Below are 54186 nucleotides of genomic sequence, written 5' to 3'. Positions count from 1 at the left end.
GTCATTTATACTTTGGTCACCCCAATGCTAAATCCCTTCATCTACAGCCTGAGGAACAGGGATATTAAAAGTAGTTTAAAGCAGGCTTCTCAGTAGAAAATTATAATCTTAGGAATGAGGTATCCACTACAATACAGGGGTAAAATACAGCAAATTAAACATTTATACCTGTACATTCTGCTTTGGCAATCAATTGATTTCTTATTAGATGATTTTAAATCCTCATTACATATTTACATAGTAAAATAGTGGTAGTCAGTGTTTTGACCATGGGAAATATTGGCATTTTTAATGAGTATAAAGTTTTAGTTTGTGAAGTAACAATTTCTGTACATGGATTTTGGGGGTGGATGTATGATTTTTTAGTAATTAATAATTAATTAATATTAATGCCACTGAGATCTGTACTTGAAAATGGTGAACTTTGTCATTTTTTAATTTAAAAAATTACCATAATAGAAATGAAAACAAAAAAACAACAGATAAGTCCTGAAAAGAAACAAAAGAAATGAATATACACTAAGCTTCCTTCAGATTATAGGAAGAACCTCCAAATTTAGTGGCATTCTATTTTCTCTTCTCCCATTAGTATTCAAAAGTCCTTAGAGTTAGTGATGAAAAAATTTGGTTAATTATGAGATCTATGCATTGAGTCTTCAAGGTCATTTAATAGTTAATATTCAATCCATACATCCAGATGTTGTTTTTTGGCTCTAGTAAAACCTGTACCATACCTGTGTTTCTTTGTTCTATTTTTGTCTGTGTCCAAAAGTTCCTGTATGAGATTGCTTGAAAGTCTATTCTGAGGACAGAGCATGGGTTTTCATGGGAAATAGGTAGATAAAAGGTACTGGATATTCCATCTTTTCATCATGCTGCAGAGAAGTAGAATAAAGCACTAAATGGTGAAAGACATGAAAGATAGAGGGAGGACTATCAGGCACACTGAGTGTTCATCATTAGGACAATTCAGACTGGGTAGCCAAATTGAAGAACAACTCCATGCAAAATTTGAGCCATGGGACTGTAGAATTTACATGTCTGACTGTGGTGGGTATCCTAGAAATCTCACCCAAGGTTTTGATTTCCTCCCATACTGGTTCGTCTTGTCAAAGATATCCCATGCAGACCATATAAAAATGATTAATTCAAACTGTTGCCTGAAAACTTCAAAAGGAGTATGAAGGATGTGTTGAGGATGAGGATGTGCATGACAATAATCATAACCTCATCAATCATTATTGATACATATCTGAGTCCCAAGTGTTCTATGTAGATGGTTTCAATTCATATACATAGTCCTCCTCAGGTCATAAATGCCACATTATTTCTTTTTATGGAAAAGAAATGAGCATGATATTTTTATGCCACATATGTTGGTGTATAGCTTGGAACACTGAAGACATGTTTGAATTGAGCTTTCTGATTAGATGCACAGGGTACCTGGGTAGGAGAATCCTGGCAGTTTGTCCTCTTGACAACGCATTCACCCACTTCACTTCCCTGTCACTCAAGGAGAAACCCCTTACTCCCTATGTATTCCTCTTCTAGGAGGATCTTGATAGCTCAGAGGATAAAGCTGCACATGGTATCTGGTTTGTCAATCATAGGAAGAATGGCTGAGTTCCGAAGTATGGAACACAGAAAGAGATAGCCCATGATAACTTAGAAAAGACATCTATGTTTTCCTGCTTCACTCTATCCTTTCAGGTGCCCATACAATACTAAAACCATCCCACTTAATTAGAAAAGGAGATGTAAAGTCAGGTCTTTCTTTCATACTTAGGACACAGCAACAATTTGAAAACTGTACCTGAAGTCAAAACTACTGTACCTGTATTGCAACCTTTCTGATGGTTGTAAAGCAATGGAAAAGATCAGTGCTGATCTAATCAGCTAGAGATTGTTAATTTATCTTTCAGTGCTATCAGCTCCATTTACATGCTGTTTAACTTAGGGTAGTTTGTTACATCTCTGGAACTCAGCATTGTCATCTAAGTTGGTTTCTAGATGAGACACCAGAATTGCACATCAATTAAACAAACAATAATTTCACTCTATGAGGTTAATATGTGACAAAATCATAATATTGGTGTTAATATAAGTAAGATAGTTATTAAGAAGATTAATATCTCTGTTCAATTAAAATATCTCATAATCTGAACTTACTGTTTTCCTATTTCTGTAATGTTGTATTTTAATTTTGCCCTTATGTAAATTTGTGCAGTGTATTTGGAGAAGAAATGGTTTTCCTTCTGATTTCCCAGAGATTACAGTGAGTTTGTTCCAGAGAAGACATCAAAAATAAAAATCTGTTAAATATTGCATAATTCCTTCCTTTGTTCCCAAATATTAGCCATCTTTGCAAGTTCAAAAGTTTGGTGTTTTCCTGCACAAAATTTTATCCTTTTCAGGAATGTCTCATAGATTAGAGAGAAAAAAATAGCTTTTGTATCTAGGCCTTGGACACATGGGAACCCTAGTACCACCAAAAGCATTATAGCTTTAAATCATTCAAAGAAAATAGGGAGATTTTGATAAGCATAAAAGGAGAGAAAGGAGAACAAAGAAGAGCAAAACTGATTGTTTGAGCTGAGAGAATATTACACCTTAATATCATTACAAGTTTCCAGAGCAATTTGACAATTTTATTCATCAGGAGAATTATTATTTCCTGATAAAGCAATGTAATGGTGCAATATGTATTAGATTCCAAAATTGCTTATTATCATATGTTGTCTGGTGATGAATATTATACTTTTTGTTGCCATTAGGAAGTATGAGCACAGTGAGGTTGAGAAATTCCCACCCATTTTATATATTGTAGGAAGGCAATATACAGGACAGAAATGTTCATTTCCTGACCTCCATGCCGAGGTATTGTTTCTTATTTGAGTGAAAAGGAAATAGTCTTAATGAAATAAAAATATCTTGTCTACTTATTTGGAAGATTTATTACTACATGAATCTCAATGATATTTTGATCATGCATTTTAAGAAAAAGGCAATATACATTAGAATACCTGATTTTTATTTGGAAAGTATGTATAGGTGGTTTACAGTAATTTTACATGTACATCAATTGTGAGATATCAAACAAAGAGCCTTCATTTGCATATTATGTAACATCTTGAACTTCTGTGATACAGAAGCATTTTGAAAGGACTGTCATAACAATAAACTCTAAATTAAGTAATATTCTTCTTATATAGTAATGTATAGTAAAGTGAAACAAATAGGGCACACATGAGTAAATACAGAATAGGTTCTCTGTTGTGAAAAACTAAAAGTGTAAATAAGGTTCAAATGATACAATTGATAATGTGAAATAGAAACAAAAGGTCTAAAGGATTTGGGGAATTGAGAAGGATAGGGGAAATGAAAAAAAGGCAAAGAAAAAATATGAGAAAAGGTAAAAATAGAAACAAGTCTCTGTAAATAGGGAAGGGTAGAGGGAGTGAAGGGAGAGCAGGGAAATGGGGAAAAATAAGCACTAAGGTATAGCATGTAAAGGTAAAAGATCCCAACGATGAATGTAACTGTATTTTATACCTTATATGTACCAATAAAATTAATGAAATATTTTTAAAATATAGAAATGAATATCAGTTAAAATGTCAGAAATAGATGTATATGCATCACAGAAAGACTTAAAAGCACACTGTCAATGTCAAGTGGTAAATTTCAGGGGGAAAAGGTATTTTGTTGTTCACTATTTAAGGGAGCTCATGGTAATTTTGGGATAAGTTATTTAGGAACATGAGTTATTAATGGTTGGATAAATCAATATCATCATGGAAACAAATTAAAGAGAGTCATTGTCTTTGGAGGATAAGTATTCAGGTGAGCAGAATCATGCACAGAAATCAAGACCTCAAACTTCAGAGGCAATAATTCATATCATGCTAAATGTTAGTTATAAAATAAATATTGCTAAATATTTATATTTTGAAATTGGTAGTCAGTTTTCTTAACAGTAAGAACATGGAATACTAATGTAAGATTTACAAATAGCAGGGTCTATCAAAAGCAGTGGTTCTTAACAAGTTTAAAAATATATGTCAAGAATTACTCATTGGTTTGGATCTGAGGCAAGGTTATCTGAATAGTTTAAACTACACAGATAATTATATTGATTAGTGAGACTGAGAAACACTAGCTTAATTCAATAATTTTGAAAATGAATTTCTCCCTATAATTCTATAAGCTATATTATTATACTTAGTTTCATATGTGGAATTAATATATGTGTGTTTAAAATAGTTCCTGTTCTTACTTTTGTCTTGCTTGACAGAGCAAGTCTTTGGGTGGTAGAAATAGGAGAATGACAATCCATGTATCCAGAATCTTGATGTGGAATCTACTAAGACAGCACATAAATGTTGGCTCTGAAGCCTGGGCTTTGGATTCTCTTTTGTGCTGAAGTTCTTAATGTAAATATGAGGGTTTCCCCTGACCCCAAGTTAACACTAGATTTTATTTAACACTATATATTTATATATTTCATACCATATTCAATAGTATTCAAAAAAGAAGAATGCATCTAATGTAAGTTCCTTAAGCTTTTTAAATTTTCTTCAAAATTGTAGCTTTGTTAAAGTGATATTTAACAATACTTTTTGATTCTCTTCCTCCAGAAGTTTTACTCATTTAATAGTTTTACACATCAAAGAGTAGATCAGGTATTCATTCACGGTATCTGTGCTGTAAACAGCAATATATTTGAATTAATATACATTTGAAATACATTATGTACTTACATTCATTTGGGGGAATAATATTCAGATTATAGTGAAGGATGGACTGTCATCAGGTCAGTATATAATAACATTATTACCTCACTTTCCTAAAACAAGGAAAAGAATAATATTTCTCACCAGATATTTATAGGGTTGATAGAAATAAAATCATAGAAAATGAAATGAAATTTAAAACTGTTTATTATCATTTCATTGTTTTGTAGTCATTGACAAGTACAATATAGACTAATGTCACATTGCTGGTCAATGATATGTGTAATTTATCATGTGTAATTAATTTAACTACAGTTCTTCAAATTTGAACCATACCAAACCCTACCAAACCCCAGTATAATAGGAGTAATGTACTGAATGATTTTTTTAAATTCTATTTTACTGGTACATTTTAAGTATACAATATAATGACATTCATCATTGAAAATTTGCACCTTTACATAGTCTCTCTTGGTTCTTATTTTTTCCCCTTCCCCAGTCCTCCCTTCAACCCCTCCATCCCTCCCTATTTACAAAGACTTTGTTTCCATTTTTTCATTTTCTCATATTAATTCCATTCCCTACTTTCATTTCATCTACCCCTCCCAATTCTCCTCCCCCTTTCCCCTTTTCTTCCTATTTCACATTATCTATTATACATTTTATTCCTTATTTACACATTCAGTTTCTCACACTAGAGAAACTATTTGGTATATACACTATTTGGTGTGTGTCCTATTTATTTCACTTGAGTATCGCCTCAATGTGCATCCCTTTAGCTATAAGTGTCTCTAATTTCTCATGTTTTATGGCTGAGTACTACTACATTTCATAAAAATCCCCATATTTTCCTTTATCCAATTTCCAGGTGATGGGCAATTGGGTTGTTTCCAAGTTTTAGCTATTACAAATTGTGTTGCTATGAACATGGGTGCACATATATCACTGTTCTATGATTCTTTTCATTCTTTTGGGAAAATACCCAGCAGAGGAATAGCTGGGTCAAATGGGATTTCCAGTCCTAGTATTTTGAGGTATCTCCATACTGATTTCCACAGTGGTTGCACCAGTCAACACTCCCACCAGCAGTGGAGCTGTGTCCATCTTTCCCCTCAGCTCTGCCATCATTTGTCATTGGTTGACTTCATGATAGCAACCATTTTTCTGGGGTCATGTGGAATCTCAGGGTTGTTTTCATTTGCATCTTGCTAATGACCAGTGATGTTGAACATTTTTCACATGTTTATTTGCTCTTTCTACTTCTTTGTCTGAGAAATGTGTGTTCATTTCAGATGCCCATTTTTGGATTGGGTCTTTAAATTTGGGAGGTTTGATTTTTTAAAGTACTTTATTGATTCAAGATAGTAAACCTTTGTCTAAGGGACAGGTGGTGAAAATATTTTCCCTCATTGTGGGGTGTCTCTTCACACTATTGGTGATTTATCTTTCTGTGCAGAATCTTTTTAGTAAGAATTGATCCCACCTGTTGATTGTTTGTGCTATTTCATGGACAACTGAGGTTTTGTTTCTAACATCTTTTCCTACACCAATGTCTTAAAGAGTTCTTCCTAAACTCTCTTGCAGCCGGTTTAGTGTTTTTGTTTTAATATTTATATCTTTGATCCATTTCAATTTTAGTTTAGTGCATGGTGAGAGATATAGGTCTAATTTTAGGCTTTGGCAATTTGAAACCCCATTTTTCCAGCACCATTTATCAAAGAGGCTATATATTATTCCAGTGAGGGACTTTGGCTCCTTTGTCAAAGATGAGATGGCTGAATGTGTGTGGAGCTTTTCTACATCTTCTAATCTGTTCCACTCATCCTCAGGTCTGTTTCTTTGCCAGTACCAAGCTGTTTTTATCACAGTAGCTCTGCAATACTGTTTTGAGCTGGGGTTGTGATACCCCCTGCCATGTTTCTGTTACGTAGAATTGCTTTTGCTATTCTAGGTCTTTTCTTGTTACAAATGAAATTTTGGACTTTTTTTTCTCAAGGTCCATGGCATATCCTTTTGGGGTTTGAATTGGGATTGCATTGAATCTATATAGCAGTTTTGGAATTATAGCCATTTTCATTATGTTGATCCTTCCTACCCAGGAGCAAGGGATGTCTTTCCATTTTCTGATATCATCTCCAATCTCTCTTTTTAGAGTGCTATAGTTTTCAGAGTAGAGGTTTTTTATTTATTTTGTTAGGTTGCATGCTAGGGATTTCACTTTTGTGATGTTATTCTGAAAGTAATTGTTTACCCTATTTCTCTCCCATGAGTCTGTTGTTCATGTGGAGGAAAGCTATTGATTTTTGTGCCTTGTGTTGTATCCAGCTACTTTACTGAATTTGGTTATTAAGTCTAGAAGAGTTTTGGTGGAGTTCTTGGGTTCCTCTATATAGAATATCATATCATCTGTGAATAATGACAATTCGACTTCTTCATTTCCTATCTCTATCCCTTTTATTTCTTTCCCTTTTCTAATTGCCATGGCTAATGTTTCCAGTATTAAATAGGAATTGGTGGTAGTGGACACCCGTGTCTTGTTCCTGATTTTTGTGTGAAGGATTTCAGCTTCTGACCTTTTAGTATGATATTGTCTGTTGGTTTTTCATAGATGGCTTTTATCAGATGGAGGTAGAGACCATCTATTGCCATTTTTTGTAGGTTTTCACTTTTATAAATATGTGTTGGATTTTGTGAAATTCTTTTTCTGCATCTATTGAGATGATCATTTTTTGTCCTTTGCTCTATTGATATAGTGTATTACATTTATTGATTTGCATATGTTGGACCATCCCTGCGTACCTGGGATGAATCCCACTTCATCAAGGTGTATGATCTCCTTGATGATCTGTATTCTATTTGTCAGAATCTCATTATGGATTTTTGCATCTATGTTCATCAGTGAGCCTGGTATATAGTTCTCTTTTTCGGTTGGGTCTTTCTCTGCTTTGGAGATCGAGGTGATGCTTGCTTCCAGGAATGAATTCAGGAGTATTGCTTCCCTTTCAATTTTATTGAAGAATTTAAACAATAGTGCCAGAGGTTCCTCTCTAAATGTCCTGTAGAATGCAGCTGTGAAGCCATCAGGACCTGGGCTTTTCTTAGTTGGTAAGCTTTTAATTTCATTTATTGATATTTTGTCATTTAGAATTTTTAAGTCTTCTTCATTCCACTTTGGTAATTCATACGTATCTAGGAATCTGTCCATTTCTTCTATATTTTCCATCTTATTGGTGTATGTGTTCTTGAAGTGGATATTGATGATCCTCTGGATTTCTGCTAGGTCTGCTGTAATTTCATCCTTTATATTCCTCATTGCAAGGATATTGGCCTTTTCTTTTCTTTTCCTGATAAGTTTGGGTAAGTGTTTGTCAAACTAGTTTCTTCTTTCGAAGAACCAACTCTTAGCTTCATTGATTTTTTGTATTGTTCTCTTATTCTCCCTTGCACTGATTTCTGCTCTGATTTTTATACTTTTCTCTCTTATATGAGTTTTGGGTTTGTTCTCCTCTACTTTTTCTAGAAACATGAGGTTCAGCATCAGATTGTTTAATTGTGCTCACTCTGTTTTCCTACTATGAGTATTCACTGCAATGAATTTCTCTCTTAAGACTGCTATAATTGTGTCCCATAGAATCAAGTATGTTGTATTGTTACTGTCATTTAACTGAAGAAACTGTCTGATTTCTTCTTTAATTTCCTCTGTGACCCATTGATTATTCAGAAGTGTGTTGTTTAATTTCTAGGTGTTTATGAATTCTTTGTGGTTTCTTTTGCTATTGATTTCCAATTTCATCACACTATGTTCAGATAATATACAAGGAATAACTTCAATTCCTTGGCACTTACCTAAATATGTTCTATGAGTTGTATGTGGTCAATTTTGGAAAACTACCTGTGTGCAGCTGAAAAGAATATATATTCTGATTTTGTGGGGTGGAAAACTCTGTAAACATCTGTTAAGTGCATTTGCTTAAGAGGTTGATTGAGTTCTAGTATTTTTTGCATGTTTATTTTGTCTATTTGATCTATTTATTTGTGACAGTGTGGTGCTGAAGTCCCTCACTACTATTGTATTAGTGCTTATATGATTTTTCATGTCTGTTAGTATTCATTTTATGTAGTTGGGCAAACTAGTGTTGGCTGCATAGACATTTATGACTGTTATCTCTTCCTCTTTGATGATTCTCTTTACAAGGATGTAATGTCCTTCTTTGTCTCTCTAAATCAATGTTGGTTTGAAATCCGCTTAATTGGCAAAGAGGTAGCTACTCCTGCCTTTTTCTGATTCCTGTTGAATGAGGTATTGTTTTCCATCCTTTAACTTTCAGTGCATGAGTTTCTTTTTTTATTAGTTTCTTTCTTGTATGCAGCATATTGTTGGATCTTGGTTCTTGACCCATTCTTTCAGTCTATTTCTTTTGATAGGTGACTTGAGACAATTAATGTTGATATTTGTAACTGATACATACTGACTTATCTTTGTCATGTCTTTCTTTTTGTAGGATTATCCCCCTTTGCATTTAAATTCTTGTCATGATACATGGATTCATTCTGGTGGGCTGCTTGGGGCTGTGATACTCATTTCCTTTTGCTAGGATATTGTCTAAAATTTATTGGGGTACTGGTTTGGTATTCATGAAGTTCCTAAGGTGCTCTTTTTCATGGAAGTATCTCATTTCTCCATCAATTCTGAAAGATAATTTTGCAGAGTACATCAATCTGGGTTGGAGGCTGTTTTCTTTTCGGGCTTGGAATACATCACTCCAAGTTCTTGACTTGAGGATTTGCATTGAGAAGACTGCTGTGATTCTGATGGGCTTTCTTCTGTATGTGATCTGTTTCCTTTCTCTAACTGCTTGTAGAACTTTGTTCTTCTGTTGGATTTCTGGAATCTTAACAATTATATACCTATGTGTAGATTTTATTTTTGATCAAGGCTAGTTGGAGTCCTATATGCCTCACTTATCTTTATGTAAAGTTCTTTTCCTCTGCTTGGGAAGTTTTCTGTTATTACTTCTCTAAACAGTTTTTTAATGTCATCTGCACTCTCTCCTACTTCTTCATTGACTCCAATCAGTCTTATGTTATTCTTCTTTGCATTGTCTAGCAGTTGCTGGATTGATTTCTCATGGTCCCTTATAATTTTAAAGCAATTTTTCTTTTCCTGGTCACTAATTCCAGTCTTATCTTCTATATCTAAGATTCTCTCCTCACATTGGCTCTTTCTGCTGCATAAACTTTCAATGGAGTTTTTAATCTCCTGGTAATCTGTTTGCATCTGTTTTATGGATTCCATTTGTTTCCTATGTTGGTATTCCATCATGTTCCTCAGCTCTTATATTTTTTATCTGCATCCTCTCAAGATGTATTAATCATGTCTTGCAAAATGGGCACAATCTCTACTGTTATCTGAAAAATTACTTCTGATGTCACTTCTTTCCAGATCCTCTTTTGTTGCTAGTTAAGGAAGTCCAGGTTGTTGAGTATCAGTTTGTTCCATCTTGTTTCCTTTTGGGCTTGCTGTATGTGATCTGTAAATGTGGTTTTGAGGCTTGCCTTCTCATTTCAACCTGAGTGGTGGTGGGGAGGTGGTGTTGCTTGTGCCTGTGTCCCTCACCTCCTCTGTGGTGGGAACAGTGGTACATTGGCCCAGAATCCTACTCTGCACTGGGATCAGTAGTATGTTGACCTGGAAGCCTCATACTCTGAGCTGGGAGTGGTAGCATGTCAACTCAGAAGACTCTCCTCCTCTGTTGAATCTGATTGTGCTTCCTCTCCATGCACAAGTCTCAGCATCCCAGCTTCCAGCCCTGCCCTGTTGAAGGGACACCTTGGGATGCACACAGATTGCTGGAAGGACTGGGGATGTACTGAATGATTTTAAAAAGATAAACAATCTTTGAGCACTTATACTCTTGAAGAAGGGAAAGTGGGAAACAGGAATGATACAAACTTAGATAATAAGTGCTATATAAGTAGGTATACCAATTAAAAATGTTTAACTTTAATTTAGCCTCCAGATTTGCAACCTGAGTTTTAAAATATTTTCTGCTTTAGATGAATCTGTACCATTGTCAAAATGCAAAAATATGCTTTGTTTCTTAATTTCCTTTCATTAGATTTTTTTTTTTCATAAAGAGGGAAGGATTCTTTTCTCTTCCTTTTTTTCTGCAAAGAGTAAGCTGTACTTTATGTGAATAGGGGCTTATCTTTAATGTTTTTGGTCATTAGACATTGTTTAGTGTAAACTAGTTAGCTACAGAAGGAAAAAAATAATACACAAACCAGTATTGAATGAGTTCCAAGAAGATGTTATTTTTTACAACTGAGAAGTAGTTGCAAAGTTATATAGACCTCAGGTATAAATATTTGACTTGTGGATATTTTTTTGAAAATATATCCAGAAAGCTGTGTGTGGTGGACCACACTTCTAATCCCAGCACTCTAGAGGTCGAGACAGAAGAATCCCTTGAGCCAATTAATTGCACAAATGAGTCTGGACAACATTTCAAAACCCCATTTAAAATACCCAAAACAAAAATATGTCAATTTGGAATTATTGTCCAGCTAGTGAGTCCTTCTCTCAACACAGAAAGAATTACAAAGTAGAGAGCCAAAAACGATTGAGCAAAAGTATTTTATTGTACAGAGAAAGCAAAAAGCAGAATTTATTGGAAAGTTAAAGCCAAAAGACCCCAGGCAAATAAACCTGGGCAGGAATCTGAAGGGATCACCAAAGGGACTCCCCATTTAGGGCTGATATGCTGACAAAAATGACTCCATTGCTAAAATGATCAGTATAAATATAACAAAGGCATTCTTCAGAGGACTATGGATATCTCCTTCCTGGGCAAAAACAAATCCCATCAATATAATGAAGCCCTTGTTTAATGAGCTTCCAGGTATCTTGGCCTTGGTCATGGATGGGTCCTTTACTGAATCTTTCTGAGCCCTTCTTTGGAATGGCTTTTGGCATTACTTTCTGTTCCAGGCCTCTCCCCTTTATCCCCTCCCCTCATGGGCCTGTGTTACTCTAAGAAGTCTTCTCAGCCTTCCACGTGGCCCTGCCCTCAACAGAGCCTCTCCTTAGGTTAGGAAATACTATACAAACCCTAAAAAATGGAACCTAAGCCAAACCATGCCTGCCGAGGGCTTGTGGTTCATTCTCCCCAGATCTCTCATTTCCCTGCTTCATAGAGAGTACTGAGAACAACTACTTTTTCTTTTTCCCCATCTTTTCTCTTTCAAAAGGAATACAGAAGTAGAGCATCCAATACAGTTCTTGGAATTCTATCACCGACTCTCAAACACCCAGACCTACAGCCTATTTTCTCTGCATGTTTCCTGTCCATGTGTCTGGTCATGGTGCTCAGTAACCTGCTCATCATCCTGGCCATCAGCTCTGACTCCCACTTCCATACCCCCATATTCTTCTTCCTCTCCAGCCTTCCTTTCCTGACATCTGTTCAGTCTCCAGCACAGTCCCAAAGATAATTATAGGGATTCAAACTCACAGTAGAGAAATCTCCAATGTGGGCAGCCTCACTCAGATAATCCTTCTTGTATTCTGGACAGTATATTTCTGACTCTGTATCCTATGAGCAGTTTGTGGCCATTTGTCACCCTCTGAAGTACCTACTCTTATGAATGTCACCCTCTGTGATTTCTTATTTTTGTTTAGCTTTTTAGAAGCCCTACTATACCATTTGATTGTTTTACAGTTTAGAAACTTCAAGGATGTGGACATTTCCAATTTCTTTGGTGATCCTTCTCAAGACCTTGTTCTTTCCTATTCTGATACCTTACCAATAAATCAGTAGAATAGTTTATTCATGTAGTACATGTTTCTTTTTCATTGCAAGGATCTTTTTCTTTTACTATAAAATTGTTTTCTCTATTCTGATAATCCAATCACCAAATGGAAAGTACAGTGGACCCTTGGCTTATGAACCCAATCAATTCCCGTGGACTGGATGTAGCTCAAATTGATTAAAACTCAATACAGCAGATATCTGGACCTTTGCCTGGGTACATGCTGTGGATACAAGAGGCAGATAAATCTTCCGATAACCTAATTAACCTAAGTTGTTTGCATGTCAGTCCAGTTATAACTTGTGGGTCCACTGTATAAACTTTCTCCACTCACGGGACCCACTTGAGAGTTGTTGGCCTATTTTACAGAACAGGCCTCAGAGTGCAGCTGGGCTCAGATATTTCAAATTGTCCTACAAACAGCCTGGAGGCCTCAGTGATATACACCATGGTCACTTCTATGCTGAATTCCTTCATGTACAGTTTCAGGAACAAGGACATGAAAAACACCCAATGGAGGCTCTGCAGCCAAATCTCAGGAACTGTGGAATGCATTTGATATGTTGTTTGGAAAACCAGTAAAATTTACCATGTAGACTTATAAATCCTGCCTTTCTGGTCTCATGATTTCTATTTCAATGGCTTTAATTTTTCATGGTATTTCATAGTGTTGTGCCCAGATTGCGAAGTCCCCAAAGACCACCAGGAAGCCGTTTCCGATGCAAGCACACGAGGGTCATTTATTCAAGCTCGAGCAGGGGCTCCCAACTGTCACCAATGCAGCGGATCAGAATTGAGAGCTCCGCATTTCAAATTAGTGAGGTTTTTACTAAAGTTACAGCAAGGTTTGGGGATTTTCCATTTAGCAATCACATGATTGGTTGGCATTTAGCAAGCATGAAGTGTACACTTCTGATTGGCTAGGCCCATTGGGGGTTGAGGGGTGATTACGTATAGGTTTTCGAGGGAAAAGAGGGACAAAGGCTAGTAGCTGACTGTCAAGTACTGGCAGTCAGTAGACACAATGGCTAATGGTCACGACCATTATGTACTGATGGTCGGCACACTGACAGATTGTTTTACAAATAGGGGGCCCAGAAAGTTTATTTCCTGGGCAAACTGATGGGTGAGTAATTAACTTAGGAACTTTGGTTTGTTACAGATTGTATCTTTTGTCCCAGAGCAAACACATTTTAACCATTAATTTGAGAGGCTAGGGGAATGGTGGATTTTAGCAAAATGGAGTCGCTTTGGTCTCACAATAGCAGATGCCAGCATTTGGGGGAAGGATGAATACAGGGTTTTTAAAATGAATATGCAGGTTCAGTTTGGAAAAAGGAAGTTTTGGAGATAAAAGATGCTAATAGCTCCATAACAATGTGAATATAATTCATGCAATTCAGGTGCAAGGGTAAAATGGCAAACTTTGTTATGTTTACTTTACCAAGATTAAAAATATAGAAATAAAACAGGTATATCTGTGAAAAAAAGAAAGGAACATAACCAGTGTGCAACAGGCAGAAACATTCTCCCAAGTCAGTCAAGAGAGAGCCCTCAGGCCGTTTATGGAAATTAATTTTCTGTTCTCCTTCCATTAATGTCAGGAAGTCCTTAGAGATTGTGATAACTTGGTTAATGTTAGACAATTACAAGCTGTGTTCATTGAGTGTGCAATTATTTACTGGTAAATAATCAATCCATGGCCCTTTCCTTCAGTAAACTGTTCTTCCAGCCCTTTGGTTTGATGATTCCAGTGCAGGTGCCACTGTACATGTGACTACTGCTCCTTTGCTTCTCTGGATCTGGAAGATCCCACCTATCAATCCCGAGAATAGATCCTTAGCCTTCACTGGGCATCCCATTGAATCTGCAATCTTTTACCATGTCACTCCAGAGAAATGCCCCAAGCCAGTAAGTGCTGAGGGAGATGGGTGGAGGTAGGACCATGAGTACCATGGGTTCCTCACCATAGTGAAATCAGGTGATTTTGGTAGCCAAGTGGTAGAATACACATGTTCAAAAATTTAACTGTGAGGACTGTGATATTTATCTATGTGTTTGTGATGAGAGCCCTAGAATTGTCAAAGTTTTGCTTTCCTCCCACATTGATTTTATTTCCCATAGACATTGCATCTATGTTAGCTGATAATGGACCTTTAAAGTGTTTGCAAAGCATTTCAAAAGGACTATGAAGATGGTAATTAGGAGGATTAGGATAAGGATAGTTTCCTTAACACCAGGAAGTTATTGAGCCATTCCTGAGTGTCAGGTTCTGGGCTTTGTATTCTATGTAGATTGGTTGAATTCATCCTCATAGGCTTCCCTATGCAAGAAGTGCTACATTATTTTACTTTACAGAAAAGAAAAGAACACATCCTTTTGATGTAATTTGTCACAGGTGTTTTGTTTGAAAATTCAGAATGGAGCTGTCTGATTAGAGCCAAAAGGCACCTAGGAATGAGAATGCTTGCGAACTGTGTTAGGAGATGAATATCTATCTCTCATTTCTGATTCCTCTTAACCTATGATGTGTTGACAGAAGGAAGCATCAAAAGTGAAACCATCACTAGGCATGGTGAGAGGCTCAAGCAAGCCCAGGTTCTTGGGTGGCTGTGGCAGGAGGATCAACAGTTCAAAGTCAGTTGGGGTAAGTTAGTAAGATCCTGTCTCAACAAATTAAAACTGAGGGCTGGGGATTTAGCTCAGTGGTTTCACTGCCTGCTGTGCAAGCGCAAGGACCTGAGTTCGATCCCTGGTACAAAAAAATAAATAAATAAAACTGACAATGATGTAGCTAAATACATTTCAGATTTAATGCAAACCACTGGAAAAACAAATTATTCATTGAATTGTTTCTCCCTCTGTTGACAAATCTTGTTGTTTTTCTCTATTCACTTTCACACTATTATTAAAATAACATGATCAATATTTTCATGAGCACAAGAAAGCAGAAGAGACACAAAGAGAATATGGAGGAAAATCTTATTGTTAGGGCTGAGACCCATTTTATATTTTCATATCTTTCTGAGGCTCCAATTCCATTTGACAATTTTATTTTTCAATAGAATTAAAAAAGTAAAAAACATAATGACAAAATATGTATTGGGGTCCAAATTTTGCTTACTGCTATATATTTTGGCAATGGATATTATATTATTCCATTGAGTAGACTGACCAGAGATGAGGAGAAATTCACATACCTTCTATGCAATGTAGAAGGTCAATATTCAGGACTGAAATCTTTCTTTAATAATTTATTCCTTCCTTCTTTCCTCACCTTTCTTTCCTCCCTTCCTCTCATTTGTGTTTTTTTTTTTTTTTTTTTTTTTTTTGTACTGGCGTTTTAACCCAGGGCCACAACTCCAGCCAATATCCTACTTCTTTATTTTGAGATAGAGTCTTGATAAGTTGTGCAGGTTGGGCTTTAACCTATTGTCCTCCTGCCTCAGCCTCCCAGAGTGCTGTAATTACACCTGAAATATTCAGTTTTTACACCCAACCCAGGGTGTTGTCTCCTTTATTGCAGTTAAAAAAAAATAGTATTCCTAATGCAATATACAATTTCTTGGTTAGTTATCTTGGAAGGATAATCACTACTTAAATTCAGGCATATTTTTGATGATATATATTAAGAAAAATATGGCTTACATGACAGGGACTGACATTTATTTGGACAGTAAACATAGGTGATTAATATTAATACTGACAATACAGCAATTGTGGGAATTGAAACAACTATCCTCCAGCCACATTTTTTATAGCACTATTATTTGTGTGAAATGGAGAGAGGTGCAAGAATTTTTAAAGGGGTGTTATAACAATGAACTTATAAATTAAATAATGTCCTTCTCTCAGATAAAACTGAGCATCAATTAAAAGTGGATGTCTGTATTACAGAGACTTGAAAGCACAGGTCACTATAAAGTAATACATTACAGAGGCAATCAATGTGTTGTACACTACTTAGAAAAGCTTTGGGTACTCTGATGAGTGAGGTCTTAAAAACTCTACACATGTACAAATCAATACTATCATAGAGACATTGATAAGAAAATCTACCCACCAAGTTCCTGACAGCAATTTTCTTGAGGATCAAGTGTCTGGGAGAATGGAATCATGCACAGATAACCAAGAACTGAAATTTGATAGGTATTTGTTATAAAGCAAATATTATTAAATGTTTATATTTTTTGAATTGACAGATATATTGATGATAAAAACAAGTAATGTTATTGCACCATTTCTGAATGCCAGAATATAATTTAAGGCAGTTGTTCTCAACTCTGGTTGAAGAGAATGTCGCAAAGAACTTCATATGCACACATTCTGATAGTATAGGTTTTGGGAAAATATCAAGGTTTCTGTATATTTTAAAGCTAACATAGTAAATATATTGATATATGAGATTGGGAACCAATATTTTAGCTATTTTATACTTTTTAAAGTTTTGGGGTTTTTTTGTTTTGTTTTGCTACCAGGGATCGAACTTGGGACCTTGGACTTGTGAGTCAGGCGATGGAACCACTGAGCTAAATCCCTGACCCTATACTTTTAAAAGTTTTTAAACAAGCCTGTAAGTCACATATATTTTTATATGCTGTGCTATTCATGTTTGTCCTCAATAGTTCCTGTATTTCTCTCCTTTTTCTTTTACCAAAATTCAATAATATTAAAATCTTCACAAATAATGAACCCAAGTTGCATTCAGAGGGCAGAAATGAAACAACTACAATCCACATATTAGGAAAAATGATGTGAAAATCTATGAGGATTTTTTAAAAGCTTGGGATTCACACCAGGATCGGGGAGTCTTTCCTTGTTCTAAAGTCCTCAAATTTATACAAGATTGATTATGTTCAGAAAAATGGTGTCATCAGACAAATATAGGAATCCGTAATTTTAAAAAAGTAAAACAACAAAAAGATCAAATACTTCCTCCGCAAATTTTTTATGGGGTCAATGCAAATAAAAGTGTATAATATAAAGAAAATTTTAAAATATTTAATATTTTATTGTTTTAAATAATCTGCAGATGAATGATAAAGAAAATGTGGTAGTTATATACAATGTAGTGCCACTCAGCCATAAAGAAAGAGAAATTTGAGTCAGTTGCTAGAAAATGGATAGATCTTGAGACCATAATTCTGAGTGAAGTATGTTAGTTGCATAAGGTTAAATATCTCAGGGTTTCTCTAATGTGAGAGATCAACAATATACATAATTTAAACAGCAAAGTAAAAGACCCATGTTAAGAAACAGGTAGACAGACTCTAGATATGGGAAGGAGATCTGAGGAAAGGAGAGAGGGAAGGCCAGGTGGAAGAGGGAGTAGAAATGATCAAGATGCATTATGTATATGTTTTAATTCCCCAAATTAAATGTAATTGCTGCATACCAGAAACATATACAAATAAAACATGTTAAAAAGCTTATCAAAAAATTTAAAGTTGAAATTTATACCGATCCCACCTCTTGGAATGTGAATTCCCAGATATATGTAGTAACAAACCATGTTTCTTAAAGTTTGAAGCCCACAAAACACAAAGATAGGAGTAAAATAAGGAAGAACTTTGAAAAGATAAACAATATTAAGTGAGTACTTACATCTTTGAAGGGAGGAAATCATCAAACCTAATAATGATTGAAGACCTGAAGAAAACTGGCACAGAAGACAATGTTCCAATCAAGAACTAGCAATTTAATTTAGACTTCACATTATGCAATTCATCTAATAAATACATATATATGACTATTGTACCATTGTTTAGAATATTATAAGGCTAATTAGACTGAATATTAATTCCTTTTAACTAAAATAAATTTTATTTCTCAAGTGAGTAAAAATATTTCTTTCTTTGCTTTTTTCCCTGAAAGAGTATGGCCTATGTTCCTGTAATCATGAACTTGATATGTCCAGTGGCTCTGGTCTTCTGACTTTGTTGAGTGTCTCTAAAATAGGTATACATATAAGTATGTGAGTAATACTGAAGCCAATATTTTAAGAGGTCCAAGAGTTGGGTTTGCTACAATGTGAAATAATACTGAAAGTATATGCATTAATTATGAATATGGGAAATAACAATATATGCAGGGTGCTTATTTTTGCTTCCTTTTTCCCAGTATCTTTTCTAAGTAAGATATTTTCATGACAAAGGACACCTGAGGAACTTCATGAATACCAAAACAGCACTCCAAAGAATTTTAAACAATATCCTATAAAAAGACAATGAGGGTAACAACTCATGAAACCCAGCCCAGTGAATACATCACACAAGACAAGAAATTAAATGCAAAGGGGGAGAATCCAACAAGTGGAAAAAGTCATGAAAAGGACAGATCAATACATATCAGTTATAAATATCAATGTTAATTTTCTCAATTCACCAATCAAAAGAAATAGACTGGCAGGATGGGTCAGGAAGCAATATCCAACAATTTGCTGCATACAAGAAACACAATTCAGAAAAAAAACTCGTAAACTGAAAAAAAACCATGGAAAACAAATTCTGTGTGACAGGAACTGAAAAAAAACCAGGAGAAGCTATCCTTTTTGCAGATCAAATAGTTTTTAGACCAACATTAATTAAGAGAAACAAAGAAGGCCATTCTATCCTTGTAAAGGGAAGAATCCAAGAGGAAGAGTTGACAATCCTAAATATGTATGCACCAGACACTAGTGCACCCAACTAAATAAAGCAAATATCAGAGAGCATGAAAAATCAAATAAACACTAATACAATAGAGGGAGGTGGGCTCAAAACCCTACTGTGACAAATAGATCAATTAGACAAAAATAAACAATGAAATACTGAACTCAACCAAACTCTTGAGCAAATTGAATTAATAGATGTTTGCAGAGTGTTCTACCCAACAAAATCAAAATACACATTCTTTTTTGGTGAGACAGGTGTCATTCTCCAAAATAAATGACATACTACCTCATAGAAAAAAGATTTCTTGAACAAAACCTTTCGCACATGAACTAGCACGAAGAATCAACAACCTGCATCTCATCTTATTTTTTTATTATTCATTAAGTTTATTGATAAATTTTATGTATACAATACGATGACAATCATCATTGGTAATTTGTTCCTTTAGATGATATAACTTGGTTCTTATTTACCATTCCCCTGCCCTCCCTTCAAGCATCTCACCCCTCCCTATTTACAAAGACTTTGTTTACATTTTTTTCATTTTCTCACATTTATTCCTTTCCCTCCTTTCCATTCTCCTACTCAACCAACTTCACCTTCTGCTTTGCCCCTTTTTGTCCTATTTCTCATTATCTAGTATACATTTTGATCCTTATTTACACTTTCAGTTTTTCACACCAGAGAAGCTATTCCATATTTACACGTGTGCCTTTTTTTAATTTCACTTAAGAGTATGGCCTCAATGTGCATCCATTTAGGTATGTCTCTAGTTTCTCATTCTTTATGGCTGAGTGGTACTTTATTTTATTTTTAAAAATCCCACATCATCTTTATCCAGTCTCCAGTTCATGGGCAATTGGACTGTTTTTAAGTTTTAGCTATTGCAAACTGTGCCTCTATGAACATAGGTGCACATGTATTGTTGTGGTATGATTCTTTTAATTCATTTGGGAAGATACCCAGCAGGGGAATAGCAGGGTCAAATGGAACCTCTATTCCTAGTTTTTTGAGCTGTCTCCATATTGATTTCTACAATGGTTGAACACGTCTGCATTTCCACAAACAATGGAGAAGGATTCTTTTTTCCCCATGACCCTACTAGCTTTTGTTGTTGATTCATTTTTTGATAGGAGCCATTCTTTCTGAAGTGAGATTGAATCTCAGTTTTGTATTCATCTGCAAATCTCCAGTGACCAGTGATGCTGAACATTTTTCACATGTTTATTTGCTGCTTTTATTTCTTTGTCTGAGAAATGTCTGTTCATGTCAGATGCCCATTTTGGAATGGGGTCTTTAAATTTGGTGGTTCTGATATTTTTAAATCTTTATAAATTTTAGATAGTAGTCCATTGTCTGTGGAATAGCTGGTAATTTTTTTCCCACAGTGTAGGTTGTCTCTCAGCTGTGTTGGTGGTTTCTCTTGTATTTCAGAAAAATTTTAATAAGATGAGACACCCATTGTCATGCATAATTTTCAGTAATGCCCTCTGAGCATGGTAAAATATTAACCTTTTTCATTTGTAACAAAGATGTGGGAAGGAGAGAGAAAACCTGGGAAGTCATTGTGTGGGGAATGAGGATTTTTACTTTGTTCAGAGTGGCTGGTTATGAGTGGACTGAGTAATGGGTATCCAACCTGGAGTCGTCAGAGTACAAAGCATTTAAAAGGAAGAGGAGGGATTATTTCCTTGAGGAATTTGTGTGGATAGAGTGAAGTCATCCCTCTCACATGGGTGGTAGTTGCAAATATCACCAGATTTCTTGTAACTGAAGTGGCTGGATCATGATTTACTGTCTCTGTTCTTTCCTGGACATCTGTTGCCAAGACATGATGATGCCCCCATCATATTTGGCACTATGCTCCTGCCCATGCTGTTGCCATGGAAATGGTGGGCACTTTGGCCCATGTGGTTGTCTTACCCAATGGGCATGACATTCTCATCTTTTCACTGCTATTTTCAAAAGAGGAGAGTAAGGGAGGTGTGTGCTGATTCTCATGGCTGCTTTATGCTGAACATGTGAGCAATGAGAACAACTTAATTGGAAGAGAGATCTTGGAGAATGTGACAGTGTGGGGGATGGTCACTTCTAGCATTTATTGTATTGACTGATTAGTGATAATCTGAATTTGATTTTATAGGAACTGTGAAAAGACTCGAACGAGGCATGGCCCAAAGAATAGAAGGAAGAGGAGAATAGAGAAAAGAGGTCTCATTGAGGGAACGAGCCTGAAGCCCAGCCCCAAATATTGGTCACAGAGTTGGAATATGCTATCTAATTTTTAAAGCCTTTTCAGTTAGCATTTTTGTTGTGTCTTGTACTGTGCCCAAATAGTGGGTATAAAAGCCACATTTTGTCCTAGGAAGATATATAAGCTGCCTTTTTGGCTGCAAGAGGATCTAAGCCCCTAATATTTTGCTATTGCTGCCTGGGAATCTATCTGATCCTGTAAAGTAAGAATGAAGTCATCTATATTTTGAAGCTATTGGAAAGATCTCAGGAGAGAGAATAATAGTAGGTCAGGGAAGTAATAAGTCTCTATGTTGTTGGATTGAGACTTTAATGGTGACAAGGAGGCTGGGGGAAAGAGGCATAGAGGAAGAAAGATGTCCTATGGAGAGCAGAAAGAGGTAATGAGCCTGGCAGGCAACATCTACAGAAAATGTCTCCAGCTAGGATCAGGGCCTAATGAAGCATGAGTGAGTGGCCAAGGCATGTGTCTCCATGGTTTGCCAGATACCAAGGGAACACAGGAGTGTTCCATGACCAGTGCTGAATTTCAACAGCATGGAAAGTTGGATGAGCTTCTCTGTGTCTTGGTGGGTGAAGAGACAGAAGAAGGAGGAGGAGCGGAACCTAGGAAAAAAGATGTTCAGGATCTTCTGTATCAGTCATTCAATAGAAGCAGGCCTAGGAGAAAGGAAAACAATTTGATCTTCTTTGTGGAGAAGCACAGAGTCTCCTGAAAAAGGAGGTCTTTTATCTACGTAAGGGTAAGGAAGGACTGGAGTGGAAGCCTGAGTGTGAAACAAAGTAATATCAAAGCATAGTGAATGAAGGAAGTGGGTAAAACAAAGGAGGGGGAGGGGCAAGACATTTACATGTCCTCTGGAACAGGGTCAGCCTGAGGGAAGTAGGGGAGGTTACTTGTGATTTCCAAAAGGAAGAGTCAGGTGTTATGAGCAGGACACAGCATAACTTGAGAGCAATGTACCCTCTGGGTAGGATCTCATAGACAGCCATTGGGGTTAGGCTATCTTCACAAGGCTGGGTGTCAGAACACAAGAGAAGATTATCAGGGTCCTGGATCTCTTTTTTGGCTTGTTGCAGATCTGGAAGGCAATCTTTGATGGGACAAAGTGGAGCCATATTAAATCTCAAATGGCCTGTATCCCACAGGTTGCTGGGGGTGGGGTGGAGGCTCAAATGTGAAGAGAGCAATCAGGAGCAGAGAAACCCAATCTTTGGGGAGTTTGAGTATGATCCTAGTAATGTGAGACTAAGAAGGCCCTTATTCCTTTCTACCTTTTCAGATGACTCAAGCTGGAAGGGGGTGTGAAGTTTCCATTGTATACAAAGTAACTTGGACACCTCCTAGGTAATTTGGCCAATGGAAGCTGGGCTATTGTCGGATTGAATGGAGGTAGGAAGGCCAAGGCGAGAGATAATATTGACTGGGTTCAGTTTGGGTACAAAGCACTGTCCCTAATGTGGAGAATTCTTCATTCGGAGTGCATCTCTGTCAGAGTGACACTGGCTTTGGTTATGTGTTGGTGTTCAGACACCTATTCAGCCTACTCAAAGTGATTAGAAAAGCCCTGGTAACTGAATTATCAAAAAAGAACAACTTGTGGTTATATCAGCATCTACAGAACCAATCAAATATCAGTTATATAATTTGAAACTTGTCTAATATTTTTGTGTTCTTTCTAAGGCAGGAAGATTACAGAAGAGTACTGATGATGAATGTAGTGGGATATAGAGAATAAGAGAAGTAAAAAGAAGAATAGAAGGAGATAGTTCAGAAAAAAGTAAAGAATAAAGTGGGAAAATAACAAGTAAAAGAAAGAAAATAAACAGGACTTAGCTTATTCTCATATCTGGAATAAAGGGAGGGTCGAAAGTGTGTTTCAGAGGACAAGAAGAAAGTAGAAAGAGTAAAAGGAAAATTTTGAAAGATGTGGTAAGAACATTGGAATTAAATAAGGTCTACCAAGAAAGCATGTGTTTGAATTCTCCATACCTGAATTTTATTGAGGATTAATTTGACATGTTCATCATACTATAGAAAGTAAACCAATAATTATTTTTTCTCCCCTTCACATTCAAACACCTCGCATACATATTCTAAGATTGAAACAAAAAACAAAAACAATTTAAAAATAAAGTAAAATTATTAAAAATATGTGCAAATAGTATTTGTGTCACACAATAGGTATCAGAGAGAAAGAGAGAGAAAAGAGGATTTTGAGATGGTGCCAATGGAAAGAAAGTATAGAGGGATGGAGAAAGAAGTTTAAAGGGGGCACATTGGAAGATACCAGGAAGCTGTGTCTGATTTATAAATCACAAAATTAATTTTGCTCACCCTACAAAACAACCCTTTGCCTAGTAGAACTTAGCATCCTGAGGTAAGGAACTGTAGAAATAAAAGGATGAACTCTTAGTTCTACATTATTACTAGGACCTCGCTGACCCCCTTAGCTCTTACTAAAAACAATAGAAGATGAAATAGTGAATGAAGAGAAAGAAAAAAAATAAAAATGTGTTGTGCTGTCAGTATTGGTGAAAGACAAAAGAAAGGGATATGGTGGGGATTGGAGTATGTCTGAGAGGAGAAGTTATTTAAAAGAAAAGGAAGAGGGAGTGGAAACAAAGCACTGTGGAGAGTACAGCCAGATTGATTCCAATTTATTATGAAAGTAAATGATTTATTTAAATTTATGCAACAGCTCATGGGAATGGAAAATCTGGTGCAGATTTGTAAGAGCTATAGCCTAGATTCCTATGGACTTCTTAACACACAACATCCCTCAGGTCTTTCAAAAAGTGATATCAGAATTTAGGAGAAAAAAATCCACATACATAATAGCCCACAAAATTATAGAATCCATTCATTCCTAGTTACACTGTACTCAGAATTTGACCAATGAGCCATATTCCCTCAGTTCAAGAATGCAGAGATCTTGTGTAATAGCACTTGTCGGGGGCTGATCTCCTGTCCTCTGCAGTCAGGACCAATAGTTTGTCTGTGTCCACCAGTGCTTGACCTGATTTCCCTCTGAGTATTTGTTCTCTTGCTTACTAGGGAGTGAAAAACCTCGGAGTTGTTGATGGACCACTGAGACTGCAGTCTAGCACCCTGTTTTCCTGTGATCTCTAGAGGGGCTTCCCCAATCTCTGCTCTCATCCCTCTGCAATAATCCCTGCAACTGCTTATATATTATCTTTTTACAACATTCTGAGTGAGTGCACTTTGCCAAGCCTTCTGACCACACTGTTCTTCTCTTGCTTTCCAACTGAAATAAATTCTAGTTCTGTGCCACACAATGAATCTCTATCCAGCCTAGGAATTGAGTCTCACTTAGGGGCTCAGCAGAAGAAGGGGTCCCTTCTGTTTGGAATTAGGCATGGGAGATGATGCAAAGGAGCTCAGCACAAAAAGAAGGAAGCAGGTGAATCCATGCCTCAGGTTGAAATGTGCTACAGAGCTTCATATCAATTCAGGTTCTAGCACCTTCTGAATACAGTTAATTGTATTTATCAATAGTTTTCTCCTTGGATAAGGAAGGAAGTCCTTATTTTAAAAACAAAAACTCACATCGACTACATTCTTAATTTCCAAAGATTATTTAGTAGCTGCACATTGGAGGTGGATGATATTTTCCTTATTTTCCTTAAGCAGTGTGAGCACAGAGAGGAGGAGACATTCACACAGTCAGGCAGCAGGTCAGTGATGCAGGACTAAGTGCTCACTTCCTGCATTCCCCATCCCACCCCAAGAAGCAGTCTCCTCCACTGGGGTAAAAACTTTGTGTTATTCTCTATATGATGATGGAATTTCTTTGTGTCTTATCTCAATGAGTTTACTGCTTGAAAGACTGCAGGGATATTTTGAAGATATTTCTCAAGAATACCTTGATATAAGTGATAATGACAGACTTCCTTGGAAAACCTGAAAACTTTTACATGTATTTTTTGTTGGAAATCAGAAAAGTATCTTCCGCCAATATTTTATTAAAGATTTTCACTTGTATGTTAGGAAAAGTTGCACAAGTATTTCAAAAACTATCATACTAAAAATCTTAAAATTGAAATGAAGATCTCTAGGTAATTGTGTGGATTACTTGAAGACTTAAAACCTTTTGTATATGTAGCCTACTTTCTTTCAAGGGCAATAGTTTTGAGTTATATGATTTATATGATCTTTAGGCAAATTTAGGTAATTTTAAAAGAAAACTGTGGAGTTCAAAATAAATGCTGACTTAAATAACTTGACAGGAAACTGTAAACACAAAATTCATGAGAACAGATGTCTTTGAGTATGGCTTAACAAAAGAATGGAATTATAGAGACAGGGCAACAAATCAAATTTCATAGATAAATATCAGTCTCCAAAAATTAATTATGTACTGTCAATAAATATTTATATGTTATTATTTGGAGAGATAATATGGATGAAGCACTTTTTGAATGCAAGAAAATATTCTAAGACAGTATTTCCTAAACCTGGTGTAAGAAATTAAACAGAAGGTCAAAGTCTGATTAAAGTGATTGGTCTGAGTCTAGAGTGTCTGAGTATTTAGAAGTTATCTATCTATCTCCTATCTATCTGTGGATCACTGGTGATGAAAATTAAATATTTACAAAACTTTCCCACAGCAACCTTATAAGGTTGGCGAATGTTATTCCCATTGTATAGAGGAGGGTGAATTACTTTACTTACAGATGTTTTTTCCACTATATTATATATAATTTTTGTACAGGAGTTTTCAGGTGTGTAACATAATTTTATGTACTTTTTTGCACTTTCCCAAATTATAAGGGGGTAACAATACAAAGTATCCAGATTTACTTCATGTAACTAAAATAAGAGAAATAAAAATCATATATCAGGAAAAATTGATGTGAAAAAATCTGTCAATCAGAATTAGCAAGGCATGAAATCATTTGGGCTTTTGGACTTTCCTGGTTTGTAATGTTTGCCAAAGGATGTAAGAGGATTTAACATCAGAAAGAGTGAAGCATAATTTCATGCTATTATGGAACATAGAATTTTTAAAAAAGCAAAAAGGTATCCCACATAAGAGTTATTTTGGTGATTTTTTTTTAGTAAAATAAGCCTGTACAAAATTTAAAATATCAGATGTGCTTCTTATAATTTATTATTTCAATCTTTGACAGGTACATTATGCACTGTCACATAGACAGTTATTTTGACATAAGATTATGTGTGTATATTAGGACTGGCTTTATAGAAATTTCCATTCACTATAGGAAAGCAAGGAGTTAGATATTAAATAAGTTGTACATAACAAAGCCTGTGTGAGCACTTACATTCTTGAAAGATGTAAATAAGAAAGCCAGAGAATGTTGAAAACTTCCTGGAATATAACTGGCTCAATAACATGAATTTTGATTATGAACTATTAACTATAATTGAATATTCAGATCATGAATTTCTAGATATTACAGTGATTATAGACATCCCAGGTAAAGAGAAATTGTCTACTTTTCAGAAAAAAATGAGTTTAATTTAAATGTTTATTAGTTTTCCTTCAGTAGAATCATATATTCTTGTTATCCAATTTTCCTATTTCCAAGTAGTGTCTATTCATTTCAACTGCCCAAATTGCAACTGGGTATTTTGCATTGTGAATTTACTGCTTTTTATTTTTTTAAACAGTATTTATTTTCATTTTTATTGGTACAAGTTAAATATACATAATGATCACATTCATCATAGGGAATTTGTATGTGTACATAGTGTACCTTGATTCCTCTTTCTCTCATGAAGTAAGCAAAAATAACACAAATATTGACTCAAAACCATTATTCAAATGTGATTTTATCTTCACTGATATATAATTATAAAATCTATAATTATTGCTAAACTATTAGAGATTTCAATATACAGATAGAAAAATATAAATATATTTGGTACATAGCAGCAAGAAAAACACATACTTATATAAATAAAGAGCAAAATAAAAAACAGAAAGAAAAGGAAGTAGAGAGAAGTTCAAATAATTCTCCAAATTCTCTATTCCATTGTTTCAAAAATATTTCAGTACATATGCTAATTAGTTTCATCTATACTACCGGTTTCTCAGTTTATTAAAAAGAAATTTGGGGGTATTATCTATTTGTTTTCTTTTGTAAGGGAGAGTCCTTTTGTCTATGAATTGTATTTTGAGGAATACCTGTGCCCTTCTTTTATAAGACTATGGTACACCCTGTATTAACTAAGGTTATTCTTTAAATATTTCATGATGAAATTTTGTTTTATTTTTCCATAGACTTAAAAAGAATAGTTTAAAAATAATCAAGTATTATTATATTTTTAAAGAGATTTTATATTTTCCTGGGGTCACAGATTGCTTATTTTAATGTTCTTACCTTGCCACTACAGTGTTTATAAGCTGAGAGTGCCCAGAGAGTGGTGGATGGCAAACAATCCAATAATGAAATGAGTTCTTGAGAATGAGGTTTATCACATGGATCACTATGTTTTTAGGTTTATAGACGTCATGTGGGTATATTTTGCTTGTATATATTTGAATTTGTAGCAGACATAGAGTCTTTTGTGCTATTTATTCATTTGTTTTTGCAGTGAATATTTGGAAAAGGCATTCAAGCACTATGGAAACGTAATCTAATGTGAAACTTCAAATTCAATCTCACTCATTATTCAGTGGATCCAGACATGCATTCCATCCTCTTTGGGCTGTTCCTGTCAATGTACCTGGACACAGTGCTTGGGAACCTGCTCATCAGGTTCACCTGCCGTCACATCTGACTCCCACCTCCACAGCCCATGTACTTCGTCCTCTCCAACCTGTCCTTGGCTGACATCTGTTTCACCTCCACCACTGTCCCACAGATGATTGTGGCGATCTTATCTCATAGTAGGATTATTTCCTAAGTGGGCTGCCTGACACAGATGTCTTTGGTTTTCACGTTTGGATGTATGGATTACCTGTTTCTGACTGATGGCCTATGGCCAGTTTCTAGCCATCTGCCACCCTCTGCACTAGGCAGTCATTGTGAATCCTTGCCTCTGTGTCTTACTACTTTTGGTGTGTATCTTTATGAACCTTTTGGACTCCCAGCTGCAAAATGTAACTGCCTTGCAATTTACTTGCTTCAAGGATGTGGAATCTGATAATTTCTTCTGCCATCCAACTCAACACTTTAACCTTTCATGTTCTGATACCTTGATAAAAACCTTTGTCACATATTTGGTCAATACTGTGTTAGGCTTTTTTAGCATGGTAGGGATCCTTTTCTCTTACTGTAAAATTGTTTCCTCCATTCTAAAAACACCATCATCAGGTGGGAGGCACAAAGCCTTCTCAACCTGCAGTTCTCACTTGTCAGTTGGTTGGCTATTTTATTGAAGTGGTATTGGAGTATAACTTGCTTCATCTGTGTCATATTCTCCCATGAAGGGCGAGGTGGTCTCGTTGATGTACACTGTGGTCACCCTTATGCTGAATCCACTCATCTACAGCCTGAGAAATAGGGATATTAGTAGCAACCTGTAAAGGATCCATTGTTGGAGAGTCTAATCTCAGGTTGTTTGGCATCCATTTGGGATATTGTTCTTGGAAATTTAATGAAATTGACTAATCCTCACTCACCTGTGAACGCTTATATTTCTCATATGATCACAGAAGACTGATGTCTTCAAATTCTTTTTGTGATCCATGTGAGAATCATGGCTAATTGGGGGTTGGAGAAATTTAGATTTTATTCATGCTGCCGAAAAGTTTCAGTTGGGGACATGAAAGATGGTTAACATTTTTGGTTGATTCGCCTGTTCACTCTTGAATGCATAAATTACAGGTGTTCACCACTATGCCAGGTTCAGGATATTTTGTAAAGGAAAAAAAATTAAGAAATTGAAAAGAACACTTGAGATTTCCCCTGAGTAGAGGCACAGCTGCATTGCTTTTATGGACATTGATTTTCTCATTTTTCATTAACTTCCACTACATTTCAGAAGTCCTTAAAATTGGGTTAACATAGTCCAATTTGGATATCTATCATCTGCATTCATTAAGGCATGGGGGTTATATAATAATACATGGCCATCTGGTTCTATATTCTTATCTATATTGGTTGTACTAACATATTCATGCACAAAGCATGCAAAGATTTCTTTTCTCCATATCCTCATCAACAATTGTCTTCCTTCTTTGGTAACAGTCCTTCTAATAGGTGTGAAATTCTATCTCATATAGGTTTTAATTTTCATGTTCCTGATGTATCACAGTATTAGGCAATTTTCTTTACTAATGAAGGTATTTTAAGCAATGTCTAATTGATCACTTTTCTAATTTTTAAATTGTATTATACTTTTGTAGCTACTATTAATTTCTTTATCATTAGTTAAGTTTATTGGTACAAGTTAGATATACATAATGATCCCACTCATCATAGGAATTTGTACCTGTGCATTATATATCTGGATTCTTATTTTTTCCCATCCCTCTCCTCTCCCTTCAACTCTGCTTCCACTTCTCATTTACAAAAACATTGTTTCCATTTTGTCTTTCTTTTCTTGTTTTTTTCATTTCATTTCCTTTCTTTCCTTCTCCCTCTCCCTTGTTCCCATTCCTATTTGAATATTTTCTTCCTATTTCACAATATCTTATACATTTTGTTCTTATTTATAATTTCAGTTATTCACACCAGAGAAGCAATGTGATATTAATAAATGTGTGTCTGATTTATTATCTTAATATTGTGGTCTCTACATGCATACCTTTACCTATAAATGTCACAAATTTATCCTCCTTTATGGCTGAGTAGTACTCTATTTTAGTTTTAAAAACAAGTCTTCTTTCGGGCCGGGGATTTAGCTCAGTGGTTCTGCTGCCTGCCTTGCAAGCGCAAGGTCCTGAGTTCGATCCCCAGTACCAAAAAAAAAAAAGTCTTCTTTAATCATTCATTGGTTAATTGGCTTTTGGGCTGTTTCCAAGATATAGCTATTACAAACTGTACTCCTATGAACAGGGGTGTGCATACATCACTGTGGTATGATGTTTTTAATTTTTTCAGGATGATAGCAAGCAGGGGAATAGCTTGATCAAATGGAACTCAGAGTCTTAGTTTTTTGAGGAATCTCCACACTGAGCTCCATAGTGGTTCCACCATACTACACTCCCATGAAGAGTGAAGAGTTCCATTTTCCCCACAGCTCCTCCAGCAATTGTTACTGTTTAATTTCTAGGTAATAGTCATTCTTTCTGGAGTGAAGTGGAATCATGGATTTTGTTTGTATGTTTGTTATTTGCATTTCTTGAATGAGGTGACAATGAACACTTTTCTATTTATTTTCCATTTGTACTTCTTCAGCTGAGAAGTGTGTATTTATCTCAGATATTAATTTTTGGATTGGGTCTTTAAATTTGGGGGTCTGATTCTTTTCAGTTCTTTATTTATTCAAGATAGTAGTCCTTTGTCTGAGAAATGGCTGGCAAAAATTTTTTCTGACTCTGTGGGTTGTCTCTTCACTCTGTTAATGAGTCCCTAATGATAAGTATCCTATGTAAAATTGGAATAGATGGTGTTTACCTCCATATGATGAAAGTCACATATAATAAAGCAACAGCCATTATCATGCTAAGAGGTCAAAAACTAAAAGCTTTCACTCTATAATCAGGAACAAGTAAATGATGCCCACTATCTTCACTCCTATTCAATATAGTTCTGGAAGCATTATTCAGAGCATTTAGATAAGAGAAAAATAACAGGTATTTAGATAGGAAAGAAAGAAGTTAAATTATCATTACTTGCAGACAACCTGATACACTACACAGAAGGCCCCAAAAACCCACCAAAAGACTTCTAGATTTAATAATCAAATTTGGTAGTGTAACTAGATCCAAAGCCAACACTCAATAAACAATAGCCTTCTTGTACACAAACAACAAACATACTGAGAGAGACATTTGGTAAACCACACCTTTCACAACAGCATAAAAAATGAAATACTTAGGAATCAGTCTAACAAAGGAAGTTAAAGATCTTTACATTAAAAACTATAGTACTCTTAAAAAAGAGATAGACGACGATACCAGAAAAAGGAGAAATATTCCTTGCTGTTGGGTAAGAAGAACAAACAGTAAAAATGACCATACTCACAAAATTGCTATATAACTTTAATGCCATCCCAATCAAAATACCAATAAATTCATTTAGAACTAGAAGAGACCTAGAATAGCAAAAGGAGTACTGGGCAACAAAGGCATGGCAGAGGGGATCACAATCCCCAAATCTCTTGTGGACATTTATTTTCCTTTTTCTCCTTACACTAATGTTAGAAAACCCTTAGAGATTGGGATGGCACAGACTAATCTGGCTAATTATAAGCTCTATGCCTTGAGTCACCAAGGTCATACAATAGCCAATAATCACCCTGTGCTTTCACCTCTTTACCTTGATGACTCCATCCAGTGACCTCCATACTCATGCCCCAGCCCCATGGTTGTCTGCATGAGGAAGCTCCTATATAACTTTGTATTAATTTAAGTCCTGAGGACAGAGGCTGAGGACTCATTGGACAGCAGACATATCAGCACCTTTGGGTTGCTCTCCTTGACTATCACCCAGCAGGGAAATAGCAATACCCAGTAAGTGCACATGGACCTGAGTGATATGGGAGGATCCTTGCCAGTATTGTTTCCTCACCATAAGTACAAACATGGATGTTTGGGTGGCCAGTGGGATGGTACAAATATGAAAAATATCAGTTATAAGAAATGGAAATTTTGTGTTTTGGGGTTTAGTGGGGAAAGCAGTATTAGTTCAATTTTCTTTTCTACACATCCTGTTTTCCCTTCCCAAGGATATCTCACCCATGGCAGGAAAAAAATGTGTCTTTTTCAGTGATTCCTAAGAATGCCAAAAGGATTCTGAATGTGATATAAGAATATAGTAGAGGAGGATAGTAACCATAATATCATGAACTTGTTGTGAGAGCTTTTTATACTTCAGGCATGAAGGTACTTATTCTGTGTAGCTTCTTTTATTTCATGGGGATTGTTTTATGGAAGGTATAAGTGTATACACTTTTATTGCTTGTAAAAATGGCATAGTCCATCAGTTTAATTGATATTACTGTGGGCTGATATGTAGAGAGTTGAGTCAGGTGAATTTAACTATCTTGTTAGTGACAAAGGGCATCATAGAGAAATAATCCTGGCATGTTGTCCTCTTAACGCAAGAAGATATTTAACTCCTCTTTCAGTTCAGACACGAAACCCGTACTCAATTTTTCTTACTTTCGGGGGTTCTTCTAAGCTTGCAGAGCAGAGCAGTGAATGTTCCCAGCTGCATAGATAGAACTAGATGACAGGGAAAGACCTCCGAGAGCACTCCCTTGACCATTCAGCACAGATTTCTCTCCTGCCACCACTGCAGGATGTTCTTACAGCTCCTCATACCCTTCCCATGATTGCAGTGATTTCACACAGTCTGAAGTGGAGAGGGAGGATGTCGTGCTCTGGTTTCATTTCCATCTAGGAAATGAAAGAGTGCAAAACGTATCTCAGACGCACCTCAGTAAAGACATTTGTATCTCTGTTTACATGTTTCTGTGGGTTTGGAAAGTGTGAAACTTTTAGTGCACCTTTCAATTTACCTTTTTATCCTTTGAGCTCCATTTATTTTCACTTGAGTCCATGGCAGGACTGTGATATCTCTGAGAGAGCATTGTCGTGAGTGTTGATTTCTAGTTAAAGGAATGCCCTGAAGATTATACAGATAAGAAGTGCTCTCTTTGGGGTTGATGTATACAAAATTAGAGCAAAATAAAACTTAGCCACTGTTGCCATTAGAGATAAAAACAATCTTCATACAGATTATGTAATTTGACCTGAAATTGTTCTTCTATTTCTGTTGCAAGGCATATTTTTGTGTTTGTGTAAATAGATGCATATCTTTGTAGAGGAAAAATGCACTTTCATATATTTCTGATTCCCCAGAGCCTACACATTGTTTGGCACAGAAGATGAATCAAAAAATAAAAACTTCTGTAATCACCAAAACGACCTTTCCCTAAGTCACAATGATTGTCCTTAATCAGCCTGATATGAGCATGTTTGGTGTGTTCTTGTCTGCATGTTCACTCCTTTCACAAATGCCCTTAGATTTAGGACAAGCTAAAATAGCTTGTTTGTATCCATGTCACAGCCACATGGGCCCAACAATCCATTTAATTGCATCTATATTGATATTCAAAGACACAGCAGAGATATTTTTGGGTTAAAAATGCCACAAAATGTAGGGAGCAGGTGAATGTATGACTCAGGCTAAGATGCAGTCTAGGACTTTATATCATTCCAGGCACCATTACCATTTGAATACAGATTTCAATATTTATCAATACACTTCCTATTTGCTTAAGTTGTAATTATTTATTTTAAAAAGAAATTCTCAAAATGAGTAAATAATTTCCAAATTTCCTTGAGTTGCCACTCATATGGAGATAAAAGCTCTTCTTATTTTTCTCAAACATTGTGTGGATAAGGAAGAGGAGTTTCAAACACAGTCTGCCTATTGTTGCAGGTCAATGACACTTGACTTAGTGTTCATTTCCTCAGCACCTTCCCTTGGCACAAGCTCCTTTGTGCCACTGGAGCAGAGTGCAAATGTTATTCCCCATATGAGGATGAAATTTCATTTTGTGTCAGAATGAAGATCTCATCACTGGACAGACTGCATGGATATGTTGAAGAAATTTCTGAAGAATAAAGAAGTGTAAGTGACTGATTTTTATCGGAAAAAATGTGAAATCTTACCAGCATTATATTTTGGAAATCAGAAATATATCTTATGTACAGCTTTATTCTTTTTTTTTTGCTTAAATTCTTTTATTGGTGCATTTTAGGTATACAATACATTTACATTTATCATTGTGTGCTTGTACCTGTACATGATGTATCTTGGTTCTTGTTTTTCCCCATTACCTGTGCTCCCATCACCCCCCCCACCCTTCCCTATTTACATAGACTTTGTTTCCATTTTAATCTTTTCTCATAATTTTTCCTTTCCCTTCTTTCTTTCCCCTTCCCCTTCTTTCTTTCCCCTTCCCCTACCACTTCCCCTACTCCTTTGGAACTTTTCTTCCTTCTATACAACTTTTTACTTCAGTGACAGGGAAAGAGGCACAAAATTTTAGAAAAAGTTGTCATGATAATAAACTTACATTTTACATTAGATCTCTCTCAAATAATGCTGTGCACTAGTTAAAAAATCACTTGTGGTTGTAACCTAATCTATTTTGGGGTCAAAGATTTTTTCTTTCTTATTTACATTCATTTTAGGTAATTTCAGAGTAAGTTTAATTAGAAAACTGCTTGTGGCTTCACAAATCAACAGTGACCTGGACACTCTGACAGGAAAATCTACCCCCAAAATTAATGACAACAGAGTCCTTTAAAGATAAGAAAGCAGGATTGTGAAATTACAGAAAGACACCAAGTACACAACTTTCTTAGGTAATTGTTCATATCTCTAAAGAATATTAATGCTGATATAAATATCATTAAACATTTATAAGTTCATATCTATAAAGATAATATAAATTGGGTGTTTTCTAAATGTCAACAATATTCTAGGAGAATGGTTTTCAAAGCTGGCTTAAGAAAGTAACATGAAATCTTCAATTATAAATATTTTGATTTAATTTACTTGCCAAAGTCTAGAGTATCTGTGCATTTCTAAATATCCCCAGATAAATATATTACTAAATTAGAAGAAACAGCAATGAGAATTAAATGATTTTTAAAAGATTTTCTTACAGTAGCCATATAAGGTAGGTAATTCTAATCCCCATTTTACAGATGAAGAGGATTACCTTATTCACAATTGTGTTTACAAATGTTAATGTAACTTTTTTATTACAGCTGAGTTTTAAGGTGTATTTATATTATTTCATGTAGTATCTGTTTAATGTGTTATTTCCAATTAAATCACAGTGTGACCTGACCAAAAAATGTGTCCCAGTTTTCTTCACACAGCTAAAATAACAGAAATACAATTTATGTATCAAGAAAGATTGATGAGAAAAATCTGTAGGTTAGAACTAGGAAAGGCTAGACACAGGAAGGGGCTGGGGTGTTTGTTTCCTGTTACTTCACCCACATAAAAGAAGTTTTATGATCAAAATAAAGACCGTTTCCAAGCTGCTGCAGAATACAGGGTCAGTAGAGAGATGTTTACATAGGAAATATGCTGGTGATCTCTTATTATCTAATAAACCTGTATAAAATTTGAAATGTCAAAGATGCTTTTTATCATTTGTTATTTTTACTTATTGACAAGAGCATTGTGCACTAATGCTATGCTTGTGGTCATTATGTTCTAAGATTATTTGCACATATTTAAACCTGCTATATGCAAATTTGAATTCACCAAAGACAAGGTGAACTCAAATTCAACAAATTAATTTGACAAATTCAAGTTCAAGAAATAGAATTCTTAGATCTGTGAAATATGAAAATAGAAAGAATCCAAAATTATGAAAATCGCTCTGAGGCAATTGGCTTAACACAATGTGTTCTTATTATGAAGAATTAATTTAAATTTAATTTAAAAATAGTGCAATCCTAGATTCTATAAAATTTGTAGGCACTCCAAAGCAAAGGAGTCTGTGCCATTTTCTGAGAATAAAATAGTAAACAGTTGAAGTTTTAAAAATTTTCTTCCAATAGAATCATATTTGCTTTAATGAGGATGTGTTAACAATTCTCTATAAGTATTTTGTAAAGAAAAGAATGTTGGTGGTATCTCACTGTGATCAAAGACATATGAACTATATGTCCTTGGCCTGCTTACACTGAGCAGTAGAGTATCTTAAAGTAGAAGTATACAGAGGAGATAGAAAACTAACCACTCAACAGTGACACCTTGATGGTACAGTGTGTCACATAGAGCAATTCTGCTGAAGGTTTTGGACCTCTGCAGAAGTACTTTGCTTGTCAATACTTGAATTCCTAAAATGTATTGTTTTGTGTGCTACTTGTGGGTTCTTTTTTCCAATTAATTTTTCTTTGAAAAACTGTCAAGCACTATGGGAGCACATAATCTAACAAGAATCTCAGAATTCCATCTCCTGAGCTTCTCAGAGGATCCAGACCTGCAGCCCATCCTTTTTGGACTGTTCCTGTGCCTGTACATGGTCACAGTGCTTGGGAATCTGCTCATCCTTCTGGCTGTCAGCTCTGACTCCCACCTCCACATCCCCATGTACATTTTTCTGTCTAACCTGTCTTTTGTTGACATCTCTTTAACCTCATCTATAGTTCCAAAGTTGATTGTGGGCATCTTAAATCACAGCAGAGTTATCTCCTATGTGAGCTGCCTGACACAGATGTCCTTTTTTATCTTATTTGCATGTATGGATCACATGCTTCTGAAAGTCACGACCTATGACTGGTTTGTGGCCATCTGCCATCCCCTGCATTTTGCAACAATTATGAACCCTTGCCTCTGTGTCTTGTTAGTTTTGTTCTCTGTCTTTGTTGGCCTTCTGGAGCCCCAGCTGCACATCCTAATTGTTTTACAACTTACCTGTTTCAAAGATGTGAAAATTGCTAATTTCTTCTGTTTTCCTTCCCAAATTCTTAACCTTTCATGTTATGATACGTTAATCATAACCATAGTCCAGTATATTTTTGGTATCATATTTGGCTTTATTCCCATGTCAGGGATTGTTTTCTCTTATTCTAAGATTATTTCATCTCTCCTGAAAATCCCATCATCTGGGGGGAGGTACAAAGCCTTTTCTACCTGTGGTTCTCACCTGTCAGTTGTTTGCTTATTTTATGGAACAGCCTTTGGAACGTATCTTGGTACAGCCATGTCATATTCTCCAAGGAAGGTTGAGGTGGCCTCACTGATGGTCACTGTGGTCACCCCTCTGCTGAATCCCTTCATCTACATCCTGAGAAAAAAAGGACATTCTTAGCTCCCTGAAGAGGCTCCACCATTGGTGAGTCTAATCCCAGGACATTCAACCTCTATTTGAAATGTAATTTGGAAAATGTGGTAAAGCAGAAGTCTCAACAGTCAACCACAAATACTTAATCCTTGGGTATGTTTCAAAAGTTTGATGTGTGCAATTTATTATGTTTCATAACAGAATCATGACTGGTTGGAAAATGTTGGAATTAAGGTTCTTCGTATGTGCTACCTTCATTTAGGATTGTTAAATTTTTGGAGATGTATAATAATGATGGCTATGCAAAAACAAAATTATAGTTAATGTTAACAAGCTGTGCACCTAAACATGGTTAAAATAGTACATTTGGTGACATATATCTTAACACAATAAGCATAAATAAAGCTAGAGAATACTGAAATGCACAACTTTTGGTAACTTTGTGTCTTGTAGTTACAATACTCTTAAAATTGCAATTTTAAATTATGAGTTTCCTTGTCTTCCTTCTATCTATCATTACTTTTCTATCCTATCTTATTTCACCATCCCCGGTCTTTGATCTCACCTTGCTCAGTAATGTGGAGGTGCTGAAGTTCCCTGTTCTTATGACTGCCTCAGGTTGAGTAGGTTGGGGGGCACTGCCCTTGCCAAATTAGGGAACAAAAGTCTCACTCTGACAGATTTAAAGGAGACAAAGAGATATGGGTTTTCTTTTTTGATGAATCATCGTCCTTTAATATCCTGGAAAAGAAGCACATTAGTGAATCAATTAGTTTTCAACCTCATTTTTTAACCAAGTTAAATAAGCAAGTGTCAAAAACTAAAGTGGAGTATTGGTGAACAGTGCTTCACAAAAGTTATAGAATTCAGACAAAGCATTTTATTTCTATATGATTTGAAGTGTTTATCCAAGTACAATAGATGGAGTCATAGTATATATACTTCCCATTTGTTTAATAAGGCACCAATTTTTCTTTTATTTTAATGGCAGAAATATAGCAAATATATATATATATTTCTATGTGCGCATTGGACCATCAAAAATTTTATTACCAGTCTCAGAACATGAGATCTGTCCTCTATTTTGTATCCCTGAGGACATTTTATAATGCTTGGCCTCTAGCAATATAAACATAGTCTGGAGTGGATATCAGAAAGTTTATATCACAAAAGTAATAAAGCTTAGGAAATTATTTATATTTATATTGTCATTTTCAAATTCCAGGTAGACCTATACAAGAAGCCAAATCTTCACTTGAGAGTTAATTTAAACCTACATAAAATAACACAATGACAGGAAGAAGGGCATATTTTCAGGAGAGATAGTGTCTGGGAATAACAACTTCTTGTGGTTGTAGCTTAAGATGTTACAAGTTCAGCCAGACACTGCCAGTAGGGGCTAGTCTCAGTGTTTGGTGCTCCTTTTTAAATGTAGCCTAGCTTTATCCCATTTTATAGTGCCATTGTTCCACATTTTCAGTTATACTTTGATGTTGTGTGTTTACACGAAGTCAAAGTAAGACACTATCAAACAAATTTACTGTATTTACACATATCTGTGAAGAAAGGTCTTTTAAGGGTCTTCAGGAATTATTTTTGGGGCCACGTGCAGTATCTTAGATCCTCTAGTGTTTTGTTCTATGTTGTGTCATCTACCAGGATGGGTCATAGTCTTGCTTGACCATATGGTTTTCCTTGAAACCATAGTAACAATCCCCTCTCCAGTGACTCTCTTTTTGGCAAAAATGCACACAAAAATAATGTTCTCTGTGGTCCAACAGTCCCTTTTGTTAGGCTTTTTGTGACTCACCAGAGTTGCAGAATCTATTCTGAGGGATGTTGTCATGTCTTGGGATTTGACTGACCATCTAGGGCAAGGGCCAAAGTCCTGGCTCTCCTTGTAGCTTCTTTCTTCAATTTGGTCTTGAAGCCTGCCTTTTTCAACACCCAGAAGGTCAGTTACATCAGTCTTGAATGGGAGAAGTATGTCATATTCCTATTATAATAGTTTCAGGATATTGGAAACTTTAAAATATGTAGTATACCGAGAGAATAGCTACTTGTTCCATTAATCATGGTCAGGATCAGTAGTATTGGTGTGAGGTGTCAGTGTCATATTTTATCTGACCTGTATGTGATGCCATATCATCTGAACCTGCTATATAGATTGTCTTTTAGAAATCATGTTCTTGTAGAAAGTTAACAGGTAACATTTACAAAGTTTTACCAGGAAAACAAAAAGTAAACCTAACAAGGGGAAACACAGAATTTAGGATAACTTCTTGAAGACATTATTACACCAGGGGCATTAGATTCTGTTTATTATCATTAAAATGTATTTAAAATTTTACTGTAGTGGAACTTGTGAGTGATTTGTTACCTTTATCAAATTATAACATATTAAATGGCATAAATAAATTGTGTTTGCAATTTTGAAAAATTAAAGTGTCTAAGTAGAATATACTTGTTTACAGATGTATTTTTAAATTACTCTTATGCAATCTTTCATCATTAGAATGACACTAAATAGACTGCATGTTTAGGCACATCTAACTACCATAATACAATAAAGATCCCATATACATGTCAGGAAAAGTCTATCATGGTAAACAATTTTTCTCCAGGATGCCAATATAGTCAATGTTCTCTTCAGTTTTGCACTTTAGAAACCATGTAGACTTGGAGAATGTAAACAAATTTAACATACAAAGAAGTCAGTAATAAATAGCATCACAGTTACATAGAAGTGTTTACATATAAAATTTGATTTTACTCTTAAGGTAAAATTTAGAGCCCTTTAACAGGTTAATAAAATGTAAAAAGTATGGATGGGGAGTTCTAAAATGAATAAAAATTAACAGTTTGTGAAGAAGCAAAATTTCTGGAAATGATGGTAAAAGTTCCATTGTATTGTGAATGTAATAAATGACACTGAACTATGCACTTATCTTGATTTAGAATGGTAATTGTCATTATTTAATTTTACCATAAGAAATTACGTTGAAAACAGCAGGCTTGAATTCACAAAAATTATTTATTAGATGTGAAAATATTGAAATTCAAACCCTGGTTTAGAACCTTCCCTTATGATAAAGTCATCTGCTTCTAGTTCATAGGTTGATTATCAGAAAATAAAAACAAGTAATGGCACAAGAAATGATCAAAACTCATGGTGAATATTTAAATAAAAAATATTGCAATAAAAATCACTTTGCCATTAACCTGCCTCAAAATACTCCTTCTTGCTTTACACACTGTTATCCCTCTTTCTTGCCACTTTCAAAAGCAGCTCTGGGAGCCCTCTTTTGATATTCTGTCTAGTTGGTCTGTCCTGGCTGCTGACGTGTCCTGAATCAATTTAGTACTTTAGGTTTCATAGTCATTATGACTTTGGGGAAGAGACAGAAGTCACATTGTACCTGATCTAATGAATATGGTGGATGAGGTTATGCCATGATGTGTTTGTGAGCCTCCTTCATTCAATTCCCTTCATTATCTTCACTTTCCCTGTGATTGCTAGCTTTCCTTCTTTCTTGATTCTTGGATATCTTCTTTTTCTGTTCCTTAAGTTGTTGTTTTCCAGATGTCTCAGTTTTAATTCCTAGAGAGGCTGTCATTTCCTGCTGGCTTTTACTCTGCAATCTTTTTCTCTTTTGTGCTCTACTGATTTTGGACTGGGAAATGTGATTGTATTCATCAATAATCTGAGTATTCTTATAATGATTAAATGCTTCCTTTGCTTAGCTACATCAAATCTTTCCAAAAGCCTATGCTAGGCTTAATGATGTATTTGTGGCTATCTGTATTTTGAGTCCTTTCTTCTGTAACCTGAGATAGAGAAATTTTTTGTCCTCTCAGAGGCTCTAAGCATAACAGTTCACCTTTAAGTATGCATTCAGAATGTACTTTGGAAAGAACAATGAAACAATATCTAGAACTGTTTATACTACAACTTTGCTCATATTATTTTTATCATTTCATGCCTTTAATTCCTTATGATTTTTTAAAATTGAAATTCTATTTTCACAGTATGTATTGATTACATTCATCCTGGGGAGTTCTTGGGTGTACATAACACAACTTAATTCTTTTTACTTCCCCTTCTCCTTCCTTCCAAGTCCCTCTCTTCATATCATGATTTCCATAGCATTTACAAAAAAATAAACAAAAACTATCTCCTTCTTTCCTATTATCTCTCTTTTATTTTGATCTTTTAATGACTTTTACTTGTGGATTTATCACTTAAGAAAAAGCATGCAACATTTAACCTTGTATATATTTTTTTCACTTACCATTATTGTCTCAAAACACTATTTTCCTAAAAATGACTCAAATTTATCCATTATGGCAGTCTTACTATTTTCATGTTGGATTTGTTTTTGCCTAACTTTTATATTATGAAGAAGAGGGAAATTTAAAACAGTATAAATTTTCAATTTCAAAAATGAAAATATGCTGTATTTACGATACAGACAGTTTTACAACACTGTGAATTTAACTCCAGTAAAATGTGTTATTAGAGTGGTTATAATGGTAAGTTTTTATGCATATTCTCCTCCAACAAAAATGAAAATAAAAAATAGGGCAATCTGTAAAAATCAGGTAGTAGTTGCAGAGGTCACTAGCACAGATGAACTTTGCCTGATTTGAGAAAGAGCCAAAGACATATCAAAGACATTCACTTTCAAACAATTTAAAAAAGACATTCACTTTCTCCTCTTCTTATCCTTAATAATAGGAATTCCTCAGTGATTGGGATGTCATTGACCCATTTGACTAATTATGAGTGCTGTGCATTTAGGTTGGTTTTTTTGTTTTGTTTTTTGGGGTTTTTTTGGTACCAGGTATTAAACTCAGATCATTGCACTTGTGCAGCAGGCAGGGAAACCACCGAGCTAAATCCCCGGCCCCAAGCTTTTAATGTAATATAATAGTCAGTAATCTGCTTGTGCCTTCAGCCCTTCAGTTGGTGGTTTTAGTCCAATTTTTTTCAACCTGAGTCTCCTCTTCTAGAGTTGTGTCCATGAGGAAGATTTCATCTGACACCCTATTCTTATCCATCCCAGGGACAAAACCTGAGCCTTCACTGGAAACCAGACCTGGGAGATTTTTCTGCAGTCCCTGCTCATGACCCAGCAGAGATGGAGCATAAATCAATAAGTGCAGAGGGAGCCCAGGGATGTAGATGAGAATCTTGCAAAAATTATTTTCTCATGAGCACAAACAAGGCAGTTTTTAGTAGCTAGATGGGAGCCAACTAATTTGAAACACATTCCCTCTATAGCTATGAGGGAAGTGAGGTTTCTATTCCTAGTTGTGGTGTGGATATCAAAAATCTCACTCAAAATTTGCTTCCTAACCACCTTGGTTCTATTTTGAATTGATTTCTCACCTCTCAAAATTGAAAACGTGTCCCACTGAACTGATTTCTCTGTACTCCAAAAAGATTGCAATGGTTATCATGAAGATATGTAAGATGAAGTCTTCAACCATAGCATTATAAACTATTTCTTAGGACTTCCTAAATTCAGTTACTGGGTAAAATATTCTATTTAGCTTGCTTCATTTTGTGTGCTAACTCTTCTTAGGGTTATAAGGGCCCAACTAATTATCTTCTTACAGAAAACTGAAGAGCCTATCACTTTACTGTAACATGTAGTAGGATGTTAGATAGTAAAGAGTGAAGCCATATTTGCACTGGGGATGTGGGATTACAGACACAGGACATCATATCAAGTGAATCCTGGCAATTTATATCCTTGAAAATACAAATAGCCATTTCACTTCCCTGTCACTTGTAGAAAATAATCCTTGCTTGCTCTGGTCTTTTGTGGGGGCTGGGGTGCCTCATTGATCACAGGGTCCAGGTACATCCACTACAGAAAAGACATATATAGGTCACAGGCATATTTCAAAGAAAGAGTATACACTTGAAAATTCAGCATAGATTTCTTTCCTCATACTGCTGTTTGATATGTTTGTGACTTTCCATGTCTTTTTCCATGCTTACAATTGTTATATATGAATGATTTAGAATAGAGATGTGCCACACTCTGCATCAGATTTGAATCTGTTTACTAAAGCCAATAACCTAGTGCCCAGAAATGGATCTCAGCAAAGAGAAATGCTTTGATTTCTCCTTTTAAATCATGCTTTCTCTTGGGGAGGGCTCAACAGGAGAGCAAGCAGAATTTTACAGAAGCAGAACCATGCCAGGTTAGTGGAGAGTGCACAATATCCACACTCTGGTGGTTTGATCTCTGTGAAATCCACTCCCCATTCTTCTACAGGATTCCAACCCAGGAATCTGACTCCAAGGGGTGCAAATGGGCACTAGCAGGGATTTACTTGTACACAGGTTGGGCACCTAAGAGAGGCCTGCTCCTGCAGTATTGAAAAACAATATCTTGGAGTTAGAAGCTCTGACATCTTGTAGGACCCCTGGTTCATGACCTAATGTAGCTGCTAGATGAGCTGCTGTCCTAATGCCTGGGGAAGGTAGATGCAACCATCTGGACATTTCCATTGGCCTTGGGGATCTTTCTTTACTTGCACCTGGCTTACTTCATTATCTTCCTCTTCATTGTAAGCGGGGCTAGCCATGAGCAAAGTGAGAGGAGGACTCACCATAGGCAGAATGACTAAGGGTTCAGCTGGCCTCAGGGCTGCCTCTCTGGCTACATGGTCTGCAAGTTAATTTCCCTTAACCTCAGGTGTATTGTCCTATTGGTGACCTGAACGTGAATGGTGGGTACCTTCTTGGGAAGTCATCCCACCTACAGGAGAGACAATATCTCCTCTTTGTTCTTGGTAGTCTTTCCTGCAGAGGTTAAGAGTTCTGTCTCATAAATGCTAGCATGAGCATGTAGAGTAACAAAGGCATATCTACTGTCAGTGAACATATTTATCTTTTCCTTTCATATTTCAAGGCCTGGGCCAAGGCGATGAGTTCTCCCTTTTGGGCCAAGCTTCCCTGGGGCAGAGGCTGAGAAAAAATGACTTGATCAACAGTAGTCACTGCAGCCCCTGCCCTCCACACCCCACTTACCACCATGCTGCTTCCATCTCAGAAGAGGGTTGCATCTGCCCCACCCAAGGGAGTGTCTCTTAACTCTGATTGTCCCCCTTGGATCTGCTCCAGAACCTGCTCACAATTGTGAATTGGGATGTCAGGGTCATCATCTGGCATTAGTGTAGCTGGATTGAGAACTTGTCCTGCTCAGGAGACTATGTGAGGCTGGTAGAGCAAGAGTCTTTGATACTGAGTGAGGTGGGCATTTGACATCCATTTGGTAGTAGCAGCACAGAGCAGAGTCTCTACTGAATGAGGGTCAGTTAGGACTAAGTCCTCTCCAAGGGTCAACTTATCAGCTTCCTTGACCAATAAAGTTGTGGGAGCTAACCCCCAAAGACATGAAGGCTACTTGATGCCACAGGATCTAATCTTAGATAGGCTACATGCTGCTTCCAGAGTCCAAACAACTGCATTAGGTCTCCCTTAGCAAGCCTTCTTACCTCATTTATGACTAGATGGAAAAGCTTAGCAACATTAGGTAGTGCCATATCTGAGGCTGATACCAGAGCTCTATTCAGATTCTGGAAGGACTTTTCTTCATCTATTCCACATTCTAGTGGTTGATTTCCTCCAGAGGCAGAATGGAGGGGCTGAACTATCTCAGCACACCCGGGTATCAGTAGGCAACAGTGTCCAGCTGCACCTAGGAATTTTTGTAACATTTTCTTGATAGTTGTTTTATATATCTGGAGGATAGCCCTTTTCCTGGCGTGGGACAAATCTCTTCTTCCTTCTGAGATTTCATACCCCAGGTATGATACTTTAGAGCCACAGAGTTTTGTTTTCTTCACCCAGACATGTTAGCCCAACTCCTTTAGTAGCTAAAGAAGCTCTTATGTCACCTGCAGGCATCCTGAATAGCTAGTAGCAGCTTATAACAAATTATCCACATATTGAAGCAGGGTGAGGTTCGGGTAGGGGGTTCCAAAACTCATGAAGTCCTCCTGGAGGACCTCGCCAAGTAGGTTGGCTGCATTTTAAAATCCTTGAAGTAGCCATGTCCAGGTGAGCTGGCAGGAGTCACTGGAAAGTAGGTCAGTCCACTGGAAGGTGAAGATAGGCTGGCTAGCAGGGGCAAGGGGCACCCTGCAAAAAAGCATCCTTGAAATCTATCACAGTATACACTATGTGCTCAAGAGACAGCAAAGTAATGAAGGTATGTGGATTGGGACAATAGGTTGCACAATTACCACTTCCCAGTTACCTTCTCTCGAGTCTTGGACTGGCCTGTAATATGACACCCCTGGTTTCTGTACTGGCAGATACAGGGGGTTCCATGGAGACTGACAAGGAGATAATATCCCAAAGTCCACCAACCTCTTAATGGGAGGGGCTATCCCCTGTCTGGCCTTCTGGGAGTTGGGGTAGTATTGAACTTGCACAGGCATGGAGTGTGGTAGGAAGCCAAATCTGGTGGATTAGTTTCCACCCACACCTTAGGGAACTCCACCTCAATTCTGTCCAACAAGCCACCAGGGCTTGTTTCCTCTGGCTTTTCTTCACCTGAGAGAAGATGCTCCTGGACAGGGTGGTGGTCAAAGACAGTTGGTGTGAAGGGAGTAATATCTGACCCTTGGTGGGAGCAAAAGAAATGCTGGCCTTTAGTTTATGAAGGAGATTTCACCCCAACAATATGAATGGGCAGTCTGATATTATCAGAAAAGAGTGAGTAACTTGTTTTGATTCCAGGTTCACCCAGTCACTCACTCATGACCATGAAATTTTGGACTGCTCCCATGGACCCTGGATGGGAATGGATTGTAATGAAAGCTCTCCCAGGAGAATTTTTAACACTGATCTCTCAGTGCCAGTGTCCATCAGGAAACAGACCAGTTGACCCCTTTGGGGACCAAGAGAGAAGGAGCCCTGGCCCCCTCAATCTGAATCTTCCTTTCCTCCAGATGTGGAGAGAGATAGTACGCTGACACAGGGCCTGTGGGGGCATTCATTATTCCAGTGCCCTTCATCTTTGGAATAGGCACATTAATTTCTGCCCAATGATGGTCATCTTCCTGGCTTTCTAGGCACCTGGCCTTTGGGCTTCCTGGAGTTGGGTCCATGGGGTGCCCTCTGATGGTTGCTGCCAAGATCTTTGCTTTTTTCTTGGCTGATTTTTCTGTCATACATATGGCCAATTTTTATTTTTCTGTATGCCTATTGTCAAACGCATTTTGAGCTACTTCTAACAGTTGAGATGTGTTCATTCCTGGGAATCCCTCCAATTTTTGTAATTTACTCCTAATACTGGGTGCAGACTGAATAATATCAGACAGATTTATAGCTCTACTTTTCTGTGGAACAGAGTGGTTGAATGGCCTGTAAAGCTGGAAGGCCTCTTGGAGTCCCTCGAGGAATCCAGCAGGGACTCCTCTGATCCCAGTGTTACCTCAGTGATTTTGACAGATTTATGGATTTCTGAGCTGCTGCTTAAATCCCTTTCAACAAGTTCTGGCAAAAGGTAATCAAAGCCTGTTTTTCCCCTGGAGAATTTGAATCCCATTCAGGCCATTGCAAGGGGGAAGCCATGTTTCAGAAATTTGTGGCTTCCTCCTCTGAATTCCCTCCCAATAAATCCTTTATAGCCTCAGACCAAATCCTGCTCTGGTACTCAGTTGTTAACATGGTCAAAAACAACTGCTGACAGTCATCTCAGGTTGGTAGATGAGTCCTAAAGATTGACTTGATCATGGAAATCATAACCTGGGGCTTCTCAGAGAAGGGAGGATTCAGGGTTTTCCAGTTGTAAAGGTCAGAAGTGGAAAAGGGAACATATACCGGGAACAGACAGGTTCCCAGTCCTGCCCTATTGGTATGAGGGGCCTCCCTTAAAGAAAAGAGAATCTCTTGACTGTGTCTTACCAAGGTGGTGACCTCCTGCCAGGATAAGAGATGATCTCTTATGGGGAGAGATGTAGAGGAAGAAGTAGAGGAAGAACCAAAGGAGTTGGAGTCAGGTGGGTTGGGATGGTCAGGAGAGGAGGGCAAACTAGGGTTATATGGAGGTGGATGGGAGGACTTCCTCATTATCTGACTGCTGCAGAACCAGTTTCTGTCTCTCTGGAGTTCTCCCATGAGGGAGACAACATGTTTTGGAAACAAGCAACTTTGAATTTGCCTTTGTGGTGCAGGCCTTTAGCCATGGAGGTGGGTGTTGCACTACAGTAAACCAGGGGTGAATGTAAGGGAACTGATCAGGGTACCCGGGTGACCTGTTAACAATCTTCCAAATTGCTTCAACTATGGAAAAGTCGAGCGAGCCCTCAGAGGGTGAGGTCAAACCAAAAGAGGGCCACTCAAGCTCCAACAAAGTGTAAAGTTTTTTCTTTGATATTTTCACTCCATAATCATCAGAAAATTCTGGGGAAAAATTTCTAAGCATGTAGACCAGGGGTGTAACCAGTTGTAAGGATCATGTCCCCATGGTAGAGAGACTTGGGGCAGGCAGGATATATCCAAGAATATGAGCTGTGAGAACATATAAAAGACAAGAAGACACAAGAGGTGTCCAGACATAAAGAACAACCCTTAGTGTCTATGTAGTGCACCCTTACATGATATCATGACAGACAAATGAAGGGGATATTGCTCTGTGAGTGTAAACACTCAGTCAGTCCACTGGCTGTGGGCCTCTCAGTGACTTTAAGGACTGTCCAGGTGTTAGGGTGTTTTTACCTTGTTGCAAGAGCACCTACTTGAACTTTCTTAGTGGCATCCACAGAATCACAGTATGACCTCAGTCAGATCCCATAACTCCAAGGGGGAGAAGTTCCTCTCATTATCATAGTGGGACAGATGGGGCAGTTTGACACAGATGGAACAGTTTATAGCTTACACTGCCCATTACCAGTCACTCACTCATTCATGTAACACTCATTCTGAGGCTAAAAACATTCCAAGTTCATGCCCGAGGATTTTCTAGATTGGCTGACTTGCAGCCAGACCAGACCAGAGGAGAATAGAAGACCACCTAGGTCAGGGTCCTGACATGAGGAGGGGCCCAAGGAATGAATTAGTCAAGGAACCAGAAGGATTCTTACCTGCAGAACAGATTGGATGGACTCCAGAAAATTTGGAGGGTGTCTCAGGCATCTCTGCAGTCCCCTCAGTGAGAATACATGTCTGTAGAATGTCTCAGGGGGCAGCTCACCTATAGTCTGCTGCCAAAGATGGGAGGCACCCCAGTGAGCCCTGTCCACCCACTGTGGCCACCTCCCTGGGGTCTCCAGCTCTTACTGGCAAGTGAGGTAGAATTATAGAGACGTGCCACACTCTCCATCATATCTGAGTCAGTTTATTAAAGCTGGTGACCGAGAGGGAGCTAGTGCCTGGAAATGGCTCTTGGTACTGAGAAGTGGTTTCATTTCTCCTTTTAAATCATGCTTTCTATTGGGGTAGGCTCAAGGAGAGAACATGCAGAATTTTACAGAAGCAGAACCAACCATGTCAATGAGGGGGCACAAGGAAGTTTCACACACCAAGTGAGCTAAAAAACATCCTGCAGCCACAGCAAGTTTTCTGCCAAAAAGGATGTGGGTTTTGGGTGCTTTATCCAACCACAAACACTTTGTCCAAGCACAGGTGCAAAATGATGTTGAGAATCAAGATGGGGTCACTTTGGCTATCACACAATTACTTCACAAAATCTCTAAGGGAGTCATGTCAGCTCTTAATTTCATTTCCATTTCAGAGATGAGTGATATATGTCAGATATATATGTCAGGTATATATGTCAGATGCAACTGTGGTTAAAATCCTAAACCTCTCCTTACATCTTTCTATGAACTGGGAAACAATTAAATATTTTAGTGGTTTGTACAGGATCTTTCAGTTTAGTTTTTAACTATTTCTTATTATTTTTGAAATGCCAGTCAGGTATTTAATATCTATAAGACAGCATTATCATTAATGCTGATTTATGCTTACAACAAATGCACTAAATATTATAGAAATAAGGAGTGCTCTGTATGGGGTTAATGTGTATAAAATCAGAAGAAAAGGAAATTTAGTTATCATTCCTATTAATGATAACAATAATCTTCACAACAGTTATTTACTGTGACCTAGAGTTACTCTTTTCTTATTTCTGCAGCAGAACACTTTGTTTTTGTCTTTGTGTAATTGTACTTGTCTGTTTGGAAAGAAATGTTGAGCTGTATTTTTCATCTGATTCTCTATATTTTGGTACAGAGCCAGCATCGAAAATAAAAACCTCTGTTAAACATTGAAAGGACCCTTTCCATGACACAATAATGGTCCTAATCAGCATGATATGAAGATGCTTGGTGTGTTCCTGTATGCATTCATTTCTTTCACAAATGACCCAGAGAAGTAGAGACAAAATAAGTAGCTCTTGTTTGTGTCCATGTCATGGACACATGGGCTCTATAATCCATTGTACTGCATATATGAAAATTATTGAAAAACACAGCAGAATTATTCATGGTTTAAAAGAAAAATTCATCAGGAGAAGTCACATGCATATATATGCCATCAGCTAAGATATATTTAGACTTCACCTCATTCCATGCTATAGTGCATTTAAGCATAGTTTACTGTATTTGTCGGTTAACTTTCTACTTGCATAATTGTAGCATTTTCTATATATAAAACAAAAACTTACAACAACTACACACTTAAATTCCAGACTTTCTTTGATTCAGCTTATGTGCAGATTAATGCTATTCTCCTTAATTTCCTCAAGTGAGGTAAGCACAGAGAGAAAGAGATCCAAACACATTCTGCATACTATAGAAGATCAATGACACAGGTCTAAAGTATTTATTTCCTTCCTTCCATACCAAACCCAAATGGAAATGCTATTCCCCATATGATGATATGACATTTCTTGTCATGTTATTATAAAGATATCACTAGTGGGAAGACTGCAGTTATATTTTGAACGTTTATCACAAGAATAATAGGATATGATTAATAATGAATGACATTTTGAATTTTTTTAAATTATAAAATTATATGTTCATTATTTGCTGGAAAACTGATAAGTAACTCAATCACTATATTATATGTACTTTTTTCTTCTGTGACGGGGGAGAGGTACACAATAATATTTACAAGTTAAGTGAGGTCTGTGTTTCCCGGGTTATGCTCTGTATCAGTTAAAGCATTTGATATAGATGTATGCTCTTTATAGGCAAACAAAACCACCTGTCAATGTAACCTTCTTTATTTCAGGGGAAATAGCTGTTGTGTTATACACCACATAGAAGAGATTTAGGTATTTTTAAATTAAATTTTAAAGAAAATGCTTTGTAGATTCACAAATCAATGATGATTTGGAAACACTGACAGAATATCTGCCCACAAAATTCATGACAACAGATTTCTTTGAGAAAACATAAGCAAGGCAATGGGATTATGGAGAGATATTAAGAATTCAAATTCATGGGCCTGGGATTTAGCTCAGTGGTTTTGCCAGCTGCTGCGCAAGAGCAAGGACCCGAGTTCGATCTGCGGTACCAAAAAAAAAAAAAAAGAATTCAAGTTCCCATGTAATGGATCAGATCTCTAAAATACTAATAGTGATATAAACATCATAAAATTAAATATTTATATGTTAATATAGGGAAAGGAGCATTTGCTAAATTGCAGAAAATACTCTGGGACAGTAGTTCTCCACTCTAGTGTAAGAAACTGATACAAAAACTTGAAATATTCACATTCTGATTTAATTGATCCATCTGAGGTCCAGGCATCTGGTTATTTAAAAATATTCCCAGATAAGTGTATTTCTATATTTGATTGAATACTAATGTAAATTAAATAATTTTCAAAACACTTTCTTGCAGTAACAGTAGAAGGTGGGTAATTTCATTCCCATTGTACAGATGTGGGGAATTACATGAGGTGTGTTACGGTTGAAAGCGTGTTTCAATTCTTTCATGTGCTTTTAATTTTGATGGTGAGTTTTCATTTGTGTTTCTATTATTTCATGTGCTACACTATTCTGCTTGACCTATTTTCCAATTAAATCATAGTCTAGCATGAGACAGCAACACATCCTGATTTCCTTCATATAGATGAAATAAGAAAATTCAGTTCATGTTTCAGGAAATATTAATATAACAATCTGTCCATTTGAATTAGGGGTCAGGGCTTCAGCTCGGGGTTCTGGACTTTCCCTGCTTCTAATGTGTTCAACTAAACACAAGAGGGTTTAGAATCAGAAGTCATTAAGTCATATGACCATTCTCTTTCAAATATTGAGTGAAGAACTAGGCAAAAGTTCTGTTTTTTAAAGATGGTAAGCAAAAAAAAAGTTGTTTTATATAATAGATATTTTAGCAACAACATATGGATTGATTTTTTAAAAATCTGTAAAATCTTTAAAACATCCAAAATCCTTATCATTTATGATTTTTAATCATTGAAAAATGAAGTTTGCATTAATGTCACATTTAAATTTATGTCATTAGTTTCTGTATACATACTTGAGCCTGTTTTATACAAATTTAAATTGAGCATAAACATAGATAGGAGTGATATGTTAAATATTTTGTTTAAATATTTAAACAAACAAAGGATAAGTGACCTCTTTCATCATTGAAAGACACAAATCAGAAAACACAACAATGATGAAAAATTTCTGAGACAACTGGCTTAACAAAAGTTTCAAATGCACAATTAATTTTAATTTAATTTTCAGATAATATAGTCTTAGGTCCTGTAGTATTTATACATAAAATAAACCAAGGACATTTGTGTGATATTATGAAAATAAAACAAGGGGCACTGTACTTCAATTTTTAAAATTTTTCTTCAAATATAATAATATTTTTTTAGAGGGGGATAGTATAAATTTCTATTCTGTTTCTTAAAAGTTTTGGATGAACTTTACTGAGATCATGTACTTCTGAATGCTAATTTTCTTGGTCTCCCATATTGTTCAGTGAGGAGGTGGATAACAAATAACCAAATAATTGGAGTGATTGAGTACTTCAGTTTTTCATAATTAAGTAGTATTACTGAAGATTTTGAGCTGCAAGTATAAATGCTTTACTTTCTTCTTGAGAAGGTGGTCAAGCACTACAGGAGCACATAATCTAACAAGAGTCTCAAAATTCCTTCTGGTTCACTTCTCAGAGGATCCAGACCTTCACCCCTCCTATTTGGACTGTTCCTGTCCATGTATCTGGTCCCAGTGGTTGGGAAACTGCTCATCATCCTAGCAATCAGCTCAGACCACCACCTCCACACCCCATGTAATTCTTCCTCCCCAACCTGTCCTTGGCTGATATCTGTTTCACCTCCACTGCAGCTCCAAAGATGATTATGAACATCCCAACTCATGGGAGGGTATTCTCCTATGTGGGCTGCCTGACACAGATGTCTGTTTATTTCGTCTTTGGAAATATGGCCTATGACTGTTTTGTGGCCATCTGCCATCTCCTGCATTATGCAGTATTTATGAACCCTCACTGCTGTGCCTTACTAGTTTTGGTGTCTTTCTTTTTCAGCCTTTTGATATCCCAGCTGCACAATTTCATTGTCTTATGACTAACTTGCTTCAAGGATGTGGAAATTGATAATTTATTCTGTAATCCTTCTCAACTCCTTAATCTATACTGTTCTCATACATTGATCTAAAACTTAATCACATACTTTGTTGGTATCATATTTAGATTTTTTCCCATTTCTCTTACTATAAAATTATTTCCACCATTCTGAGTCTCATCATCTGGAGAGAGGTACAAAGCTCTTTCTACCTGTAATTCTCACCACTCAGTTGTTTGCTTATTTTATGTAACAACCCTTGGAGTGTATATTGGTTCAGCCATGTCATATTCTCCCAGCAAGGGCATGGTGGCCTCATAGATATACACTCTTGACACTCCCATGCTGAATCCCTTCATCTACATCCTGAAAAACAGGAATATTTTTGGAACACTAAAAGGGCTCTACAAATGGGGAGTCTAAACTCCGGACCTTTGGTAACCATTTGTAATGTAGTTTGGGACATGTGGTAAAACTGAACACACAAAACTCACTGTAAATGCTGCTTTATTGTTTATATTATTTCACATATTTTATGTCTTCAATTTCTTTCACATTTTGTCATAGAATCATAGATGATTAGAAGAATGTGAATTTAGGAGCTTTTGGATGGGTGGAAATGTCAGTTGGGAATTTGATGTTTCTGGAGTTTGACATGATTGATGCTTTCAGAAAAATGACTTTGTAATTAAGGTAAAAAAAACTGCTGAAAAGTGGTTAAAATGGTCCATTTAGTTATACATATCTTAGCACAATAACAATGGGAAAAAAGCTGAGTATATTTTTTTAAGGAAGAATTTAAAAGAGTGAATAATACACTCGAGATTCCTCCTTAGGAGAGAAAGAGCCAAAGAGCTTTGTGGACACCCATTTTCTTTGTCTTTTCTTAAAATTCCAGAAATTTCAGAAGTCTTTAGTGTCAGGTTGACATAGACTATCTTGGATAATCATAAGCTGTGAGCACTGAGTTTCCAATGTTGTATAGTAAATAGTCCATTATCTACCTCTTCCTCCAGGCTTTCATTTGGATGTTTTCAGTCCAGTTGCCACCACTTCTGTGTCTCTCCTTCTTGACCGTTTCAAATAGGAGGGTCGTATCTGACATTGTTGATTCTCTGGGTTGATCTAGCATCTTCATTGGTTCTCACATAGATGAGGAATTGGCATCATAGTTTTTTTGACATAATCTATTTCATTATATCTCAGATTATCATATTTATGGTGTTG

At 36.4% G+C, this 54186-nt stretch overlaps 1 long non-coding RNA gene across 1 annotated transcript; it reads left to right on the top strand.

The window, feature by feature from the left end:
- The first annotated feature begins 12738 nt into the window (after nucleotides 1-12738).
- LOC147820567 (uncharacterized) lies at nucleotides 12739-54180 on the top strand. Its single transcript, XR_015448396.1, has 6 exons — nucleotides 12739-15192; nucleotides 17024-17118; nucleotides 22735-22799; nucleotides 34123-34189; nucleotides 34756-34929; nucleotides 37267-54180. It is a non-coding gene; the product is annotated as an uncharacterized LOC147820567 (long non-coding RNA).
- The last annotated feature ends 6 nt before the right edge of the window (nucleotides 54181-54186 follow it).

The sequence above is a fragment of the Heterocephalus glaber genome, unplaced genomic scaffold (assembly GCF_053883595.1).
Source record: "Heterocephalus glaber isolate CG9 unplaced genomic scaffold, H.glaber_assembly_v1.0 deba00001854, whole genome shotgun sequence".
Taxonomy (NCBI): domain Eukaryota; kingdom Metazoa; phylum Chordata; class Mammalia; order Rodentia; family Bathyergidae; genus Heterocephalus; species Heterocephalus glaber.
Note: the sequence above shows the minus strand (reverse complement) of the source record. Positions and strands in the feature narration are given on the sequence as shown.